The sequence below is a fragment of the Capricornis sumatraensis genome, chromosome 3 (genome assembly GCF_032405125.1).
Source record: "Capricornis sumatraensis isolate serow.1 chromosome 3, serow.2, whole genome shotgun sequence".
Classification (NCBI taxonomy): domain Eukaryota; kingdom Metazoa; phylum Chordata; class Mammalia; order Artiodactyla; family Bovidae; genus Capricornis; species Capricornis sumatraensis.
The window spans coordinates 21,931,990-22,004,078 of NC_091071.1; the positions used below are offsets into that span (position 1 = coordinate 21,931,990).

The following is a 72,089-nucleotide window of genomic DNA, read 5'->3' on the forward strand; positions in this document are numbered from 1 at the left end:
AGGGCAGGCTATTGAATTTTATATTGTGGTTATATTTCCTTCATGATACTGGGTGCATTTTTTCACTTAGATCTTGACAGGGACAGTGTGATCTTCCTTCTGCCAATTCATGATTTTATATCTTTGATAATGTGTTACTTGGTGAGCATCCTGGTTGTTTCCAGTCAATGACAAGCCTAGTTTTGTGTTCAGTGGATTCCTACACAGCAGAACTCAACCTGGACAGCCCTGGCTGTCCATTTTACTAGCCTTGGCTCGGTGCACTGGCTTCCAGCTGTAATACAGATGCATTGGATATAAGCATATTTGAGGAGTACTTAGGTATCTGCATAAATGTGCTAAGTCACTTTAGCCACTGGAAGCCCACATGGACAGACGGTACTGCAGCTTTTAGAGAAAAAAGATCATGAAATGCTTTTATCAGTAACTAAGCAGCAGCAAGCAGTAGGAAACAACTGGCAAAAACATCTTGCTTCATTATGAGTCTGCTTGATTCATTATATGCTGCTCTGAGGAGTAGATTTCAAAGTTAATGAAACATGTTAGAGCAGAACTAAGTGAAAACAAAGCTTTACTCAGAAAGACAACTTGAAACAGCTAAGTTTTACTTTATTTCCCAGCCCAACTGCTTTTCTGTTAAAGGTCAATTATGTAAAAACTGACGTGACATAAGAGAAGGGTAGAAAATTCGCTGTCTCTCTCAGCTCTGCACAAGGGAGAAATGACTAAGGCTATTGTGTCTTCTTCCCTTCCATTCGCTGACATCAGTGATCTAAACACTCCAGAGGCCAACAGCTGCAGGTGCAAAGAGCTTTGACTCGCAGGTGCAGCTTGCATTTCCTTTCTCTGTGACCTTTAAGGTCAACTGGTTAGCTGGCTTTGACTGCCAATAGAGGTCTTAATTCCTCCAGTACAACCTTAACTTGATATGAAACACTTACACAAGGAATGGTGCAGACAAGAAGGCAGTTTATTGTATCAATACTTTGGGGAGAAAAAACATGATTCCATTTAAGGGGAAATAAAACAGTCATTGACGCTCAGTAAGAAACAGTGCCATCTAGTGGAATGATGATATACCACCAAGACTTTCAAGACCAGGCATGAAATGTGAGCGGATTTGTCGGTTTAAATTTTCACCAAAAAACGGCACTTTGAAGAAGCTGATTTTCAGAGAACCTCAGATTTTGAGAAAGTATTTGTCTTTAAAATGCATAAATGTATGTGCTTTCTCTGATTTGGGGGAGAAAAGAAAGTTTGTTTCTTTTTTTTCCAAGTAGACTATCAAATTAATTCTCAATTTCAAAGTTAATGAATCACTTTGGAGCAACCTGCCTCTTTGAGCATCCGTCATCACTCTTGCACTCTTGTTCAGCAGTCTAAACAGCAACCCCTGATGACGACAGCTTATAAAGAAGCAAAACTCAACTGTACAAGAACTACATTAAATTTACCCATTTCCTCTATTTTTACAATCTAAGGTGCTAAGTATTTGCACTTCACTTATTTGAATTCCTGCGGGGTGGGGGGCGGGGGGGAAGCATTAGAAAGCACCAATAACGCTTTTGCATAAATCACATAACCCAACTCTTATGATGACTACACAGTAACGGTGGAAGATATTGGTGTGAGGACGTGGGAATGCTGTTCTTAATGAATAATAAAATCATTCTTCTCAAGACTTTAATTCGCCTTTATACCCAGGTGCTGCAGTAAATGTGCTGATTTGATGACTTCTATGAGCATATAGATGAGAATATTTAATGAAACACCTGGCTGACAAAATCAAGTTGTGAGAATAACATATTGTTAATAGGCATGATCTCAAATTGGCATCTCTATGATTACTGAGATTTTAGATTCTGGGTTAAGTGCTCTGCTCTTTGGAACATCCACAATGGTTATCGATCGATCTTGGTAATGAGCTCCTCGTTGCAACATTTCTGGATATACGGTTGGAGGCACTCACAGATTCTAGAATGCATGAGTCTGACGTGGTTTTCTCAAACCATACTCCTGGCAAACTATAAACTCAGTTAAGGATTTCGAGAAGAGCCAAGTTCTGTGAAAGAGGTATACAAGGACAGAGTTAAGAAGCTGAATTAAAAGAATATTAGGTTGTGTTCAGTAGACAAAACTGAATGTTCCAATTCTGAGAACCTGAGATTGTCCAGAAAAGCAAAATTCTGAGTGTAGGACACAAGTTACCACAAAGTCAGAACCCACTGCTCTGCGTTTCAAAAAATATATATATATGTATACATATACATATATATATGAGTTGGGGAGTGAGGGTAGTCCCTGAAGTACATCTGAATGAGGTTGTTCTTTTGAGAGTTAGTCTGGGTTGCTTGCGTTCACCACAATTTGCAATAATCACCCCCACCCCAAGTCGAAAGCCTTCCTTTACCATATATTCTAGGCTGCTTCATCTTTCTTTCATATATGCTACTACTTGGGCACACCTGAAGCAAAGCAATTAAAGATGCTTGGGAAGCCTTATAGGAACTCCAACATGATGCCAAAGTCACCTCCAAAAAAAGTTTATTAGCATGATTAAAAACATTTTCCGGAATAATGACAGAATTTCTAAACATGAAAGAGGATCAGTGGCTATACTTTATAACCAATATTTGCAACTGGAAAGACAGCTTTATCACCCAGTCTTTATTTTATTACAAACAACCCACATTTACTGGTTCCCTGTGAAGTCATGACTATTGCTTTGGGAATGAATTCCTACTGCGATTAAGTATAAAAAATATCTTCCATAATTGGAGTGTGACCTGCATTATTGAGTAAAGAGTTGATAAAAATCCTCAAAGAGTTGTTTTTTTGTTTTTTAAAAAACATTCCTTTTACACACTACAAAGCAATAATTAGTAATTTGGCTTTTAAAATTCCTACATGATATTTAGAATGGCAGTCCCCAAAGGTCCTCCCTTCACATAACTGAACTTGCAGATCCTCTTCTGGAGTGTACATTCTTGGGGTGGACTCTGAAGACCTCAACCTCCACGTGTTTATACGGGTTTGAGAACAAAGACAGCATCATCCAGAACGTAGTAGTCATTATACATGTCACCTTCACACAGGTATGGCAGTCTGGTGAAAGCTTCGATAACAAAACCAGCTTTTCTGAAAACTTCAGGCAGACTATTCACTTGTTCTTCCCAATTCTGTCCCTTGATTTCCAAAATTTCCGATGGTTTATCCCACTTGCCACCTACTAAAACAAAAACATGAAGTTAAATTCTTGAACAGATTATTCAAAAGAGGGAAGAGGGGAAGAACAATATCTGCTAAGGACTTGGGTGTGTGCCAAGCACTGGGTGCTTTGATGAATGATCTCCCGGGTGACCCAGCGGTAGGACAAAGAGGAAGCAGAGACTTAGGAAGACTGAAGAACGTGGCCCAGCTTGCAAGGTTAATGAACACTGGGGCAGAAATGTAATCCCTCATTAAACCAGACCCAAAGCCCACACTACTACTTGCTCTGACAGCTTCTTGATATCACCCTCCCTTAGACTGACTGGTGTGTAATGGTTAATAGGTTTGGAAAACTGCTTATTAAACACTGGGACATTGAGGCAGAGTAGAACAAAGTTTGAAAGAGTGCTTTGGATAAACGTAAGAAAACGCCACTAGTGTAGTAAAATTATGCCACATATTAACTAGAGAGGTTTATCAGGCTGAAAGTAAAAATAGGTTAACGGAGACTTTTAATTTCTAAAAACAGACCATTTGGTGTGCTTTTCAAGAGAGGTCAATCCATTCTCTAACTTTTCAGAAGAATTTCATACAAGTTAACCTCCAGAACCAGAGAAAGGATATAACACACTAGAATGGATGAATCAACCTAGCATTTCTTGGAACAGTGACTCAAGTCTGCGTTACGTTAGTCATTTCCAAACCCGTGAGTGTCAGATGCCCAGGTACTAGGGGGCTAGAAAAAGTCTTCAGTTCACATACATACCAAGCACTGACTACAGACGCACACACACACACACACACAGTGGTATATATAAAATCTGGGGGGTGCTTTCCAACACAACAATGATGTAAAAAAAAATACACAGTAATGTTAAAAGTATTACTAAATACAGATAGAGAATAACTTTCTGTAAATGACAAAATATATAATCAACAAGTGCCAAGCATACAAACAGTACAGTGGAGAGGGCTTCATTCTTTCCGGCAGTGAGCACCCCTCTTCCCCGTGGAAGGCAAAGCCTGGGGAAGCAGCTTCCCCCTCCTCTTTCTTGCAGCTCAGGCACTGGCTCATGACCTAAGCTCAGAAACACTCGCCGCGACCTGGAATGAGGAGCAAGTGGCCCAGAGGTGGGGACGTGAGGCTCCTTCTCTGGGAAGGCGGAGCAGTGGTGTGAGTCCAAGCAGCTCGGGCAGCACGGAGTGGTACTACTGACAGGCTGTGGCCCACGCCAAGGCAGCAATGCTTGCCGGGGGCAGTGTGCTCTTCACATCAGCTTTTTAGCAGATTTCAGGGCATGTGTCTTGCATGTAGACCCCAACACATGATTCTCCAGTCCTCCCAGGGACTCACTGTGCTACCCTCAAATCCTTTCAATAAATTCCCTTTTGCGTATTAAGTCAGCCCAAGTCACTTTCTGCTGTTTACAAAGAACCTGACTGATGAAGCCCCTGAGGGACTAGGATGGGGTTCTGGATGACAAAGATTCCACACATTTATTTCACAATAAAAGTGGTCACACAAAACTGGGGCACAAGGGCTTCCCAGGTGACTTAGTGATAAAGAATCTCCTGCCAACGCAGGAGATGCAGATTCGAACCCTGGGTTGTGAAGATCCCCTAGAGAAAGAAACAGTAACCCACTCCTGTATTCTTGCCTGGGAAATTCCAGGGACAGAGGAGCCTGGCAGGTTATAGTCCATGGGGTCGCAAAGAGTTGGACATGACTTAGTGACTAAACAAAACTGGGATACAATTAGTTAATGGCACCCAACTTATTTATTCATTGTTCACTGATTTTTCTCTTGTCTCTACATGAAGATGGACTTTCCAGGTGGTGCTAGTGGTAAAGAGCCCATCTGCCAATGCAGAAGATGGAAGAGATGTGAGTTCGATCCCTGGGTTGGGAAGAGCCCCTGGAGGAGGGCATGACGACCCACTCCAGTATTCTTGCCTGGAGAATCCCATGGACAGAGGACCCTGGTGGGCTACAGTGCATAGGGTCGCAGAGAGTCGGACACAACTGAAGCGACTTAGCACACTACATGAAGGTATTTCCTTCTGCTTCTCCTTGATTTCCAGCAGTTATCAGCCCAGCACCAAGAACAAATTAGATGCCCAAGAGCACAGACTGAACTGCTCTAGAAAATTTAAGTATGAGTTATCTGTCAAACAATACTTTCTAGGAATATGCACCAAGGTAAATCAAAATCTCACCCAAAACATCTAACATCTTTGAGGCTTTGTAAAACCCAAGAAAAACGTGACCATATGAATATTTAGAAGTGTGCTCTAAGCTAAAATCTCAACTTTAAATGGTGAAACTGCATTACAAACAATCTTTACACAATTTCAAAAAGTTCCCAATTATGGTTCCTCAATAAGAGTTCCTCTCTTTGGTTCTTCCTTTCTTAGACAAAAAAAAAAAAAAAAAAAAGCCAAAACTCTCCTCAAATACACACTCCCACACCTCACACATACACACAGAAATGGAGACTGTGAACAGAGGAAAGATCATTCTCGGTCTGGAACTCAATCTGATTCTGTTTTATGTCGGTAAGGTTCTTTTTTTTCCCTCCATTTTATTTAAATCAATTGCTACTTTTCATCTAAAAATTCATTTATTATTTTAACCCCCTACAGATTTTTAAATGTATAACATTATGGAAACAGTCTAAGGTGACAAATTTCCTTTTCTCTCAGAGAAATAGGTAATAAAAAAACAGCTGAGAAAAAAAAATTAATATTAACATTGAAAATTTCCTTTGCTATCATGCTGCTTTAGAGAAGAGTACCTCTCCAAACAAAGGCTTGAAAATATTCATAAAATCACATTAATCATTAACAATTCAGTTCCCATACAGGCAAACTGACTCTGTACTAAATAATTGAATATTTTTTAAAGTACAGTGTTTCAGAAAAAGCTGAATTTCTATAAATTGAAGTACCTGTCATTTAAAAAAACTGCTATGGCTCCTTCCTTGAAAAATAACCATATCACAAATATATGGATACTTTTGCCTGTTTTTTCTCTATGAGAGAGTTTCCTATATCACAGTTCTAATAATTTCATCATCGTTCTAAAAAATCTCATAATCTCAGATTTGCTCACAAAGTTTGGGTCATAGGCCAGGAAAGGGAACAAAAGTTCTTATTTTTTTCTCATCTGTAAAGAAATATTTTTAAATGTTAACCATGATTTGGTAGGGGCAGAGTGGTGAAAGGACTATGGGTAACTTTTTTGTTTCTACTTTCACTAATAAGTCTATTAATTCCCTAATAAGTATATATATTACTTTTATAGAGCAGTCTAATTAGCATTATTTTTTAAAAGAATTATCTTTCAAAGATATATACTGAAAGATGTGCAGACAAATTATCTGGAATTTGCCCTAAAATAACGAGAGAGTAAAGGCACAAGTAGGGAGAAGAGCTGAAACAAGACTGGGCTGAAGTCAGGTGATGGTGGAGAAGTTACTGTGCTGGTCAACTACTTCTGCGTATGTTCGAAATTTTCCATAAAGGCGTTTTTTAGAAAGTTCAGAAATTACTTCTCTATCTATTTTCTAGCTTGGTCTTCAAAAACAGGAATCTTTTTTCATTCCCTTCACTAAGATAAACTCTCAACCTTTTTCAGAGGGTACTGTGTTTAAAAAGAAACCCTACAGAATGCGAGAGTCCTTCAAGCGCAGCTCTTGACAGCAGTGGGCTGCAGGCTGACACATTATCCAAACTTCCCTTCCGCACTAAGCTGCCGCCTCATTCACGCGCGGGGGCGGGCGGGGCGGTTGGGGGGAGCAGCCGTCTCCTCACAGCCTGGGCTCTCACAGGAAACCACCACACCGGGTTTTCTCCCTTCCAAGGCGGTCATGAGCAGAGATATGAAACTCCAAAGTTGCAAGTATTTATTTTACCCTGGAACACTAGTTCTCCAGGAAAAATGCTAAAAGATAGCTTCCCTTTTAAAAACTACCTCATGGAGGAGTTGACACTGGGACCTTGCCGCTTAACTTCACGACTCTGGCAGGCCCATTTCCACTTCAAGTTTCCACACTTTAACGATTACTATACCTCATACGGCCGCTTCTCTACTTCTAAGGTGAGTAAGTCTGGGTAGGAGACCTGCGGCCGCAGTTACCAGCCTTAGGAGTGAGGCTAAACCCCTCGGCTGAAGACGCAGGAAGCCTGGTCTTCTCCAGTGACTTGACTTTACCCACTCATCTGGTTTACCTTTACCAGGTTGCTAAAAAGCTCCCAGCTCATCTCCAATTGTACAAGTAACAAAAACTACAACATGGTGAGAAGAGATTTGGGTCACAAATACTATGATTCTAGTTTTAATTCTTCTGCTCTGGATCAGGACCTGTAATAAAAATGTTAAGTGACAAAAAGCCCATATGAAACTTGTATCAGACATCTTGGATTATTTTTTAATTTTGTGTACAGTAGCAAAGGGAAAAGTCAGACAAATAAGACCATGTGGAAACAAAGAACCACACAAAGTCAGAGTGAAAACATGCACAAACTCCAGTTTGCCTCAACCAATAGCATTTCACATAGAGCCTCCCTTGCCCTCAAAATGGCTGAGGGCAGGTCTTCCCAGTGGTAAATAACTGAGCAGCTTTCCAGTTTCACAAACCTGGGATTAGATAGGCAGCCACACAGGGACCCACCCCCGTGACACGGAAGCAGCATGATGTGGCAGCGGTGAGAGCACTAGATGGGGTGTCTAGTCTCGGCCCTGCTGACATGATGCTGTGAAGTGAAGTGAAAGTCACTCAGTTGTGTCCGACTTTTTGCGACCCCATGGACTATACAGTCCATGGAATTCTCCAGGCCAGAATACTGGAGTGGGTAGTCTTTCCCTTCTCCAGGGGGTCTTCCCAACCCAGAGATGAAACCCAGGTCTCCCGCATGGCAGGTGGATTCTTTACCAGCTAAGCCACAAGGGAAGCTCAAGAATTCTGGAGTGGGTAGCCTATCCCTTCTTCAGCAGATTTTCCCGACCCAGGAACTGAACCAGGGTCTCCTGCATTGCAGGCAGATTCTTTACCAGCTAGCTATCTCTCTTTAGAGCTCTATTTAGAGCTATCTCTAAAATGGGCATATGATACTGTGGGGACAGGAGTGGCCATCGCAGCAGAAATAGCTCCTTTTATTAAATACTTACTTAGACCCAGGTAAGTAAATACTCCTTGTGCACTGATGGCCTCAAGGAAACTTCCTGCTAACCTCACGATACTCACAACACTATCTCCCTTTGGCTAATGAGGAAACAGACCAGAGAGCTAGGAACTAGCAAGAGCTAGGATCTGAATTCAAATCTCTGCTCCTAATCACAATACCGCTCAAGTAAATTAAAGCTACAAGAGGCTACAAAGCAATGCACAAGAGCCAGGGAAGAAACTAACCTGCTGGGCAGTGGCATGGCCAGCTCATCAGGCCTCTGCTCACCAATGAAAGGCTGACTAAGCCAGGGCTACAATTTCCCAGATGTACATCTTGCCTTTTATAATGTTTCCCTTTGGGACAACTAGACTCCCTGGAGAACAACTGTAAACTGTCATGAATTTCTAGCAATCACAACCTTAAACGGCAGAAAAAAAAAAATCCCTGCTGCTCATGTGCTCATTTGCATAAGGGGCTTTGATACCTATTGCTACACTGAATGCAATATTCCTGTGAGGCCAGCAGTGCAGATAAGGAAACAGCCTCCTAGAGAGCAACTGATTTGCACAGGGAGATAAACGGACAGCTCGTAAGCACACCACAAGTGTACACGTGGACCCCGAACTTCTGACTCCGGATCTGCTGTCACCTCCAGCAAAGGAGATCCCCACCCCACCCCCAGGGCTGCCCCTTAAGTACCAGACATCACTGTGCTCCAGCAAGCCTGAGGTCAGGAAACTCAGAGGGTCAAGAAAAGTTAGGAACACCAGTGTATGCCTTTAAGTTTCAATTTTTTGGACTGATAGTAAAGTTAATGTACAAGTTTAAAAAAAAGTTATGGGTGTGTTGTAACTTTAGAATAGTGATTCACAATTTTAAAGGTTATACTCCATTTATAGTTATCATAAAATACTGGCACTAGTGTCTACTTTTATAGTCTTGACTGTGCTGAGAGTGAGGTAAAAACAAGAAAGCCATGGTTTTCAGTGGATTCTTCCCCCCAAAATGTCAATAAAACAGGAGCACAGGCCAAAGGGAGGTGAGAAGCCCACTGAACAAGCTCATCTGCTTCCTCCTACAGGGGTTGCAGACAACTGCACCGTCTCAGTGTCTCAACTACCTGAACTTGAAGTGGACTACATGCAAAAGGTCGTAACCTTGTCCTGCTCCTTTTCCACAGTGGGGTGCCCTGCAGAGCAACCCACAAGCCTGTGGTTTCGCTATGGGACTCACGAGCCTGAGAACCTGTGCTCTAATGGATGCAGAAGTGAGACAGACAAATACACACTTAAGAATCTGGCACAAAACCGGGTTTCCCTCACTGTGAACAGGCTGACTTTCAATGACAGTGCAATCTACGTCTGTGGAATAGCCTTTCCCAACTCAAAGCAACCAAGAGCTAAGCAAACGGGAAGAGGGACTGTGCTTGTGGTGAGAGGTCAGTCAAAGCTTTATTCCCATACACTGGGTTCTGCTTGGCCCCTTAAATGCATCACGTACTTCTACGCAGAGATTAGGAGATACATCTGATAACTTAATAGCTGAGCCAGTGAAAAGTATGACATTCACACTAGCCAACATGCAGTTTGGACTGAAGAACTACTCCAACTCCATCTCTCAGCCTCTGCACACCCAGTCAGGGCTATGTCAGGTGGTATACTCTCTATGTCCAGACTTTACTGGCAAAGGCTGACCAACTATGCCCTTCTTTCTCCATGTTACACGGATTGAAATATGATGTTTAACTGACAGCCTTGTTAGGGTCTGGTCTGGTATTGCACCATCTAGAACAAAACACTGGAGAAGCATAAGCAATCAATAAATTGAACCCATAAAAACATATGCATTATGGAGAATAAACACACAATTTAGGTAAAGCCACTGGGGGACCCCTGACCTTACCCCCTTGTGCATAGATAATGAACAGAAAGAAAAAGGGTCGGTGTGGTTTCCTTAGATTTACTAAAATCCGTGACAATTTCCTCATGCAAGTGAGGACACTGAGCCTAGCTAAGACCTATAAATTATGAAATTGTGAGGAAAAGCTTCACACGATTCTGGGGAAAGGAAGAGATTAACAGTAACTCCATGCTTTTCTCAGACCTCTCCCCTTTAAAGAAACTCTAGTATGATGAGCTCTGAGATCATTAAAACATAAACTCAAATTGATCAGGCTTTTGGTTTTAAAACAGACTTCGAGGAGCCCAAATTGTCCTATATTACAAGCCTTACTTTGGTGTTCTAATGAATTTTTGCTATTTCACTATTATTTAATGTTAGTTTATGCTCACCTGTAGGGGTAAATTATAAATGAGTTAATGCACATAAAGCACTTTTAATGGTGCCTGTGAAGTGAAGTGAAGTTGCTCAGTCATGTCCGACTCTTTGTGACCCCGTGGACTATAGCCTACCAGGCTTCCCAGTCCATGGGATTTTCCAGGCATGAGTACTGGAGTGGGTTGCCATTCCCTTCTCCAGGGGATATTCCCGACCCAGGGAATGAACCCGGGTCTCTTGCATTGCAGACAGATGCTTTACCCTCTGAGCCACCAGGGAAGCCCTTAATGGTGCCTGGTTTATATCAAATAATTAATGTCAGCTAAGAAAATCAACTCTGAATATTCACTGGAAGGACTGATGCAGAAGCTCCAACACTTTGGCCACCTGATGTGAAGAGCCGACTCCCTGGAAATGACCCTGATGCGGGGAAAGACTGAAGGCAGGAGGAGAAGGGGGCGAAAGAGAATGAGATGGCTGGATGGCATCCCGGACTCAATGGACTTGAGTTTGGGCAAACTCCGGGAGAAAGTGAAGGACAGGGAAGCCAGGCGCACTGCAGTCTATGGGATCTGAAAGGGTCAGACATGACTCAACAACAGATATTAAAACAAACACACAACAGCTGTGGAAATTTGTATCTCTCACTGCAGGCATTTGTCTTCTATAAAAAATAACAACCAGAAGAAAAATGGTTTGTAAAGAGGAGGTCTCAAACCTGCAAGTTTATGTGATGAAACACCCTTCTGTAGGAGTAGGAATGAAAATACCATTAAGACAGGAACAGCAATTTCCTACCTTTTAACACAGCCGCTAATTTCACACTTGAAACTTTTAAGTTTTACAAATATGGTTGATTTATTAAGTTTCACAAGAAAAATGTATGTTGTATAAACTGAGTTCACAGGATAAGCATCTACGGGCTTATTTAGTTGAAAAGTACAAGTTATTCAGATAACAATTACAAATTTGACTGGATTCTGTACTTCAAATAATTGCATACTTCAAATAATTGTGGCGTGTTATTTCATCACTACCTAGAGAACAGGACACTTCCTGCAGGGAGGGAGAAATTCAGAATGTACAAATGGATTCAATAATTCTACTTCCAGCTTTATTAGAAAGAAGAGACACACAACAACACTGCACATACAGGCATGCAGTGAGCACCATCATCTCAACGCATGGCCTTCTCAGGGTCTTCAAAGACTGCACTGTTTACCTATGTGTTCAGTTCAAGGTCATAAACATATGCGGGAAAGAATTTTAACTCCACAGACTCTTGGTACTAAAAGAAACTTAAAACACCCTTGAACAACCTGTCTTGAAATGTTTATCTCACTTTAAGCAACAATTTACATAAAAAGTCATTCTTAGCATCATGACAAATAATTAATTGAATTTATTAAAATTTTAAGTTTTAAAAATGAGTAACATTTTGGGCATAATACACTTAAAGAACTAATGAACTGGCTTTAACTATATTATATACTTGAGTGCCTTCTAAATTAAGAGCCCCTGAATAAATTTTTATATGAATAGCCAAATAGCATAAGCTCATGTGTCCCCCTTAACATTTAGTTTCAATTACACTTTATACATATATTTGCAATAATGTTTCAATAGTGACTGTCGCTCTTTGTCTGTCTGTAATTAACAAAGAGATGAAGGTTCTCAGCAAGGAACTGCAGTCCGCCCTGATAGCCCTCTTAGTCCTGTTCTCTATCTACATCACCAGTGTGCTCGTGATCTTCATCATCCTCATCAAAGTAAGTCAAACGTCTTGCATTAGATGTCCCTATGGACTTGAAAATTATCTTAAGGAAATAACTTCCATCTCTCCACATGTTGGGAGCCTCAGAAATAGCTCACCTAATTAACATCTCCCTTTGCATCTGCAGGAAATACCTACTGCAGAAGAGGTCTGCAGAAAAAAGCAAAAATTTTCATCACTGAAAATCACTAACCAGAGTACACAATTTATATGGTTTTCTTTCCATAAATGGGAATAAGAGATCCTTCTTTATAGCCATCAGACACACGCTACTTTTCCACTGGTGGGGGAGGTATGAAAGGCCTAAGAACGATCTTTAAGAGTGAAAAAGGTTAACAAAAGAGACTGAAGGGACTTCCCCGGTGGTACAGTGGCTAGGACTCCATGTTCCCAATGCAGGGTGCCCGGATTCAATCTCTTATCAGGGAACTAGATCCCACACGATACTTCTAAAAGTCCTGCATGATGCAATTAAGACCCGGAACAGCTAAATGAATATTTAAAAAAGAGAGAGAGAGAGAGATTAGAAACTGCCTTAAAATATCTTTAAGAGGCCTAAAGTTTTTGAGAAAGACTATACTTCTCATTGTTCACATGCTATAAGAGGGGATATGTATGCGTTATATTAAGATTACCATAAATCCTATCAGTATCAGCTTGAGCTATTAATAAAAACACCTCAGAAGTGACACAAAAATTACTCTTACTGCATATTACTTAAATATTAAGCTCGTTTAACTTTATTATGGTATGAGATATCTGCCATGATTGTTCTGAGTACATAACATGTCTTGTAAGACTTTCGTTTTCTTCCTGACAGTCAAAATCTAACACTCGAAGAAAGAAAGAAACAGAAGAGTCACAAAAGGTACACACCAATGCTGGTAAAACATCTTCAGAATTGTGGTTATTAACTATTTTACAATGAAAATAATTTAAGAAACACAGAACATCACCACAGAACAACTTTCATACTATTTCCTATTGTTGAGAAAAATGATATTCAAGTGACAGAATATGTGGCAAATTGATAGTTCTGAATCATAAATTCTAGTTAATATACACAAAATACAAGAGTTAGCTGTGGGTACAGATGTGTTGGGTGGGGTAGTTTCTAAGACTGGTGGCCAATAAAGAAAGAAAAGGCTCAGATAACGTGCAATAATCATTGCTTTTAATCATAAGACAACTTTTTTTTTCTTATTTTTATTTATAGAAAAAGAGTGCTCGGCGTATTTTTCAGGAAATTGCTCAAGAGCTATATAATAAGAGACATGTGGAAACACACCAACAAACTGTAAGTGTAAAATATCAAAAAGATGTAAAGTTAAAAAGCATGTTTAACTAAAAAAACTTAGCTGCCAGCAAGCTATCAATAATCAAGTTTTTCTTTAAAAAAGAGTCTGAAAGAGGACTTTTATAAAATGCATTTGTTTTGATAAATACATAACAAAGGACATCTGATGCATATCAAATAGACACCAGGTTGGCATCTTAGTGACATGAAATCTTTCTGAAACACACTGGATATAGGTAATGTTTTCAATACAGACAAGGATGCTTTTGTGGGTTGAAAGCTTCTTTGGACTGTATCTTGCATCAGTAGTAACCATTAAGCAAATGTTGCAAACATCTGTGGATCAAATATACAGAAAACTTACTTGTTCACATTAGAAAAGACAGATAATAAGAATAAAAAATAAGTATTTCTTCAGCCTTTGATGTTTAGTGATAGGAAGAACGTATGTTGACTACAATACATTCTGATAGTCCTTCTACAGTCTTCAAGTCCTATAAAAACAGGTTTTTTCAAACAAGACATTGTTTTAGAGATAACAGAGCAGACAGTTTCCACGATACCTGATCAAACTGCCCAGATTTAAATTAAAATGTATACAAAATAAAGAACTTTTACACTAACAGAGATATTTTCCTCTTAAACAGCAGCCATGAGGGCAAATGAAACAGAATTCTGATATGAGATGTGGTTTTTCTAAAACTAATTTCTAAAAAGGATTTTCATCCAGGAAATAGTATCATCTAAGTAGTCACTTCATCCTTCAATGTATATAGAAGTACATAAAGAAGTGGTTTAATTATAAATACCTAAGATGCCACTCTCAATAATTACAAATGTGTGTCCACACTCTTCTTTTATTGACACAGGCACCTTTTCAGCAAAGAGGCCAAATTAAATGACTAGAAGACAAGCTTGGAAGTAGAAATTTTAAAGCCCTCAGTCAGGGCTTTGACAATGGCATGTAAACAATAAAGTTATTCTTCAGTTCCCATATCTTACTCCGAACAAAGGGAAAGTGGAAACCGGACCTTTATGGTTACTGGAGAATGCAAGACAGCACTGTAATTAATATGTCGCTCTTAGTGTGGTGTTATTGGTTACAAAACTTAAAATGTGGCTTGTTCTTTACTATTGCAGGAAAAAGACAACACTTATGAAAATAGAGCAGCGCTTTCTAACTATGAAAGACCATAGAAGTCTTCTGACTTTCAATGAAGTCACTGAAAATTCAACTCCAGATGCTATGAAAGTATTAGTGGATATACACCCATCAGGTTTTTTTAGAAAACAATTTAAGGTAAATGAAAAAGTCAACTAGCTACCAGAAGGATGCCAGAGAATATAAGGAAACTATTACTAATGGAAATTACCAAAATACTAAAACCTAACAAAATGCAACTGAAAAATACTTCCCTAATTTGCTAGGTAGGAGAATTCTAAGCAGTCAAGCATCTTCAAAAACTTCCAATTAAAGCATATGTCCTCCTGTACTTGCTCCATTCAACATAACCACACGATGACTGATACCCTAAAGATGGTCACCAAGTGCCTCAGTCTTGCCTAGAAGAACTGTCTTTACGGTTTCTAGACGTGGTGGGCCAACTAGACAAGTTGGCAGGGAAAGAGGAATGGAGAGAGGAAGGAATATGTCAAAATCTGAATTAGAGAAAAATCATTTTGAACAGCATTTTGCAAATATCATTCTCTCTAGTGTTGCAATGGGCCAGTGGTATAGTACACATTTTCCTGCCAGGGTATGCAAAATAACTTACATCATGCTACCAACAAAAAGTGAGAGCGCAATAGAATACAGTAACATTTTAGTTATTTTAACAAAAAAATCCAAAGCAGAAGGTTCAGCCAGAGAAAACCTCAGAATAAATAAGCTACGATGGACTCTAGGTGTCAGTCTTGTGCCAAATAACAGCACCAGGGAAGGCTTTTGGCAAAGCACTGGAACTGATCGAGCCTTTGCAATATTTTTTTTTCTTTTAGTAAGTCACTGTATTACACACACACATACACAAAAAAATATACCTATGCACACACACACATTTATACAAACCTACACTTTATACATAGTTGGGGTCATACAGAGTATACAGTTTTGTATTATGCACTGCAGTGTGATTTTTAACCAACTAAGGAGGGAAATGTTAGACAAGGGGCAGTGTATAGCAAGGAGGCTTATGGCACTTACTACCATCTCACTAAGAAAACATGTTACAGAATTGCTCTCTGAAAGTTACTTCTGTGTAACAAAAAATCTATTTAAAGTACCTGCAAGTATATATCTGCTATTAAACCTGAATTACAACCTATTATGTGTATTTAAAGTGTTTCTCTTAAACTGGTATAAAATGAGATGGATTCTTATTTTTAAACCCCAGATTAAATTTTCAAATATTTTAAGATCCCTTTAAAAGCATTTTGTACTGATGGCTTAAATCAGGGACCTCTAACCTCTCCATCTGGGTTGGGGGGGGGGGGCACATAACCTCATTTTGTGTGTAAATATATGTGAAAACACATGTGAGTGCACATGTGCTTTGTGTAGTTTATGCATATACATGTATGTGCGTATATGTGTATACAGAAAAACAGAAATTAAACAATGGGCGTTAAAAGCAATATAAACAAAAATGTTAACATTTCCCTCCTGTACCCCAACATAAAAAGTCTTGCATACTCCCCCAACTTTGAGACCACTGGCCTGACTGAAATAAATGAACTTCTAAACCAGATGGCAGAAAAGGTTAAGTACTACCACCATCTAGGTGAATAGAAGGGATCTGATCATTTCCTTTTGATTTCTGAAAGTCATTACCTTTTGGTCCTTTGAGGGATGAAAACATACCATTCTTCATGTAACTAATGAGGAAACAAAATCCCTAAGACAAACTTGTATTTGATTCAGAATAAACTTTTCCCAATACAAGCAAGGACTGTGTTTAAGAGACTAATTTTTTTTTAATATATATATATATTTTTTATAATTTTAAAATCTTTAATTCTTACATGGGAACACATGTAAGAGACTAATTTTTAAGCTAAATTTTGGAACATATTTTCCCAAGTAGTTATTTTCCTTGAGGTCATATATGAGTGCCTGATATATATATATTATTCATTCTTTCATTCATCCAACTAGCCAACAATACTGATTGACCGCTATACTGTTATACAACCAAGGGCTTCTTTTGCATGCTATCCTTGGGTCTCACTGAACTAGGAACCCCACCTTGTTCCCATCTTATTGCTGTTGCATGTGCATATGGTAAAACACTCCACAGATGCAAACACACGCCAAATGTTGCCCACATGAAAACTTCCCTAACTCCTCCAGCAGTTAATGGAACTTTCCTTCTCTAAACTCATGGAACTTCATGTTTCTTTTCAGACTATCCTGCCACTGTCTGTTTACATCTTCTGAACTATTCTCTAAGTATCTTAAAACTAGAAGCACACGCCTCATTTCTTTTTACTTCTACTGCTTAGCACTGCCTGGTACATAAAAGTCTTTTAAATACCCTTACATGAATGCAACTGAACAATATTTCTACAGAAAAATATTTTTTCGGCCCTTCAACGGAGTTATGAAGCACACTTCACTCCTTAGCCATTGACCCTCATGCCTTGTCATAAGGACCATTCACTGAATCCCTAACATTAATTTTCCTGCTATCTGAGCATCCAGAATGTCCACTGGAAAGGACTAAGCAAGCTATAGCTTTCTGTTTAAATTTACACTTCCCAAGATAATCAGAAGAGAATAAACTGAAAACAACTTGGATATGAAAAAGAACAGACATGGTTCTAGTGTCTACACACTCTCCCCTCTAGTCTAGAGCAGTGACACCACATACCAACAGGTGTTAATGAAATTTTCAGAGTAAGTCATATCTTTCTCTCTACTATATTAGTGCTAAGAGAGTTTGAAACCCTGGGCTAACAGGCATACAGTTCAGTGTCTGTGGAGTCGAGTCACATCAGTTCAGTTCAGTTCAGTCGTTCAGTCTTATCCGACTCTGCAACCCCATGAATTGCAGCACGCCAGGCCTCCCTGTCCATCACCAACTCCCGGAGTTCACTCAGACTCACGTCCATCGAGTCAGTGATGCCATCCAGCCATCTCATCCTCTGTCGTCCCCTTCTCCTCCTGCCCCCAGTCCCTCCCAGCATCAGAGTCTTTTCCAATGAGTCAACTCTTTGCATGAGTTGGCCAAAGTACTGGAGTTTCAGCTTCAGCATCATTCCCAGGGCTGATATCCTTCAGAATGGACTGGTTGGATCTCCTTGCAGTCCAAGGGACTCTCAAGAGGCTTCTCCAACACCACAGTTCAAAAGCATCAATTCTTTGGTGCTCAGCCTTCTTCAGAGTCCAACTCTCACCTCCATACATGACCACAGGAAAAACCATAGCCTTGACCAGACGGACCTTAGTCGGCAAAGTAACGTCTCTGCTTTTGAATATACTATCTAGGTTGGTCATAACTTTTCTTCCAAGCAGTAAGCATCTTTTAATTTCATGGCTGCAGTCACCATCTGCAGTGATTTTGGAGCCCCAAAAAATAAAGTCTGACACTGTTTCCACTGTTTCCCCGTCTATTTCCCATGAAGTGATGGGACCGGATGCCACGATCTTCATTTTCTGAATGTTGAGCTTGAAGCCAACTTTTTCACTCTCCTCTTTCACTTTCATCAAGAGGCTTATGAGTTCCTCTTCACTTTCTGCCATAAGGGTGGTGTCATCTGCATATCTGAGGTTATTGATATTTCTCCCAGCAATCTTGATTCCAGCTTGTGTTTCTTCCAGCCCAGCGTTTCTCATGATGTACTCTGCATATAAGTTAAATAAGCAGGGTGACAATATACAGCCTTGATGCACTCCTTTTCCTATTTGGAACCAGTCTGTTGTTCCATGTCCAGTTCTAACTGTTGCTTCCTGACCTGCATACAGATTTCTCAAGAGGCAGGTCAGGTGGTCTGGTATTCCCATCTCTTTCAGAATTTTCCACAGTTTATTGTGATCCACACAGTCGAAGGCTTTGGCATAGTCAATGAAGCAGAAATAGATGTTCTTCTGGAACTCTCTTGTTTTTTCCATGATCCAGCGGATGTTGGCAATTTGATCTCTGGTTCCTCTGGCTTTTCTAAAACCAGCCTGAACATCAGGAAGTTCACAGTTCACATATTGTTGAAGCCTGGCTTGGAGAATTTTGAGCATTACTTTACTAGCATGTGAGATGAGTGCAATTGTGTGGTAGTTTGAGCATTCTTTGGCATTGCCTTTCTTTGGAATTGGAATGAAAACTGATCTTTTCCAGTCTTGTGGCCACTGCTGAGTTTTCCAAATTTGCTGGCATACTGAGTGCAGCACTTTCACAGCATCATCTTTCAGGATCTGAAACAGCTCCACTGGAATTCCATCACCTCCACTAGCTTTGTTCGTAGTGATGCTTTCTAAGGCCCACTTGACTTCACATTCCAGGATGTCTGGCTCTAGATGAGTGATCACACCATTGTGATTATCCGGGTTGTGAAGATCTTTTTTGTACAGTTCTTCTGTGTATTCTTGCCACCTCTTCTTAATATCTTCTGCTTCTGTTAGGTCCATACCGTTTCTGCCCTTTATCGAGCCTATCTTTGCATGAAATGTTCCCTTGGTATCTCTAATTTTCTTGAAGAGATCTCTAGTCTTTCCCATTCTGTTGTTTTCCTCTATTTCTTTGCATGGATCACTGAAGAAGGCTTTCTTATCTCTTCTTGCTATTCTTTGGAACTCTGCATTCAGATGCTTATATCTTTCCTTTTCTCCTTTGCTTTTTGCTTCTCTTCTTTTCACAGCTATTTGTAAGGCCTCCCCTCGAGTCACATAAACTGATGCTTAAGGCACAGACTTTGAGACCAAGCTAAAATGCAAAAATATCGATAAATACTTCAAAGTGAAGGACTGTGAACAAATCTGATCTAAGAAGCCACAAATAAAAATAAAGGAACAGAACAGGACGGAATGAAACAAATCTAACATGTATCAAACACCAATACTGAGACAGACATGGTTGGGCACGATCCTATACACTATATTATTCCATCTTCACAACAACCCTCAAGGTAAATATCAGCCCCATTTTTACAGATGAAACACTAAGCTTCAGGAAAGGCTCAGGCAATAAGGGCTGACCCATATTTCAAAACAGGTTAGCCCTCAAAAGCCCATACCCTTTCCACAAAGCAGTCCTGACAGTCTTGCTTATTTCTATTAAGACTGATGGAAGTTTTAAGACTGAACATGTCTAGTTTAACCCAAACAATCACCCTGGAAGAAAGTGAGAAAGTTGCCAAGGGCTACCCCTCAATATGTACAGGTTTATTTAGGTGGTTTCAGAGAATTCTAACAAATCTTCAAAAACAATAATCACAATGCTATTTCAACTGTTCCAGAGCATTAGAAGGAATTCAGAAATTATTTTTTACAAAATCAGCAGAACATGAGAAAGATAACATCTTCCAAATAAAAGATTAGATCAGACCGTCATTTATCAATAATATTAATGTTAATAGCTTTATTTAGAGTTTTTACAAATACAATCTAGTGATACAAAGAAGACTATCCTACATAAGCGCAGAGATGTATGAGTGGATATGTATTAGAAGATCTAATAAGACAACAGAGAAAAAAACCCCTGTCACCACAGAGGCTGAAAACAAAGGTGACAGAATCCAACACTGACCCCTGACTGTGTTATGCTCTTAATAAAACAGGATTTTTGAAAAATATTCTATCTCTAGCCCAACAGCCATCTCAGGCCGAAAGACAGAATCATATTTTTCATTAAAGTAAAAACCAAAGGTTTCCACCATTTTTTAAAACATTTTCTGGAAGTAACTACAAATGAACTTGGACCAAAAAAAAAAGGCTAAAAATAAGAAGTAGCAAAACCATTTGCAGATGTTATAACTGTCTTTTTTAAGAACCCCAAGAGAATCAGTGGAGGAAACTACTGGAAACACTAAAATAATCCAATAAGGTAAATAGTTACAAAACTGGTACAAACACAAACACACACAAAAAACTGCTCTTCTTGTGTTATGCATAATATCCGGAGGGCCATTTGAGACAACATGGATAAAACCACAGGACATTATGCTATGTGAAGTAAACTAGATACAGAAAAAGAAATACTACATGATCTCATTTATACTTGAAACTGAAACAAGTCAAACTTGTAGAACCAGAGAACAGAATGGTGACTGTCAGGAGCTGGTGGGTGGGGAAGCTCAGATGTTGGTCAAAGGATACAAGCTTTTAGGTGTAAGAGGAACAAATTCTGAGGACCTAGTGTATAACCTGGTGGCTACAGTTAATAACGCTAAACTGTATACTTCAAATTAGCTAAAAGAATACATCTTAAGCATTCTGCAGACACATACACAAAAGGTAACTATGTGAGGTAATGCATGTGCTAATTGACTGCAGTCATCATTTCACAATGTATATGTATACCAAATCATGTTGAACATCTTAAGTACAAAAAAACTTGTCAATTATATAAAGCCAGGAAGTTTTTATAGTTTAAACAACAAAGAAAAATCCTATTTATAATAGCACACACACCATTAGAATAAACCTAACAAATCTTGTGTAGGATCTTTATGAAGAAAATTTTGTCATGAAAGAACATAACTGAACAAATTAAAAGACATACCATTATCAGCTAGAAGACTCGTTACTCCCTAAACTAACCCATAAATATAATACAGGGGAACTAGGCAAGCTAGTGCTAAAGTTGATCTGCTAAATAAATAAGCCAAGAAAAATCTAAGAGGAACTGATTAGGAAAGACTAGTATTATGCTATTAACATGCATGATGTAGTTACAGCAATTAAAACAGATTGGTATTGGCACACATACAGAAGTATAAATTTTAAGAGACTAGAGACAAACATATCATAGGCCTTCATGATAAAAGGGCTTCCCAGGTGGCACTGTGGTAAAGCACCTACCTGCCAACAGAGCAGACATAAGAGGCCTGCAAATGCAGCAGATGGAAGAGATGTGGGTTCAGCCCCCGGGTCAGGAAGACCCCCTGGAGGAGGGCACAGCAACCCACTCCAGTATTCCTGCCTGGAGAATCCCATGGACAGAGGAGCATGGTGGGCTACAGTCCATAGGTTGCAAAGAGTCAAACACAACTGAAGTGACTTAACACACATGATACATGTTAAGGGTGGCATGTCAAAGCATTAGGGAAAGATTATTCAATAAATGGTACTAGGGTCACAGAGTAGCTATTTGGAAAACTAACTCTTTAACAAGGAGTTCCACTCCTAGAAATGTATCATTCAGACAATCTTAAACATTACTTCCTTCAGCCTTTTCCCTACATCACCGTCTCAATGAGGTCTTTCCGTGAGCATCCTCTTTAAAATTACAGCACCTAAACCCAACTCCCAATCCCAAGAAGCCCCTTTCTTACCTTTATTGTTTATTTTTATTCGTAACACTTATCACCAACAACATGCCATTTGTTTACCATCTGTCTTCCTCACTAGAACCAAGCTCCATGAAGACAAAAACACTTCTATGTTTTCCACTCACTCATCATGGGCGTCGCTCAGTGAACACTTTTTAAATGATCTTCTGTGGCTCAGAAGCACCCCTTTCACCTTCACTGCACGTTCAGTGCCTATGAGCATGCTCAATCACACAGCCGTGGCCAGTTCTTTGAGACCCCATGGACTACACGGTCTGCCAGGCTCCTCTGTCCGTGGAATTTTCCAAGAAAGAATATTGGAGTGGGTTGCCATTTCCTACTCCAAGGGTTCTTCCTGGCCCAGGGATTGATGGGACCTAAAGTGTGATGTACCAGGAAGATTTCTGGAAAAGGTTTCCCTCACTTTAAAAAAAAAAAAAGTATGGGAGAAAATGCTTCTTTCTTTCCAAGCCTCTGTCATGCCTACACATGATGCCTGGCGCCGCATCAGCCATTTTGTAACTTCGGGGGATGTCAACACACGGAAGATGAAGAAATGAAAGCAAGTTCTGAACTTCAGTGGGTGCTTTCATCACTGAATTAACCAACCCTGGAATCACTCTTCTAAAATAAACTCTTATTTTTCAGTTGCTCCTTCTGTTTCTTGAAACAGATAACATCCCGATACCTACTTACACACGTGTGGAAGACTTGCCTAAGAATATTCATTTCACTTGTTTTTGCAAAGCAAACTGCCAGTATCCAAAGTACGTCAACAGAGGCCTCATCAAGTAAAGTTACCAATGCCCGGCGGTGTACTGGTAAATGTTTACCAATGAGCTAGAAGAAGGGAGAGTCTATTTGTAGAGTTTGCCCGTTTCCATGGTGTAAGTATTCCCCTCGAGGTCAACTTCAGTAATGGCCAAGTTTAACAACCAGCTCACTAAATTCCTGCCAATACAACAATCAGCTCTCCTGAGCCCATAAAACCAGCTCCAGCACACCAATGCTTACACGCAGACAAGGACATAGACACTTACAAATAATTTCCTAGATATACTTAAGTGAAAAAGGGCAACCAAAGTATTTATAATGGGCTTGGATTATAGAATCAATTTTTTTCATGTCCAAGCATAGTTGCATAGACTATCTTTAGAAAAATAGTCAAGAAACCTGAACAAGATTGTGGAACTGGAGTGGATGAGAAAATTCATTATATACTCTCTAGAAGCTGCTTAACACTTTTTTTTTTTAACCATGAATTACCTTTTTATAAAAATCACAATTTTAAAAAATTAAACATTACTAAATTTTCAATGTAAATTTTTGCAATATAAGTCTCCTTTTCTTGATTACATACTTTCCCCCTTTTTGATGCTTGAAACAATTCTAGTGAGATTTAACCCCTAACCAGAACTGGGTCAGTACACCAAACAAACTGAAATTTAAAAGATATATCTTGCATTTTTCCCCTAAATTGATCTAAGCAATAAAATTGCTGTTGTTCAACTTTAAGACCAATCAAAAAAACTACACCAGTAATTACTTCATCTACAATTGCTTTTGTTAAAATAAATTGATTCAGAATGCAAAGTACACTCAGATATCCTTAAACCAGTCCTGTATTCATGAACTCACACAGCAAGATGACTTTGTACCTCATGAGTCTTCACATGGGGTCACATGGAAATCATCAGGATCTAACTCAGAGAAAGGAAGCAAAAACAGAGTACCACAAGCAGTCTACAAAACTTATAAGTCACTAAAGGTCACCCACAGCAACAAGGCTCTGCATCTCAGGTTTGCTCTATGTCACACACCAGACCACTTGAATTAAACAGGCAATTCGGTGCATCCACAAGCAAGGAGTCTGTTTTCAGACCTTTACTAGAGTCTGTCCTCTTGTCCAGTTTAATGTCCTCTCAATTTTTAGTGTCAGAAACACAAGGAAATAGATTTCATGTTTAGATTGACGTTTCTTCCCCTGCTCGTGTCCACCTCCTACTATGCCAGGAAATAGCATTAAAGTTCCATCGTGTGGTTGCCCAACAGGACACAGGAAGCCCGGACCTGCCAGCTGATGACTAGTGATGGCAATGCAGTGAGAGGAAGCCATGGTATAATTACCGAGGGAACAGCACTGAAACAGGTCAGGCCACTGAACTATCAAGGATGACATTTACCAGGCTTTTCCCTACCCCACAAACTTATGCGTGGTGTGGTACTCACACGTTACCGTGACAAAATGGCTCAATAAAGGAATGCAAAAATGGAGATGCTAGATGTAGGGGCGGGAGGGGACGACATCTACTCTATCTATTCTCTTTCTACCTTCCTATGTCTAAAGAATTCTCCATTTTCCCCACCATCAACAACAAATCCACAAACATTTGGTAAACATTAAAGACAAGCACTGAATTAGAAGGAACTAAGACCTGATGGGGGAAAAAAATAAGAACAAGAAGAAACAAAGGGGCAAGTGAGGGGCAACACAAATCCATGGTTATAAGCAAACTTGAGCATTATTCCTTAGGATGAAGATTTTTACAGGTATTTGATAACTATAATGCTAGCAAAATATTACTGGACTTCTCAAGAATGCCAACAAGTTCTTAAAGAGTTATTTGAACCCAAAGTTGAACAAGGCAGTAAAAGAGGAAAAGATTCTCAAATATTAACATGTGTTACTTATATAATAAATAAATTGTACATTATTGTACAATAACTTACAAAAATGCAAATGAGGCTTAAAGTCAAAACTTTCAACATGATCTAAAATGCAAATCAAATAAGTTAAAGCCAAGTGTGAATTAATGTGACTATGGCCAAAAGTCATAGTAAATATGAGGCAGTATAAAATCCAACCATTTCTTCTGAGATATTCTTCATTCAGTATTGTTAAAGAGTAAGACCATGTGACTGAAAAACCAAACATCAAAGAAATGATACGCGTTGGGACACAAATGGTCTTCTAAAGGGAAAATGGATAACAATAGCATTTATCATTTTAGGGACAAGAGATGTAAAATACAAGATAGCTATGACATTTAACAAGTATATTCAGGTAGATTAAAAGGCATCATTTACTGCTTGACTCAGCTCAAAAAGCTAATAAGTTAGTGGTGAAAGCTCCATTTAAAAGCATTTCAGGCTTTTAATCTTGAGCAGGCAAATCCAGCTCAGTATTAATTATTATCACTGCAAACAGAGTACAAAGAGAGCACTATAAAATCCACATTAAGACAAAAGTTAACTGAGGCGATATTTTACATGGGTTAACTGTACTTTGTTAAATATCAGGGTAGTCTAAGAAATACCAGATCATGTCTAATTGTGCACAGCACAGAATCACAAACACCAATGCTGGATAATAGGCCTACTAAGTGGGTGTCCACACTTACCGTTCTCCACATAGGGATGAAAGGGTAAGACCAGAGCAAGGATGACCCTGCCTCTGGTTGGCTCCAAGACACTTCTGATATCTTTTAACAAAGTCAGAGGCTGATCACAGCGGTCCAGCAAATTTAAGCAGCTGATGACATCATACTGGAACCCTGTCTTCTGCCATTCATTTATACCAAGCACTCTGGAAAAATTAGAAAGATACAAAAACCCTTAAAGACATCTTTAAAAGCATTTAGATGCCAATAAAGACTTTGTCTTCCAAATCAAAGTAAGTTCAAAATCTTCATTTACAATTTATATTTGCAGTAATAAAATGGCCATGCAAAAATAAACAACCATATTTCTTTAAATTCAACATTTTACCTATTTCCAAAACATACAAAGTCTCCTTTGTAAGAATTAGTATGCTGAATAAGTACAAAGAAATAGATGATAAAAATGGTTATGAAACTAGAGCATCAAATTCTTGAACATCAATTAACGAACAAAGAATTCTACTTTTACTTTCACTGGGATGTAACTGTAGATTCCTAGGGTGCCTCCTATTTTAAGAATGGCAGAAGGCAATGGCAGCCCACTCCAGTACTCTTGCCTGGGAAATCCCATGGATTGAGGAGCCTGATAGGATGGGCTGCAGTCCATGGGGTCGCTAAGAGTCGGACACGACTGAGCGATTTCACTTCACTTTCACTTTTCACTGTCATGCATTGGAGAAGGAAATGGCAACCCACTCCACTGTTCTTGCCTGGAGAATCCCAGGGACTGGGGAGCCTGGTGGGCTGCCGTCTAGGGGGTCGCACAGAGTTGGACACGACTGACGCAACTTAGCAGCAGCAGCAGCAGGGTGATATAAGATAATTTCCATTTACAACCTATGATCTTTTGCGCACATCTATGTTCTAGGAGATACTATTTCATACTCTAGAATCTTCATATCTAAATAACTATAGAAAAATAAAGCACAGGACATCCTACTACAACAGTAAGTGAGACCACGGTTAACTCACCTCTCTCAGTGCTCAGTACCTCATCACACACAGTCACTCTCTCTCCCACTCCTTCCCTCTCTCGCCTCCCTGCCTCTGCACCCTAAGAACACTTTCTAGTCCTTTACAGTGTTTTACTCACAGAGGGTAGGAGTCCTTATATCAAGAGTCTGTTTGTCACAGTGTTAAGGCAATTCTATTAATTACTCACTCCTGCTTGGTTATATCAATCAGAATGTGGTAGGTGAGGCATGTTAAGACAGAGACAGGAGCAAAAGGAAACAAGAAAAAAAACCTTTTAAACAAGTCTTTGATCACATTGAGCAGATATCTTATGACATTTCAGAACATTTTTGCACAGCAGAATAAAAAGAAATACAAACTACTCAGATACATCTTCTTTTCAATCTATATTTTTAAAAAAACTAAAAGCCTCCTCCAAAACAACACTCTGACAAACTTCAAGGAGCTAGTCAGATTTCTGTCACTTGAAATAAGTGGGGCATTACAGCTCCAAAATCACTTTTAAAGGCTATTTGTATATTAATACCTTAGCCAAACAGCCAGTTTAAATTCATAAACTTGCAGAAGACAAACTATATATCTGATTCAAAAAAACAAACAAATAAACTTAGTCCTGATTACAACAAAGCAGAAGCCAAACATCACTGGCATGTTTTAATCCAGAATAATCTCACCAAATCCATCTCAGAATCACTTGAAGATAGGTAGTTTCCATGTTGGTTATTTTGAAAGATAGACACACATGCTTATAATAGAAAATCAAAATCCTGATAGCCTTAAAACCAGGACAGTTAAAACTATACTTATAGAAGTCCAACTTCATCTTTACTTCTGTTTTGTGATTTCTACTTGTAAACTCAGTTCCACCGATAAAGACTAATTTACCAGCCCCACTCAAACTGCATATTAGCCCAGGAGTCCTAACAAGATGTTTGAATTTTCCTCTCTTATAAGAGGAAATTAGAAAAATGAAAGAAGTGGCTTGTCCAAGCTCTTGTAAATCACAAGCAGAGTAGAAATTACAACTTGGAAACTCTCCTAATAGGTTATTCAAGACAATGAACCTGCTCTCTCCGTACAGGTGAGAAAGAACCTAACAATCAATCTTTATATGAATGCTTCCAGGGTGGTGGGTTGAGAATGAATGGCTATCCATTCAGTTTCCAGTACCTTTCTGTTTAAAAAAAGAAGAGTCTGAACATAAGGAATAGAATTAACTACAATATTTTCCTTTCTTTTTAAGAAAGATCCTTAACCTATAGATAATGCATTAAAGTCAAGCATCTTTTAAAATTTACATTGAAGATCTTTGTTCTCTGGTGTCAAAAACATACATACAACTCCTTTCGAACTACCCATGCAGATGTAATTCCAAGCCCATTGCCACTACCACTCTGCACCCTGCCATACGCTGGTATCCTCCACCATCTACGAAACACCATTCAGATCACATAAACTAACATTCACATTAACTTTCAGTAAAAGCAGTCTGAGGAACTAACCATGCTGCCAAAATCATTTTCCTGCCGAAGAACAGGTTTAATTTACTGTCATCTGAATTGTGGAATTCTTTGTTTGTTAGTGGACATAATCAAAACATTATTAGGTTGGTTCAGAAGTAACTGCAGGTGTTCACTGTTGAACTCTGCCATTTGATATTAGAATACATTCTTAAATAAATGTGGTTATGTCATACATCATTTTAATGTGGCCTTCTTGCTTTTTTCTTTTTGCTAATGACTTATTACTTGCTGTTTATATATATTTTAGATTGTAGAAATGGTGTTAGACAGAAAGCAAATTCGAGTGATTTTTTTTATTCATCATAAAGCAGCAGAGACAATTTGCAACATCAACAACGCATCTGGCCCAGCAACTGCTAATGAACATACAGTGCAGTGCTGGTTAAAGAAGTTTTGCAAAGGAGACGAGAGCCTTGAAGATGAGGAGTGCAGTGGCCGCCAATGGAAGTTGATAACAACCAATTGAGAGGATCACTGAAGCTGATCCTCTTACATCTACACAAGAAGTTGCCAAAGAACTTGACATCGACTATTCTAGTCATTCACCATTTGAAGCAAATTGGAAAAGTGAAAAAGCTCGATAACTGGATGCCTCATGAGCTGACCGAAAACTAAAAAAATCGTCATTTTTGAAGTGTCTTCTCTTTTTGTACACAAGAACAATGAACCATTTCTCGATCAGACTGTGATGTTCGACAAAAAGTGGATTTTACATGACAACCAGCTATGACCACATCAGTGGCTGGACTAAGAAACTCCAAAGCACTTCCCAAAGCCAAACTTGCACCAAAACACAGGTCATGGTCACTGGTGGTCTGCTGCCAGTCTGATCCACTATAGTTTTCTGAATCCCAGCAAAACCATTACATCTGAGTAGTATGCTCACCAAATCAATGAGATGCACAATCAATCAATGCCTGCAGCTGGCAATGGTCAACAGAATGGGCCTAATTCTTCTCCACACCAGTGCCCAACTGTATGTCACACAACCAACACGTGAAAAGTTGAAAGAATTGGGCTACAAAGTTGTGCCTCATCTGCCATATTCACCCGACCTCTTGCCAACCAACAACCACTTCTTTCAGCATCTCCACAACTTTTTGCAGGGAAAACCCTTCCACAACCAGCAGGAGGCAGAAAATGCTTTTCAAGAGTTCATCAAATCCTAAAACACAGATATCTATGCTACAGGAATGAACTTATTTTTTCATTGGCAAAAATGTGTTGATTGCAATGGTCCCTTTTTGATTACTAAAGATGTGTTTGAGCTCAGTTATAATGATTTAAAATCCACGGTCCAAAACCGCAATTACTTTTATACCAAACTGATAACTGCAGAGGACCTCCCTAGTGATGCAGTGTATAAGAATCCGCCTGTCAATGCAGGGACACAGGTTCTATCTCTGCTCCCGGAAGATTCCACATACTGTAGGGCAACTAAGCCTGAGCACAACTCCTGGAGCCCATGGGGTGCGCACTCTAGGGCCCACAAGCCGCCACTACTGAGTCTGTGTACCCTAACTACCGAAGCCTGCTCACCTAGAGCCTGTGCTCCAGAACAACAGCCGCCACCACAATGAGGAGCCCGTGCACCGCAACAAAGAGGAGCCCCTGCTCGCTGCGACCAGAGGAAGTCCGCGCGAAGCAATAAAGACCCAGCAAAGACAAAAATAAATTTTAAAAACTTAAACTTAAAAAAGAGTAATTGTATAATCCATTCCTAAACATCTATGGCTCTTACAAAACAGCATTTCTAACCCAAGAAGAAAGGTATCTGTTCACAGGGTTATTATTTTCAAGAAAGTGAGTAAGTTTGCCTTCCAGGAGGATTTAAAGTACACCTTCCTTGGAGAAGTAACAAAGCAATCAGTATTGTGATAAATCCTAAATAAAAAGCCAAAACACCAACAATGTAAAGAAAAGTTTTATTTTTGTTTTAAAAATCAAAACCACATCCTTAAATTTTACAATCAGGTTTTCTGGCATAAACAATAGTCAATGCAGAGGGGAAATCTGGCCATTTTCTGTTTTACTGATTTATTTCAAAAATGAAATCCAGGAACCTCTATTAAAAAGCCAGGGTTTTGTGCACCCATATACTGAAGAGAAACAAAAAAATAGCTACCTCCCAAAAAGACAGAAAGAAAGAAAAAAAACATGGAAGTAAGCTAAAAGTCTGCCTGGTCATCATGGATTAGGCAAACCCTACCACTTGTCCATTAAAACCTCAAACTGCACCAAAAGTTGCCACTTCTGTGACTATGCTTTTATTTCATAGTAACAACATCATGGAGGGAGTGTCAACCAGTATGAATTCCCTATCTAGGTCAAACTGCAAAAAGATTTTGTTGTGTGTATTAGGGGGGCAAGGTCAGCTTTTGTTGTTGTTTCATTTTGTTTTTGGCTCTCCATGCAGCTTGTGGTATCTTAGATCCCTGACCAGGGGTTGAACCTGGATCACAGCAGTGAAAAAACATGTTGGGTCCTAACCACTGGACCACCAGGGAATTCTCCCAAATTAAGTATTTTTTACATGGTGTACAAGTTTATCAGGTAACATAACATGTAAACTCTACATGTACTGAATCACTAATGTGAACATCTGAAGTCTCATTTAAAATTCCATTTGGCCACTTAGTCTCTAGAAGGGTTTAGATGGCAGGCAAGCAAGCAAAGACATGGCTTAGGGTAGGTGGGAGAAAAATCACTTGAAGACATATTTCTAACATCTTCCTCCCCATATTCACTTCAAAACATGGAAGAGAGTCAAGTTAGGAATTGGGCATGATTTAAGTCACTGGTATAACAAAGGTCAAAGCCTTGACATGGTGAATTAATTTCTAATTGAAGGAATATATTTCAAGTACCACCACACAGACCCACAAGGATCTAATCTGAGCAAGACTACTGGATCTTACAAATCAACCTCACACAGATAAGTCTGCTATAACGTCCCTAAGAGCCACTTAAACACTGACACTGACAAAGACTTGAATGCTCAAGCTCTTAGGAAGGTCAATCTCCTTTACCTTTCACTCAACTGAGTTCTCAGGCTTCGTTGTGCTTGATTACAGCAGAGACTACACCCTCTTCCTCCTTCCATTTGGTAAGGAACCCGCCTGCCAGTGCAGGAGACATGATATAATCCCTGAGCCAAGAAGATTCCCTCAAGGAGGAAATGGCAAACGACTCCAACATTTTTGCCAGGAGCATTCCCATGGACAGAGGAGCCTGACATCCATACGGTTGCAAAGAGTTCGACACCACTGAAGTGACTCAGCATGCAAAACCCCACTTACAGTAACCCTTCCCCCTCCTTCCTACTTGGTATTCTCTTCCTCAGGCTAAAAAAATCTGTTTTTTCCAAAGTTTAAAACTAATCCTGCTCCAAGAGCTATGCTAATATGTTCTGTCTCTAAGGTTAGTCTGTTCCTAAATTAATCTCTTACTTACAAACTTAGATGGGTAGGAAAGTGAGGGAGTATGTAATTGAACTTTCTAAGTCTAAGGCCGGCTTCCAAAATATCAAAGGAGGCAGGTTATATACCTCTACCTCTCACATTCTATACTCAGCACCTTCTTCTTCCATTCAACAGAATCCATACTGAATAAAGAATAACCTTCTTCCTAAGTCTCTCAAGCAGCAGATGATCTGAAAAACAAGATTTCTCACTTCATGTCCGTTTGGAAGAATATTATTAAAAAAAAAAAAGATCAGAAAACAACAAGTATGGCAAAGATGTAGAGAAACTGGAACCCTTGTACACTGAAAGTAGGATATAAAATGGTGCAGTTGCTGTGGAAAGGTATGGCAATTCATCAAAAAATTAAACACCAACTTACCATATGATCAAGCAACTCCACTTCTGCATAGGTACCCCAAAGAAGGGAAAGCAGTGACTAAAATAGCTATCTGTACAACCATGTTCATAGCAGCATTATTCATAATAGCTAAAGGTAGAAGCAACCCAAGTGTCTATTGACAAATAGCTAAAAGGCAGAAGCAACCCAAATGTCTATTGACAAACGAATGGATAAACAAAATCTGGTATATACATACAATGGAATATTACTCGGGCTTAAAAACAAAGGAGATTTTGACACATGCTACCACATGGATGAACTTTAAAACATTATGGTCACTGAAATAAGCCAGTCACAAAAGGACAAATATTGTACAATTCTTCAAGGTTTCTAGAGTAGTCAAATTCATAGAAACAGAAAGTAGAACGGTGTCTTCCAGGGGCCAGGGGGACAAAAGACTGGGGAATCAGTTTAATGAGTATAAAATTTTAGTTGGGAAAGATAAAAAGGTTCTACAGATGAATGGTGATAGTGGTTATACTGCAATGTAAATATACTTAATACTATTGTACACTTGAAAATTGCTAAAGTGGTAAATTTCTTGTTACATATTTTTACCACAATTTTTTTGAAGTTTTTTTAATTAAAAAAATAAATAAAAAACAAGATTTGAGAATGTCAGATTCAAATTAGGGAACAAGTTCCTACATTTGATCTCTCTTTTCCAAATTGTCTTTCACCTGCCTTTTTCCTCCCTGTGTGTTATGTGTTAGTCACTTAGTCATGTCCAACTCTTTGCAACCCCATGGACTGTAGCCCGCCAGGCTCTGCTGTCCATGGAATTCTCCAGGCAAGAATACTGGAGGGAGTACCTGTTCCCTTCTCCAGGGGATCTTCCCAACCCAGGCACTGAACCTGGGTCTCCTGCATTGCAGGCAGAGTCTTTACCATCTGAGCCACCAGGGAAGCCCTTTTCTTCCCTACAGTGCCAGAATCTCAAGTTCAGAAAAACACTGCCACAAAAAGATGATTTCTCTCTCAGTTTCCACTTAATTGTAAGTTGACCCTTGAACAATGTGGTTTTGAACTGCCTGGATCCACTTACACATGACCCATATTTTTCAAAGGTAAATACCACAATACTACATGGTCTGGTGCTGGCTGAATCCATGGACGTGCAGGAACTGCAGATACAGAAGGCTGACTATAATATGTGAATTAACCCCTACACTGTTCAAGGGTCAGCTGTAACATGGAAAGATTTTTTTTAAATTCCTTCTCATGGAAAATTATTTCTGATTTGTATCATTTAAATAAAATAATATTAAGAAGAAACACATCTAAAACCAAGAAGTACACTCTAAACCATGTCTAAAACTATACCTGTATTTCTTCTTCTGCAGCTGCCATATCATAGTTTCAGACAGCTCAGTGGCATAAATTTCTTCAAAATGAGGGCTCATGATTTTTGTGACTTCTCCATCTCCAGCACCTAAATCAAGAAGTCTATGGGTTTTCCAGTCTGGATTAATTTTAAGCAGTCTCTGAAACTGATCTGGTGAAAACACAAACATTGAGCCTCTTCCTAGCAACCTGGAAAAGAGAAAAAGGACAAAAATGGATGACTGTGTACGAAATAAGCCCTCCCACCCAACATCCACACAAAACAGTGACATGGCACCAACAGCCTTCTGAATTTACAAAATGCTCATTTTGTAAGATTATATGATTAAAATAGACATCGTCTATATGATTCGTGGTTAAAAAGCAAAGTTAACAAAACAAGAAAACACCTCCAAATATCATCATCTGTCTCTGAGGCTGCAAACAGTACACCCAAAAGAGTGCGGACAGGGAGAGGAATAAAAGGTGCGAAGGCAAGAAGAAAAATATAAGAAAATAGAATATAAGGAAATAAAAGATAACTGTGAAAAACTGAAGTCAAAATAGGAAGGAGTAATAGAAAACATGTATATCGGTTTAAAAAAATGTCAGGCCAACAGAACCAGACTACAACACTAGCCAATAACACTGAGCAGAAAAAGCAAATGGCAGGAGGGGAAAGCCATTTACAATATGAAACTGAACAATGAGTATAAAAAATAGGTCTAGAGAATAGATTTTTAAGAGACACTAGAGAAAAGAGGAAGAGTGGTCCTTGTGATATCAGTTAATTTGTATTTAAAAGTAGATTCATACTTGGGTCAGTTTGTATGTTATACAATTGGCTAGGTCTTGTTATTTCTAAAAATCCTAAAAAACCTCTAAAACTTAGTAATGTATTTGAAAATAGAGGAGTTAAAATAGAGATCAAAGAGTGCTCTAAGAAAAGCAGGTACAGATCACACCAAGTCTCAGGGAAGCATTGTCTCAGGAAATAAAATGTGTCCCTACTTAGAACTTGTTTTCTAGCTCTGAAATCCTAGTCTGTCTAGAGCAGGGATTCCAAACTCCCCATCAGCAGCAGGAGCATTTCTTTAAATGAAACAGATGTTACTCAGACAACGTTATATTTAACAGGAGAGTGGAGGGCGCCAGCGTTGCCAGCCCGCTCCTACCCTTTCTCTGCAGCCTGAAGCAGCTCCTAAGGCGCCTCCTCTTCAGACCCAGGACAAGTCTGAAAACCACTGGTCTAGGAAATGGCAGGGAAATCTGTACTGTTCTGCTGCTTTCTGGAAACAATCAGAAGGTACAATAAGCTTGTTATGCAGTGACTGGAAGGATGTGTACAACTGGGTGTTCCTGGTAAGACTGGTTTCAGAAAAAAATTAAAATTATGGAGCGAGTTCTTCCTCTCCTTTCCCTTAGGAGAGGTCAACCAAACCTAACAATGTGTTTGCAGTAAATCTTCTGTCCCACAGAAATGTTAAAAAAATGGGAGAGGGAAACCCTCAGAGATATTTACCAATACAACCACTTCCCAGAGAAAACTTCATCTCCTAAACTTTGTCTTCAACTCTCAATTGTTCCTATCTTTTAATGAGAAAACAGGATGAAAAAGAAATCTGAGAAAAGGAACTGAACTTTATGAAACAGCTACATAAAACTTCACAGAGGAACCACAATCAGAACAACAAGAGGTAAGAGAGGTTATAAGCTTGGGGGGCTTGGGGGATACATGTTTCAAATGTTGGTGTCCACCTGCCATAGAACCAAAAGTAAATTGCAAAATCGTTACATGGCTTAAGCTTTCCCAATTATAAAATAACACGCTTCCCTAGCCATATCTTTTGGAATCTAAAGACCCATGATATGATAATCATAAAATTCTAGAGCTAGAGGCCACCTGAGGTCAAAGTTCATGTCAAAAGGGCACCAGAGAAAGCAGCATTGTGCTATATCCAAAGATCATGAGCAACAGAGGCTACACCAAAAGATTTAAACAAAATCTCACAACAAAAAATTCGAAATTCATCGAGCCCAAATGACCTTTGCCCTCTAGGGAGCACTAGGTAGGAAGAGTTTTGGGTGGTCACAATGACTTGAGGGTGCTACTGTCATTTAGTGGGCAAGGTCAGAAAAGTCAGACTTCCTGAAATGCGCGGGGCAGTTCCAGACACTAAAGAATTATCCCACATAAAATACCAAGACAATGACTTTGCTCAATACAAGGTTTCCGGCAAACACATACCATGGAAAGGTATGGCTCTCTGATTTGTCCTTAAGTCCCAAAGTTAGTGATGTCCACATATGCACGTGTGTGTGTGCATGTGTGTATGTGATAACCATTCTAGGTTCTCTAGCCTAAGTTCTCTCTAGATTTGGAATCTACAGAAGAAGTATGCCTCCCTCCTGATTCCCACCCCACCCCAGTCCACATGCTCAGTTATGTCTGACTCTTGTGATCCCATGGATTGTAGCCAACCAGGCTCCTTTGTCCATGGGTTTCCCAGGCAGGAATACTGGAGTGGGTTGCCATTTCCTACCTCAGGGGATCTTCCTGACCCAGGCATCAAACACCATGTCTCCTGCACTGCAGGTGGATTCTTTACCACCAAGCCATCAGGGAAGCCCACAGAGGAGGTTTATCTCCTTGCAAATATCTCTATAAAAGAACACAGCTATCTCCTTTCTTGGTTTTCCCCTTTCCCACATAAAGGAAGTCCAATATGTATCTTACTTTTTAATTCAAGACGGTTACCACACTAATTACTTCTGTAAGAGACAGCCACTCATGGTAATAAGCTACCACCGCCATGGAGAGAAAGTACCAATGGGCTCAAAATTAAGCTTTCAGCTGAGAATAGGGTGCGGGGCAAGAGATGTTTCTGTTTTATTGTGGGAGGGGGCACTGAGGGTGGATGGAAGGGGTGAGGATGGGGGTTATCTAAAAAAGAAAAGCAGAAGTGCTGTAGATAAGGGGAGCCAAAGGGGACTTAGTATTGGCCCTCTGACCAAAATGTGAACTCCCAGAGCAGAGAATTTTAACCAGGGGCCAAAAGGGTAGAGGTAGGAGGAAGGGTCAGAGCTTGAAATCTCCCCAAATTATAAACAAAATGTTGAATGTAAGGACTATTCAAAGAGGTACAGAACCCCCAAAAGGCTAAAAATCACTGCTGTGGTGACCAGTCCTCTCCCCCAACAAAAAAAGGCACAGAACAGAAATTCAATGCAGTGAATTTCAGAAACAAAATGGCAGACAAGTTGTATAAACTCAACTACCAACACAAAGATAACAACTGATTGCTGAGGCCAATTTAAGGCAACTTCATATAAACAAGGAAGAAAGTCAAGTAAGAAATCCTGAGAAATGGCTCGTGGTGCCTGAAAACATATTTAAGGACAGAGGACAGACTGGGATCCAGACAAGACATTCAGTAGAAGCTGGCTCCAAACCTGAAGAGAAGAAAGAGTGGACCCAGCCAGTGGCTGTAAGTGGTCCAACAGGCTTCTCACGCACTGAGCCCTGCCACTTCTCTTTGGAGTTCTGGATTCTTAGGCTTTGGGGTTTGAAAAGTTGGCTGAGAAAGGATAAAAATACTCCTACAGTGTTTTCCATAGATTTAGGTGAGAGAACCACTCGAGGGACAGAGAATTTCCTAAGTTTACAAAATCCTGCTGAGTCCAGACATTACATAAGAACAGAGGGAGAATCCGTCACTCGAACAAGCCACCATTTACTGCTGGGCTGAAGTAAATTAGATCCTTTCCCAGAACACCTGCTTCTGGGAAGCGTGCTTATGGCAAAGATCTTACTCTTCAGCCTATAGCTTGGTTCCAAGTATCCTGTTCCTCTCTAATAGATCAGCAGCAGGATAGGCATTACCTGGGAATGGGTTGAAAATTGGAACCACACAGTGTAGTCCCAGGCCAGACCTACTGACTCAGACTCTGTACTTTAACCAGATGCCCAGATGATTTCTGTGCACATCAAAATTAGGAAGCACTGTAACTCCCATCACAGAATACAGAACAATGAGGCTGTTTATCAAGTTATAGGGAATTTTAAAAGCAACCTGCCAAGGCTGGGCCAAGGATTTTGACTACAAGTGTTGTAGCTGTGGAGATTTTCAATACCTCAACGAGGTAACTTTTCTTTCTCCTAGACCTAAGGATAAAGAAAAAATTATCCAAGATTCACTTACCCATTGATAGATGTTCTAGACATAAACAGGCTAAAAACAGATGACACAAAAGAGTGATATAATTGGATAAATAGCCAGCCCGATTTCTCAATGCTGTTGTTTAAGAAGATCTGTGTTCCTTGATCAAGGTAACTCTGAACAAAGACAGCCTGGAGTGACTCGCATAATTTCTCTCTGTTGCACACATACCACTAAAAAGAAAGAAGAATAAGAAAAATGAGAACATAGAACTGAAGCATCACCTAAAAAATCCAAAAACGAAAAACAGAAGACTAAATTGAATCTAAGATTTCCAAATACCATAAATCTCATGGCGCTTTGAGAATAATAATCTCTTACACGACCTATAAGGTATAAAATACTTCCTCCTACCTAGTTTCTGGTTTAACTCTCATTTCCTTCAGGGGCAGGTAAGAGAGTGGAGGAAGGGTGAAGAGGCTTGCGAGTCACACAGCTTGGTAGGTGACAGGGCCAGGCAAGTACCCTGACTCCTGGCCCCAAACTTCTAGCACTATGGCCCACTGTACCCTGAGATTAAGGAAGCTCTGCTGGCCTCTCCTTCACAGAGATTCAATGCAAGAAGGCAGTAACTACCAACATTAACCTTGTTTTCTATCTAAAAACACTCGATGCAGTGATTTAACTTGAAGCCACCAAACCAATCAATAAGTAGCAGGATTTAATATTCCAGTGACCAGGGACTTCCCTGTAGTCCAGTGGCTAAGACTCCATGTTCCCAACGCAGGGGGTCCTGGTTCGATCCCTGATCAGGCAACTAGATCCCACATGCTGCATCTGAGAATTCTCATGATGCTATGAAGATCCAAGATGCCGAGTGCTGCAACTATGACCTGGTGCAGCCAAATAAATTAATTAAGTAATTTTTAAAAAAATTCCAGTGACCTGATTTAGCTACCCTTTTTGTTGCAGGCTATAAAGAAACCTGTAGAAATACTGGTGTGCTTTACCAAGTAAGTCATTTAACACTCTTTAACAGACAGGAGCCAAATGTGCTTTCTCAACCTTAAGAAAGATTAAGATCTTAAGGTCATATGCAAACAATAAGAAGACAAAGTAATAACATGCTAAGAAGCAGATTACCAGGAACAGGCTCTACCCAGAACATACATTTTAGAACAAAATTCAAGGACCTCAGTTGTGGCTAAAGTGTGATCTTGTGTAATAAATGTTTCCCATTTTCACTTAGAGTTAGCACACCAAGGGGGGAAGCAGCCTGTGGGGCACAGAAGCTTCAGAGTGAGCCCACCATCAAGTCCCGGCTCAGCCATTCCTGTGTAAGCTCATACAATCACTTAAATCTCTGAGACTCTGTAAATTCATCACTGGTTTCTGTCTATCCTGATAGGTTACTCTGAGGATTAAACAAGTTAATGCAGGCTTATCCTCAATATAGGGCCAGACACATGAGACTCCTATAATAATAGCAATGAGAGAAGGGTCCTCTAACACGGCCTGATAAATAAAAGTCAGTCCATTAAGTATATGATGAAACTGCTGAGTAGATCAGTTACTATTAATCTCTTATCAACTAAGAAACAATTTCCCCCAATGAAGAGACAAAAGTAACCTGCTTACCCTGACAAGTATGACCATTCATCAGCAGTAGGTGTCCCATTACTGCTTGAATAACTGATGGACCAATTTTATAGTCATCCTAAGCTTGCTAAATATTGAAAGAAATCGTGGGTAACATTGCCAACACTAACACTGATATAACCAAACAAGCACATTAAAGTTTCAAAGATTAATATTTTTTACAAACTCTGCGCCCTGACTTGATAAACCAAATCTTTCAAACTGCTAATGGTTTTGTGTTAATTTACCATTAAACACTTTTACCAAAACTGCTTGAACTTGATACCTTTATTTTTCCCCACTATATGACAAGCTATGAAACTTCTTACATTCACTGCCTACACTTTTTATCTTGGTCTGAAAATGTTTGCGCTTAACCATTAACTAATTCTTAATACTCACTGTGCCTGAAGTTATGCCCCAGTGCAGGTCATAAACCATTTTTTATTATACTCCTGACCTCCTGGTTCACATTCTAAACTCTGTAATACTGAAGCCATTCTAACTTTTATCTTCTCTTAATTCTCTGAAATGACTAATCAAGATGAAAGCCATCACCTGGGTAATAGGCAATCAGGTACATTCTATTACTGTGGACAAGAAGTCATTCACGTGGAACAAAGGAGCTAAGAATTCCTTAGCACCCACTTTTAAATGGACAACCAGAACAATAACGGACTCTGACTTCCAGAACTAAGCAAGAACTGGCACCATTAACTGCAAATAATGCTTACAAATGATGCCTCCCACCCCCAAAAAAAAGCCTCAAGTTTTTAACAGCATTTCTCTCATCAATATTAACACATGTGGTTGAACCTTTACTGCCAGACAATCTTTCAGAAAAGAAAATGCTTATTGATCAGAATATGCTACAGAATAAAAAGGAGTAATGCCCTTCCCTTTAAAGATAAAGGTTGAAATACATGTTACTCCTGACAATTTGTATGAAACAAATGTCAGCATCACAGCAGCATCATTCATAATTACCAAAAAGTGGAACAATCCCAACGTCCATCAGCTGATGAATGGATAACAAGATGTAATTGATCCATACAACAGAATATCAGTCAAACATAGAAAGGAATGAGGCACTGATTTCTGAGATTTGAACTATGAATATTATGCTAAGTGAAATAAGCCAGTCACAAAAGGCCACAGATTACATGATTTCATTTACACAAATTGTCCAGAATGGGCAGATTCAGAGACAGAAAGTAGATCGTGGTTGCCACGGGTTTGAGGGAAGGAGACCATGGGGAGTGTCTTCATGCTAATGTATATGGGATTTCTTTATCAAGTGATGAAAATGCTCTAAAATTAAGAGAGTGGTGATGGCTGTACCACTTTGTGAAGTATACTATAACCACTGTACACTTCAAAAGATGAGTTTTACAGTCATGAATTATATCTTGGTAAAACTTAAAAAAAAAAATACAAACATTAAAGTGTAGGTGCCATTTTGAGCTTCCAGAAATTAAAAATGGTTTGAAAATTTAAGGAACTAAGCATTTCTCTGAAACTGCAAATTTTTAAATGCAAATCTTATCATGTCACAACCCTGCTCCATAGAAGTTATCTTAAAATAATATTCAAAATACATAATATGGCTTACAAGGCCCTACAAGATTTGTCCATTCTGTATACACAGCCTCACCTCATGACACTCCCGATCAACCCATAACACCCAGCCACGCACTATGTCACAACACTGCACCCTTCTTTCTTTTTCTGGAAGGCTCATTTCCCAAAGCTGTTTCACCTGGTGTTTTGCTGTCTCCTACATTTCCCACTACCCTCAACTGACCTAAGCCTAAATATTTCCCTTGAACTTCCGAACTAGGATGGATCCCCTGTTCTAATACTTTCTCACGTTTCATGTCTCCTCAGTAACATTTATAACCACTGACCTGAATCAGTTCAGTTCAGTTCAGTCACTCAGTCATGTGTGACTCTTTGCAACCCAGACTGCAGCACACCAGAACTCCCTGTCCATCACCAACTTTCAGAGTTTACTCAAACTCATGTCCATTGAGTCGGTGATGCCATCCAACCATCTCACCCTCTGACGTCCCCTTCTCCTCCCACCTTCAATCTTTCCCAGCGTCAGGGTCTTTTCAAATGAGTCAGTTCTTTGCATCAGGTGGCCAAAATATTGGGGTTTCAGCTTCAACATGTCTTTCCCATGAATATTCAGGGATGATCTCTTTTAGGATGGACTGGTTGGATCTCCTTGCAGTCCAAGGGACTCTCAAGAGTCTTCTCCAACACCACAGTTCAAAAACATCAATTCTTCGGCACTCAGCTTTCTTCACAATCCAACTCTCACATCCATACATGACTACTGGAAAAACCATAGCCTTGACTAGACGGACCTTTGTTGGCAAAGTAATGTCTCTGCTTTTCAATATGCTGTCTAAGTTGGTCATAACTTTTCTTCCAAGGAGTAAGCATCTTTTAATTTCATGGCTGCAGTCACCATCTGCAGTGATTTTGGAGCCCCCCAAAATAAAGTCTGTCACTTTTTCCACTGTTTCCCCATCTATTTGCCTTGAAGTGATGCAACCAGATGCTGTCTTAGTTTCCTGTATGTTGAGTTTTAAGCCAACTTTTTCACTCTCCTCTTTCACTTTCATCAAGAGACTCTTTAGTTCCTCTTTGCTTTCTGCCATAAGGGTGGTGTCATCTGCATATGTGAGGTTGTTGATATTTCTCCCAGCAATTTTGATTCCAGCTTGTGCTTCTTCCAGTCCAGCGTTTCTCATGATGTACTCTGCATAGAAGTTAAATAAGCAGGGTGACAATATACAGCCTTGATGTACTCCTTTCCCGATTTGGAACCAGTCTGTTGTTCCATGTCCAGTTCTAACTCTTGCTTCCTGACCTGCATACAGGTTTCTCAAGAGGCAGGTCAGGTGGTCTGGTATTCCCATCTCTTTCAGAATTTTCCAGTTTATTGTGATCCACATAGTCAAAGGCTTTGGCATAGTCAATAAAGCAGAAATAGATGTTTTTCTGGAACTCTCTTGCTTTTTTGATGATCCAGCAGATGTTGGAAATTTGATCTTTGGTTCCTCTGCCTTTTCAAAATCCAGCTTGAACATCTGGAAGTTCACAGTTCACATACTGTTAAAGCCTGGCTTGGAGAATTTTGAGCATTACTTTACCAGCATGCGAGATGAGTGCAATTGTGTGGTAGTTTGAGCATTCTTTGGCATTGCCTTTCTTTGGGATTGGAATGAAAACTGACCTTTTCCAGTCCTGTGGCCACTGCTGAGTTTTCCAAATTTGCTGGCATATTGAGTGCAGCACTTTCACAGCATCATCTTTCAGAATTTGAAATGGCTCAACTGGAATACCTGTATATAAATTGCATGTTCAGGGTAGGTCTTCCCAGATAGACACAAAGCTCCATAAAAGGTCAGGGACAATGACTGACTTCTGTGCCTGGTACGGTTACAGATGAACAACAAAATGTTCATCTGTTTAACAACTGTTAAAAAAAATCACAGGCAGTCTAACAGAATTTAGTGTTTCTAGTAAAATCCTAAAGAGAACACAAGGATAACCACCTTGCTTACACCCAATTCTGCAAATAGTGGTTAAGCTACCCACCCACCACAGAACTACGTTAGTACAGCAAGCAGTGAAGGAAGACACAGAATGTCTACCTTATCCCAGGCACCTTGCAAAGCGCTGCATGTTTCATTTCCCACCTCACAGAGCCAAATAAGGGGCTTCTGAGCACTCCCAACTGATTCAAACTCCTGCTCTAGGTGCATGTGGTTTTTTAGAAGAAGTGTTTTTTCAAAGAAGCTTCTCTTTGCTCCGTTCTTTCCAGTGTGCCTGTCTGTGAGATTCAATTCTAGAAAAGAAAGCAGGACTGTTCTGCCCAATTAAGACTGGATAAATGGGTCTAAAGATAATCTGATCTAGATAGTAACAGAATTACACTAAGCCAGCGTTTTTCAACCTCAGCAGCATGGACATTTGGAGCCGGATAATCCTTGATCTGGGCTGTGGGATGTTTAGCAGCATCCCAAAGCCAGCCATCAGATGCCAGCAACACTTCCCCACCCCCAGTCACGACAAACTAAAATGTCCCAGACATTGTCAAGTTCTCTGAGGGTGCAAAATCACCACTGCTTAAGAACCCCTACATGGGCTTACTCAATTCCTTTAAAGTAGAAATGCAATGTTCCTATAAAATTGGATTTGCTTATCAGACTGAGGGATAGAGTTAGAAGTTTTTCTGAAATTACTCTGAGTTCCTCAACTAGTCAGACACATGGCATATAATAACCTATTCTTCCAAAATACAAATGACTTGAGCCCATTAGGAAAATCAGAATTAGAAAATTATTTTAGAAAATGAACTTTCTGATTTTAGGTAATGTCAGCTGAGCACAGAAGAATTGATGCTTTTGAACTGTGGTGTTGGAGAAGACTCTTGAGAGTCCTTCGGACTTCAAGGAGATCCAACCAGTCCATCCTAAAGGAGATTAGTCCTGGGTGTTCATTGGAGGGACTGATTTTGAAGCTGAAACTCCAATACTTTGGCCACCTGATATGAAGAGCTGACTCATTTGAAAAGACCCTGATGCTGGGAAAGATTCAGGGCAGGAGAAGGGGACGACAGGGGATGAGATGGCTGGATGGCATCACCGGCTCAATGAACACAGGTTTGGGTGGACTTTGGGAGCTGGTGATGGACAGGGAGGCCTGGTGTGCTGAGGTTCATGGGGTTGCAAAGAGTCGGACTGTTCAGTCGCTCAGTCATGTCCGACTCTTTGCGAGTGTTAGGTAATGTGGTTCAATAATAAATATTTGGTCTTTATCCCCAGTTCCCAGCACAGAGCTCCTAAAACCTTGGGGAAACTCCAGAGTGAGTGTATGGTCATGTGATGACCAGGGGGCAAGATGGAACTTTCAGTCCCACCTCTAATATCCAGGGAGGAGAGAGAAGCTAGAGACTGAGTTTAACCAATACTGGTCAAAGATTTCATCAATCACACCTTGGTAACGAAACCTCCATAAACCTCTAAAAGACAGGGTTCTGGGTGCTTCCAGGTAGCTGAACACACGGACATGCTGGGAGGATGGCTTACCTGGACAGGGCTTGGGAGCTCTGTGGCACCCTCTACCTTCCCCCACCAATCCCTTGCCCTGTGCCTCTGTTCCATTTGGCTGCCCCCAAGTTGTATCCTCTATAATAAACTGTAAACAGAAACCAAGTGTTTTCCTAAGTTCTGTGAATTGTTATCTAACTTGGTGGGGGGTTGTGGAAACCCCAGAATTTGTAACCAAGTCGGACAGAAGCATGGGTAGGCTCTGGACCCTCAACCTGTAGCTGGCCTGTGAGACACACGTGAGGACAGTCTTGCAGGAGGGAGCCGTTAAATCTCTGGGCTGTTAATTCTGGGTAGTGTCAAACAGAAGTGAATCACAGAACACCTAGCTGGTGTCAGAGAATTGGTTGGTGTCACAAGAAAGAAACCACAGTTAAGACTTTTTTCCCCCAGTGTTAAATGTGACCAAAGCATGCACAAACAGGATAAAGGCCAGAACTTCAAGCACTTGCTTTCATCTTTATCTACTCACAAACTGCAAAAACAACTTGTATTCTTACATAATTTCAGTGTCTACACAGAGCTCCACTAGAGTGGGTACAGCTTGCTATTAAGAAGGCAACCTACTTTCATAGCCCCTCAGCCAACAAGGCTTCCTAAGAGGGACACCACGAAACAGTGGGGGAAAGCCTGGGCCTTGAAACCAGACAGAGCAGGATTCAAAATTCCAACTCTGCTATCTATTAACTGTGCTCTTAGGCAAGTTGCATTGCTCTTAGCCTCTGTTTGTAAAATGGGGATATACCACCTACCTCCATAAGGATTAGAGAGGATAATATATATACACAGCGCCTGACACTTAATAGAAGCCCAATAACTTGATTTTCTTTCCCTTCCTGTTCAAGGTTCACAAAAGCCAGTTGAGAACTGAGGTTCAAGGGAATGCCTCAAACCACACTGTAGGTCTGGGCACTCTGCCATTCTCAAAAGAAGTGAGTAACCGAAGACCTGAGATATTCAATACCACTAAAGGCAACCAGAAAGGCTCTACTAACAGAGTACAGGAGAATCTTAGCTACTACAGTAGGTGGTAAGACCAACCTGAGGACACTGACCTTGACAGCTAAGGATTCAAAAATCACATTCTAAGTTCTACAATGCAATCATATCAGTTCAGACATTTAATCACTGATGCCTTGTGTATCGGATACACTGATACCTTGTACAAGGGCTTCCTTAGTACCTCAGAGGGTAAAGCAACCGCCTGTAATGCAGCAGACCCGGATTTGATCCCTAGGTTGGGAAGATCCCTAGGAGAAGGGAATGGCAACCCATTCCAGTATTCTTGCCTGAAGAATTCCATGGACAGAGGAGCCTGGCAGGCTACAATCCATGAGGTGGCAAAGAGTCAAACACAACTGAGCAACTAACACACACACACCTTGTATATATGCACAGCACAGGTGTAAATATTCAAACCATTCATTCTTTTCCTACAAATGATACAAACCTAAACCAACAACCTCTTTACAGGAGACTTGAAAGTGCAGAGTAACAAGACACCCTCACTTACATGCAGGGAAAGATTAGATTAAATCACTTCAATTTTGATTTAATAAACAAATTACTGCCAATCTTCATTTCAAATACTGTTAGTAGTTTATAATCCCAAGACTTTAACAAAGCTTCAGAGAATCTGAAATAGTCTTTTACAGGAAGTATCAGGGTCCCAAGGGTACCTTCACAGGGGAACACAAAGGCCTCTGGTATACCCGAAGAAAGGACCTTCCTTGTGCTCTGTAAAACTGAAGCTAACACTTGTTTAGGGTTTTAACACAGGTTATAAGGAAGGAGAGAAACTCTTTTCAAAATCTCTTTGGTATTCCGCTGCAAAGGCCTCCTGACTTTCAAAGGCAGTTCAGAGGACACAAACCTATCTATCAGCATCTGTCTGGCTAGCTGGCTGACCCCTCTGGGCACTGTTAACTCATGCCTAACTTTGGTCCACCTCCACAAGGCAACTGGGGAGTGAGGAGCAGGAGATGGAACCTGTATTTAGCACAATCTTTGCTCTGGCTGTGATGTCCAAGTACTGATATTTTTTCATCTGAAAGAAAATCCAAATTGTTTCAATTATGTCTTAAATCCATCATTGCTTATGGCAGAGAACATTTCTGAGTTTACATAAGAAGGTGAAAAGAAAAACTCAGATATATACATATTTACAATTTTAAGTTACCTTATATATTTATTAAATTACTTTTTATTGAAGGATAATTGCTTTACACAATTTTGCTGTTTTCTGTCAAACCTCAACAAGAATCAGTCATAGGTATACATATATCCCCTCCCTTTTGAAACTCCCTCCCATCTCCCTCTCCAAGTTACCTTATTAATTCCACAGATAATGTTATCTGTGCTCTTAAAAAACCTGGCAGTGTATCAACTGGAGAAACAGTCCTGGCCTGGTTCCAGGGAGTTCTATAACAATTCTTTTGTCACTCCATCAATTGAGAAGCTGTTGAATGACTCTTATTATCAAGAACCTAGTTAGTGTGGCCTAAGAGTTCTTTCAAGTTTCAATAGCTCTTTAACAGTTGCGTTAACTAGCAGGTGCAATGCCTGAAAAAGACTAGATTCAAAGTTATTGTCGTTATTACTTTCTTTTTAAGTTCTGGTTCAGCCAATGTTGAAAAGTCATATGTTTAGTTTCTCACTACCTGCCTCAATTTCTTTCCAATAAATCAAACTACCCAGCTTTCAATCTGTGATTAAGAATGTGCTGCTGATTAAGAAAACTGAAAATTTTCTCTGAAGCAAACTTCTTTAAAAAAAATTTTTTTTCCTCACTTTACAGTCTGTACAAAAAAGTCAGTGGTGCCTACTTGGCCGGCAAGCCATATCCATCGGTGCTGAGAAACCCCTTCCCTTCCTTCTCACTTTTCCAAAATGAAACACAAATCCCAGTTGTGAAACTAGCACACCAAGCACAGCAAACCAAGGTATTAAAGTGGTGCTGTGACTATGGTGTAGAGCTGCTTTAGCCCAAAGGAGCCTTGCCTCTCTAGGATTCAGTAACTAAATAGCTATTTTTAATGAACAAACATTGCCTAAGATCTCTCTTTTAAAGAAGCCACCACCATAATTTCTTAATCAAACATAAGGAAAACTTGTAAGTATAGTTCAATCAAATCCACAACCCTACTTCCATGCAACTGCAAAAGAACCAGATGGCGGGCTATGGAAGCCACATACCCAAATAAACACCAGAAGACCTAGTAAGAACTATTAACTTGAAGGGAGGGAAAACATTTAAAGTTAAGTTACTTCACAAGCAACAAAGTTTATAAGGATCCTGCAACACAAAGCAGATAGCAAATCATCAACTCAGCCAGGGCAGAGAGAACAGTCTCCTATTTCATTTATTCCACTGTGGTTTCCATAAACATCTCTTTTGTTCACTTTAACCTTTTATTCATGGACAATATTTTCATAATGTGAATGCATCAACTCAAAATAATGTGAGTGACTGTTCTAAGGAAAAGAGCCAATCTTCCCCCTTCTACTCAGTATTCAAAAAGCACCAGATCAGTCTTCATTTGGAGAAACTAGCTGCCCAAATTGTTATGTGCAACTGGTTAAAATACACACTTATTACACATACTCGAGTATCTTAGAAACATAATGAAGCAAAGGAGGTACTGGAAACCAGTATTAATTTTCCTTAGAACTTGACAGATCCAACTTTTGAAAAGTACACAATTAGAAGACATTCTGAGATGTCTTGTTAGGCCATCGTCTGAGGCTGTGTCTGCAGCTATAATTCTACCTAGGCCCCATAAAAATCAAGTGACTTAAACAGTTTTTCAGTTTTTATAATATGTCCATTTCTCTTATGAGCACTGAAAACATCAAGTATACTTAAGTAGCAGTAATCTCAAGTGTTATAATAAATATCTATAGTCAAGAGACTCTACTATAATTCCACGTCAATGGAAATAAGCCTCCTTTTTATCCTACCCAGAACTTTATTTCTACCAGCTGTTAAAGATGACATTTCTACTCACTGTTTTACATCATTATCCATGTTACTTCGACATATATATCTTAGTAACTGAACATTATCACTACAGTACAACTCTAAAAATGACTAATCCATTGCAGAGAAAGTGGTTTTACAGGTTAAGGTCACCTACTAAGTTTATGTACACCCCTAACAATATCATAGGAGTGATTAACAAAGTATTAGTACAATAGCTGCGGGATTACAAAAAAATTCTATGGACATTTATAATTTCCTTTAAAAATAGAAAAAGCCCACTACAAATATTTCCTAAATAAAAACTAAACACTATTTCTCTGAATGGATTGTTTTATCTCCTTAGATAATTCTTTAGTTTCATTAGAGCACATGAAATCAACTTCAGGGTAAACACCTGGCATCGTAAGAAAAGTAATATATGAAAATGAGAAATCTATGAAAATGATGAGATACAAGATGGGGAGTAATTAGCTACCGCTCTCTGGGAAAGCAAAATGTACTATAACTGCTAGCTATTATAAACCAATACTCCGGCAGAGTTCAAAAGCCAAGAGGCTTTCTGCTCAATGTCATGTTAACCGCAAACTACATTATAATCAAACACGAAAGACCTCACTCTTAATTCTGCAAATGCACATACTTAAGTGGCACAAAACTAAGACAATGAAAAGACTATCCAGCCAGCCACATCGCCATCGTTCACGGTGCACAACTACAACTCTTCTAAAGAATTCGCTCCTGCCCAGTTCTGATAACCCTTCCAGTGAAAGCTTGCATCACCTTTCTTGTTACCACATCTCTCCGGTCAGATGCCAAAATCAAAGTTTGAAGGAGATAATCTCTCTCTTAGGTAGGAGGGGAAGAAGGTTCGACAGGAGAGGAGTGGCGAGTTATCAAACACCTTTTTAAGTGCTTAGGGAAAATGTCACCCGACCGAGCCCAGAGAGTTAAATGGCTCACGCTGCACGGCTAAATTTCTTTATGGAACCTTTGTACGTTCAGAGATTCAACCAGACAAAAAGAGGGACCGGCTTTTCGGCGTGATACTCGGGGCTGATGGAAGCTGTCGGGGGTAATGGGTTTGGTCGCGTCATTCAGTTTCTCAGGCCTCGGTGCCAGATGGGTCCCCAGATGGGTCGCCACGCGCCGGCCCGAAAGTTCCTCCGGCCGGCCGCCGGGAGCGGACGCCGAAGTGGCCGAGCGTCTGCAATCACCCGCCGCGACCCGGGAACAATGCGGGGCTCCGGGGCGCTCGCGCCGGGGCCCGGGAGAGAAACCGAAGGTCGTCCTCCTCGCGAGCCTCCGAACAAAAGGAGCCGCGGGGCGCGGGCCGGGCGCCCGGCCCAGAAGACGGTGGGGGGGAAACTTTGCGAGGGGCCGGGGCGGCGGGGCGAGGCCCGGGGGGGTGCCTCACGCCGCAACGCCCCGCACAATAGCCGGGCCGAGCGCGGGAAGGCTGGCCGCCCCGCCCCCGCCCCGCCGGGCCCGGTTCGGGTTCGGCCCCGTACCTGGTGGTTCTCCTTCCTGCCGCCCGCGGCCGCCGCCGGCCCGCCCGGGCCGCTCGTCATGTTCACGTACAGGGAGCGCGTGAGCGGGCTCCGCAGGGTCCACATCCTCCGCGCCAGCCACACGGACGCCAGGTTCAGGCACAGCCAGCCCGCGAGCAGTCTCATCGGGGGCCTGCGGCCGCTCGCTCCGATCACCGCCGGGGCGAGGAGGAGGACGCGCCGCCGCCTCCAGCCGCTGCCGCCGCCGCCGCCCAAGCTCGAGCCATCGCGCCCGACTCGCCGCCCATCCAGCCCCTTCAGGGCCGAGGCAGGGGGTGGGGAGAAGCGGGCGGCGCTCAACCTTCCCGCCTACCCGGTCCTCTCCGTCCCCGGAACGCCGCCGCCGCGGAAGGCAGTTTCCACCCGGAGCACAAACGCAACGCCTGCGGCGCGTTCTCTCCGAAGCGCGTTCCCTCGGCCTAAAGAGCCAGCCGGCCGGGAGGCGGGACAAAGGGAGCGCGCATCCGCCTGGCGCGCGTCCCCGCCTCCCGTCTTGTTGCGGCTCCTTAACAATGGCGGAAATGATTTTAATATTAATACTTCTAGGCCAGAGGTGATCGTTCCGAAGGCGGTAACTGAAGCCTCCCCGGCCCTCCAAGGTAGTGTCCGCAGTTCTGGTCTCTCGTCGCCTTAGTCTTGGCCTCTGGGCCCCTCATCCACCCCTGGGCGGGACTTTTCTCCAGGTTGTGCAGATTGACCCCGGGGTGACCCTCACCCCCTTCGTACATTCATACAGACGAAGTCCTTGCCAGAGACAGAGATTGCCAGTTTTCACATAATTGCCAAGCTACATGGCTTCCTATTCACATCGTCCACCCCAAGGACCTACATCCTGCTTCGCAGGAGCTGCAAAGTGGACGTAAATCTAAGTGCAAAATGTTACTGCCAATCCCTCCCCGCCTACCCGCCCAGTTCCTCAAGCCTGGCAGGTTGCTGGCTACCTGTTTCTAAGAGGCATCGGCGAAAACTCTGCCTCTTTTGGAAGCTTCTGCAGTTGGGGCACCTGCAAGTTATGTTCTGGTGTATTGATGACCCTGTCCAAGAATGAAGACCCCAAATTCGAGTCCCTGCATCCTGGTTTCCTTGAATTATCAAACGGAAGTTGGATCCAGTACTCTTCAAGCCAACTAAGATTTGCAAGCAATATTTACCCAGATGTGTCTTTGATCATTTGTAGCACAGGAAGACCTAGCAACGTTTCAAAACTGAAAGGTTACACTGTGTTCCTGTGTCTGAAGCTCTTCCTGCTGCCACCAAAGCTACAAGTACGGAGTCAAAACATTTCATGGGTCCTATCCCTTTAACACCTTGCTGGGTTTGTTTAGAAAATGCTTCTAATTTAACTGCACTAGACATCATGTAATACATTTTATTTTAATTCAAAACAAAAGAAACCTTTCTGTTAACTCCATTCCGTGCACTTCAGAGATGGTTATTTAAAAGGGTCATGGTGATCACTGATGAAGAACAAAACCCTTCCTTAATCCACAAACATTTTTATTAGCTTCTAAGAACCTCAGCTTGGCACCTTTCACTAACAGGGACATCTTGTTGCCTAATGTAACACAGGCTATAACAAACAAACCAAAAAGGCAGAGAGGAGGAGGGTACTTTGTGTTCTCTTTCCAGCATACTCCCTAACTGCTTCCTGCCAAAATCCCAAAGAGCCTGCACCTTTAAATCTAGTTCAAACCTCTAGTGGTCCTGACCCAAATCATCAAAAAGGAACTATAGTAGCAAGCTCAGATAATTCAGTTTGCCATGTCATCTGTCTCCACTGCCTCTTAGGATCAGTGTCACAGGTAAAGCAACTCTGTGCCAAAGAAAGCCTTCGTCTTTGTAGAGGGGGTGAGGGAGGGTTGGGCAGGGGCTGTAAAAGCAGCGTGAACGTATAGAATGACATATTTCATTTCTGCAAACAAAGGAGACCACAAGATAAGCCCCTCAACTATAGAGTAAGCCTGATGGGCTGAGAAGCAGCAACTAGATGGCTGCTGTTGTCTGAAGGGTTTAGGGTCAGTTGACTGCCACGAAGCCCAGCATCTCAGAGAAGCAGATTTTCACTTCAGACCTGAGCAGGTGGCCTAGAAAAATAAATCAGTCTCACATTTAAATACTCTATAATAATCACAGAATATTCAACTACATGTTGTTTACACTTAGCAAGCACAGGACGAAACCAAAGCACAGCATGATCAAATGATTTGCCTAAAGGAAGCAGAACAAATTCAATAGCAGACCTTTTCATAGAACCTGGTATCCCAGCTCACAGTCCTTCGATCCATTTAAGAAGCCTTGCTGTCTCTCCCTTCTCAGAGAGCCTCCTGAATTACAAATGAGGAGGAAGGAAAACAGCAAGAGTAAATATACTAAGCAGAAGTTCAGATTGCCCTCAGGGACTGCCCCTTTCCTACATCGACTAGAATGTCACTGGCTGTATATTAAAACCTCAATTATCCCTCACGGAGAGGGGAAGAGGCACAGATAACACAAAAAGCCAGCTAAGAGCCAGTATTCTTTCTGGCCTTGAAATGCAGTGATATTCAAAGGACGCATAAATGACACCCTCTGTGCTGGGCTCTGCTCAGTGTTCCCCTGACCAGGGCTCAGGTGTCTGGCTTGGGTCACAGCTCTGTGCAGAGGTCCTAAATCTTGACTGGATCACTTTCCTATCTAGAACTCTAGGCAGGGCGCTTTTTGTTGTAATTGTTCTTATCAGCTGCAATTTACGGCATTTGCGTGTTCTCTTTTCAATTAGGAAGAGAACCTATAGAGAGCTGGATCTGTAGAGAAACACAAAATGTGCCGCCACTGTTGTTTGTTGTCATCTTGTTGAAGAGACACTGATCTAAAAAGAGTATAATCACATGTTTTCATGGACTTAGATTGTTTTTATGCTTCTGAATATTTTGCAGAGTATAAGAAAGATGCACGTTTTCCCCAGTGTATTCAGTAGATGCTCCTTATGGTTATTAAGCAATGAGCACCTCTAAAAAAATAAAATTAGTAAATGTATTCAATAAGTTTGTTTTATATTAGTAAATGTAACAGATTCTTATCTGAACTTTGTTGATATGATCTCAGACATATGCAATGACATCACTATGGTCTCTGATAAGGTGTTTAAGGCGAAAGTACAAACAGAAAGAGAAAAACAAATACTATATATTAACACATACAGATTCTGAAAAAAATGGTACTGATGAACATATCTGCAGGGCAAGACTAGAGACACAGGCATTGAGAACAGACTTGTGGATACTGGGGAAAGGAGAGGATGGGACAAATTGAGAGAATAGCAATGAAACCTACACATTACCACGTGTAAAGCGGATAGCTAGTGGGGAGTTGCTATGTAACACAGTAAGTTCCACCTGGGGCTCTGTGACCACCTAGAGGGGTGGGATGGGGTAGAGGTGGGAGGGAGGTTCAAGAGAGAGGGGACATATGACTGAATCACGTTGTTGTACTGCAGAAACCAACATAATTTTGTAAAGCAATTATCCTCCAATTAAAAGTAAAAAAAATATATAGAGTGTTTAGTATAGTGCCTCAGGACATAGTAAGTTCTCCAAAAAAATGTTAATTCTCTCTTGCTTTCACTATAACTTGGATAATTCACCCTCTCCTGAACCTCCCTTTCCTCATCTGTAATCTGGGGCCGTGATTTTGAGAGCTTCCCTGGTGGCTCAGTGGTAAAGAATCCACCTGCCAATGCACGAGGTGCAGAAAATGCGGGTTTGATCTCTGGCTTGAGAAGATCCCCTGGAGGAGGAAATGGGAACCCACTCCAGTATTCTTCCCTGAGAAATCCCATGAACAGAGGAGCCTGGTGGGCTGTGGTCCACAGGGTCGCAAAGAGTCAGACACAACTGAGCACACACACACACACACTTAGTTCACAACACGTCTGTGAGAATCAGATGATCTGAATGCCTTGTAAACTGTAAAAACGCAACCAAGGTTATAATAACGATGCTTATTCCCAACGTGACTGGTCTCTGCAAAGCTACCCTCCATAATACATTCCCTTAGAGCCCAGGATGTTAGCTCCTCCTCCTGTGTCTATTCCCAGACCTCTTCCTGAGACTTTGAACTAAGAGAGTGAGGATGAAAGTGGCTGAAAGGAATATGAAACACAAAACTGCTGAACATTCAAGCCTAAGAATCACAAAATCAGGCAGCAAATTCAAGTTTATGTACTTGTCAGGCGTGCCTATCTTCTTAGTAGGAAAACCTTTGCCCCTCTTCCCACCTGGCTCGTTTGCATCACCTCTGTACCAGCCACAGCACTTCACCTACTTAGAACCTTCTGGACCCCACAGCCTCCCTCCCGTGGCAATCTCATACCTGTTTCAATTTATGTCAGGGATAAAGTTGGAAAGACCAAGAACTGCCACTTTCACATTGGCAAAGATTTATTGAGTACATGCCAGACATGAGGCACTGGACTAAATGGAGAGGAAAGCAAAATAATGACATCCTCAGAGCTTACTATTTAAGAGGGAAGATTACTTTGTGGGTCCCAGTAATCACAAAATGAATAGTTCACCACAGTCTGCTGCGTGCTACAAAAGAAGTGTACATTGTTAGGAAAATGAAAGCTGTCCAGAGGAAGTGTGGCTTTGCAGCCCTCGTTTTGACATCTCCTTGCTAAGCCTGAGAGCTTCCGAGTTGCCCAAGTTCCTCCGGACTACAGGTGCACCCAGTAATTGGGGAATAAAAACGTGAGGTACCTGTAAGAGTCTTCTGGGCTGCGAACATCACAGTAAGCCACCTATGTACTTAGGTTGTAAATGTATACTACTGCTTCTAGGATCCCTAAAAGAAATTTGCCCATGTAATAGTTTGATCCACTTAAAGGAAAAATGTTATTTCTTTAAATATATATTTCAACCTAGCAAGGTCTTTTAGCAGCAGGTCTGAGTCAGAGCTCTGATAAAAGAGAAGACTTGTTTTCCTTCACTTTCTGGGGCATTTTCAAAGGTCCAGAACTCTTTCATCTTGTTTTACATATATTTTCAAAACATCCCTATCCTTGGCCTCTTAATTGCAGTCTTCTGCATGTATGTGGGTTTGATCCTCTGAAAGGCTGCTTCTTCTTCACCCAACTCACCCTGTAACTTCATGCCACTGTGTTTTCATAGTCTGATTTCGAAAATATAAAGCCTTCTTATTTTGTGACTCTAAAATATTCAAACATATGGTCTATATGAAATACATGAAAAAATTGCATGGTATGTTAAGAAAGCTTTTAAAACTTTAAATATTTTATAGTAGACAAGGCATGTATGTATGTATGTACATAAACATGTGCTAAGTCACTTCAGTCATGTCCAACTATATGCAGCCCCATGGACTGTAGCCCACCAGGCTCCTCTGTCTGTGGGATTCTCCAGGCAAGAATACTGAAGTGGTTTGCCCTGCCCTCCTCCAGAGGATCTTCCTGACCCAGGGATGGAACCCATGTCTCTTATGTCTCCTGGATTGGCAGATGGGTTCTTTCCCACTAGCGCCACCTGGGAAGCCTGTGCATAAACCTAAGTATCTTAAATAGTTTGTATCAGTTCAGTTCAGTTCAGTCGCTCAGTCGTGTCCGACTCTTTGAGACCCCATGAATTGCAGCACGTCAAGCCTCCCTGTCCATCACCATCTCCCGGAGTTCACTCAGACTCACGTCCATCGAGTCGGTAATGCCATCCAGCCATCTTATCCTCTGTCATCCCCTTCTCCTCCTACCCCCAATCCCTCCCAGAATCAGTCTTTTCCAATGAGTCAACTCTTTGCATGAAGTGGCCAAAGTACTGGAGTTTCAGCTTTAGCATCATTCCTTCCAAAGAAATCCCAGGGCTGATCTCCTTCAGAATGGACTGGTTGGATCTCCTTGCAGTCCAAGGGACTCTCAAGAGTCTTCTCCAACACCACAGTTCAAAAGCATCAATTCTTCGGTGCTCAGCCTTCTTCACAGTCCAACTCTCACATCCATACATGACTACTGGAAAAACCATAGCCTTGACTAGATGCCTTCCACAGAACCACATCTCTGCTGGCATGAGAGAAGACCACTATTTTATCCTGCATAACCACAACCACAAACTGGTCTAAAAATGAGAAAGAATACGTTTATGAAAGATAATACTTGAGCAATCAATCAGCCTGAAAATCAGACAGAACCATCTCTCTTCTCTGTGAAAACTGCGATTGATTTGTTAATAGCCATAACTAATGTGAGTTTGTCTTACGACTTAGCCTGGGATCTTCCTTAAACTTATTGTGTGCACAAATCATTAAATCCAGGCAAAAGGTATTCAGTTATTAGATAACCAAAACCTCAGAATTGCCCTGCAATTGTTCCATATACTTCCCTAAAATTGACAAAGTAGATACTGAAAGCAGCTATTAAGCTCTTCTACAATTGTTGTGTTAGGTGATCAGTCATGTCTGACTCTTTGCGATCCCATGAAATGTAGCCTGCCAGACTCCTTTGTCCATGGGATTTCCCAGGCAAGGATAGGGGAGTGGGTTGCCATTCCCTTCTCCAGGGGATCTTCCCGACCCAGGGATTGAACCGGGTCTCCCACGTTGCACTCAGATTCTTTACCATCTGAGCCATCAGGGAAGAAACTTTATTTCCATGTTCATTAGCTTTCTATGCTCAAGTCTTTAAAAAAAAAAAAAGTTTTAGATATGACAGCAGCCTTTCCTCCACCACAGAGACTTGTTCTGAGCCAACAGAACCTAGATCCCACCTTCCCCTCTTGCCTCCCACACCAGGCCCGAGAGGAAGTGGGGTAGGGCGGGGGGCGCTGGGGAGAAGCCAGTTTTGCTCAGGAAGCTCACTAAAGTGAAGTTTGGTATTTGTGAATATAGAACAGACTTCTTCCTCCAGGAATGGTCTGTTTCATAACCAAAACTATAAATGATACTGGAGCCAAATTTGTTACTTTTCAGACATCTTACAATTTAAACAAATTGCCTTGGGTTTGTGAAATGCATCTTTTTTGCTTTCATTAGGAGACATTTATAGATTATTTTCACCATATCTACAATGCTCATCATGATTATTCAGTGGAGTAAATCTGAAATAAATCAGCAAAATAAATCTAGGTTATTCCTGTAGGGTTTGATAGTACGATGGATTCATTTTTAGAATCTCCAACCCCTTGTTTGATTCATGGACTGGAATTTCTCCACTGTTGCCTATAAATAGCAGCCCATGTCTGTAAATACATGAGTGTATTTTCATCTTGACACTTGGTAACTCACGTCATATTTGAGGACATCTAACATTTGTTAGCTTTTTTAATTTGGAACTTGTGTGTCTGTTTGGACACAAGCATCAGGAATAAGTTATTTTTTGACATATGTTTAAGGATGTTTCAAGAAGAAAAAACTGTCAGATTTTTTTTTTTACATGGTTGGTGGTACATGGAGTCAATCATAAAATTGCATTCAAAAATTCTGGAAACTGGAAAATAAAATTGCTGAGAATCACACATTGGGTTATATGCTCTAATGCAATGCACACTGCGGGTTAGAGCAAAGCGATGCAAAGTCACGTTTAAAAAGGCAGGTCCCCAAGCCAAGACTTGACTGCACGTTGACTGAAGGAGGGTAATAACGTACTAAGAATTAACAGCTCATTGTGAGTGGAAGATGGAGAGGATTGGGTCAGCCTTAGGAAGTGGAAAGGCAGGTTGGTTTCGCAGTGGCTCTCCACCATAAGCCCAGGAGACCAAAGTCAGGCCTGCTTTGCTCCAAGCAGCAGGTGCCACTCTGTGTAGCTGGAGATGGGCGCATTCATTGTATCAAGCACCATGACTTCATCCATCAACATCATCCTGAAGTTGCCATGTCCCTCATTCCCACATGTTGTATTCCTTATATAGCATGAAAATGTGCTGATGGGGGAACATACCCATCTATCCCAAGGATAGTTTTGTATCAGAGTATAAATTAATAAATAGGTTTGGGACTTTTTTTTTCTGCATTGGTCTGTGAGGTTTATTCATGCTAACTTCCTGTTAGAGATGATTCCATTCTCAATGTACCAATGTATTAAGTTTCTATAACAATAAAACCTCAGACAGTGGTGAATTTACCTACATCATACTGCTTACCTGCCTCCTATGAAACCTGTATGCAGGTCAAGAAGCAACAGTTAGAACTGGACATGGAACAATGGACTGGTTCCTAATTGGGAAAGGAGTACGTCAAGGCTGTATATTGTCACCCTGCTTATTTAACATATCATGAGAAATGCTGGGCTGGATGAAGCATAAGGTGGAATTAAGATTGCTGGGGGAAATAACAATAACCTCAGATATGCAGATGACACCGCTCTTATGGCAGAAAGCAAAGAGGACCTAAAGAGCCTCTTGATGAAGGTGAAAGAAGAGAATGAAAAAGCTGGCTTGAAACTCAACATTCAAAAAACGAAGATCCTGGCATCCAGCCCCATCACCTCGTGGCATATAGATGGGGAAACAATGGAAACAGTGATAGACTTTATTTTCTTGGGCTCCAAAATCACAGCAGATGATGACTGCAGCCATGAAATTAAAAGATGCTTGTTCTTGGAAGAAAAGCAATGACAAACCTAGACAACATATTAAAAATCAGAGATATTACTTTGCCTACAGAGGTCTGTATAGTCAAAGCTACGATTTTTCCAATAGTCATGTATGGATGTGAGAGCTGGACAATAAAAAAGGCTGAGAGCCAAAGAACTGATGTCTTCAAACTGTGGTGCTGGAGAAGTCCCTTGAACTTCAAGGAGATCAAGTCAGTCAGCCCTAAAGGAAATCAACCCTGAATATTCATTGGAAAGACTGATGCTGAAGCTGAAGCTCCAATATTTTGGCCACCTGATGCGAAGAGCTGACTCATTTGAAAAGACCCTGATGCTGGGAAAGACTGAAGGCGGGAGGAGAAGGGGACGACAGAGGATGAGATGATTGGATGGCATCACCGACACGATGGACATGAGTTTGAGCAAGCTTCAGGAGTTGGTGATGGACAGGGAAGCCTGGCGTGCTGCAGTCCATGAGGTCACAGAGTCAGACAAAACTGAGTGACTGCACAACAGCATACTCCTTATGGGAATGATGATGACCAGTGAGCCTTCCCTCACCCAACAAGTATCAGCCTTCACTTACCTGAAACACACAATGTATGGGAATGAGGCTTTCTCAGATACCTGTGGTTCTTTTTCAAAGCCTTTTCTGTCCCACCACAGACTCCCTCCCAGTCCCTCGTCCCTGTATCAGTTTGTTCAGCCCTCATCTTTACCATCAAAAACAGGATGAATATTTACTGCAGGAGGCAGGAAGTTAAAATTCTAGTTACAATCCTGATACTTTCTGTGTGACCTTGGAAAATCGTATGACCTTAATCATTTTGTCTGTAAAATTGGAGATTAATAAAGACTACCTGTACGTAAGGTCATGGGACTTGGATCAGAGACTCTTAAAGTCTCTGCCAGTTACAGGATCTGGTACTTTATCTGCTTACTTTCTTTTGTGAATTATAAATTCTGTGGATTTTTCCCAAAGGCTGATATAAACATATCTGTACTTACATAGTATACAAGAGGAGTGGTATGATTTTCTGTGTTTCCCCTGACACTTTAAAAACAGATCTCATAAATTCAGAGTTGCATAACACTCTATAAGATAAATGGGAAACAATTTCCTGCATAGTACATAACTGTGACAAAGTTTAGAAATGGAGATATTTTTTGTCTTGAGAGTGATGTGCTTGACTAATTGTCAGCTCCTTATGACCTGAAACCAAAATCCTTGCATTTCTGACTCCCCCCCAGCCCATATCCATCACCCTCTCCTTTAGCTCCACCTTCTGTTTCACTGTGTGAGACTTGCCTAGTCGCCTAGAAAGTACCTGGAGGAAAAGCACTCTGGAGCTGTGGTAGAACCACATGAAATTCTCCGTCTGAACTACAGCCTCACTGTTCGAGAAACGGAGCCTCCTACAACAGCGCTGCCAGAGTATCACACATCCTGCTAACAAGGACAGCGTGTACCAGACACCAGGCTTTGTGCTAACTCTTTTAATCCTCACTACAATTTAATAAGGTTGATACTATTGTTATCTTTTTTTTTAACAGAAAGGAATCTAAGGCACAGAAAGCTTCCATTGCACAGCAAATGAGCAACTGAAGCATGGCTTGAAAGCAGGCAGTCTGATCGCAGAACCCACTTTCTTCACACAAAGCTCTACTGCCTCCTAGTGGTAATTAGCCATCCTTTGACCACGAGCTTCAGACTCCCTGGTGATGCTGATTAAATGCAGTTTCTTGGGCCATTCCAGGTGTGTTGATTCAGAATTCTGCTATAAATAGAGTTTTCAACATGCTTTACCAGGCAGAAGTCAGAGATGAGATCCTTAGCAGAAGCAATATGCACTTTAATTAAAAGTATTCAAAAGTCATGATTTTATTTAATTTTTGACTGCATTGGGTCTTCATTGCTGCACGTTGGCCTTCTTTGTTTGTGGCAAGCAGGGACCACTCTCTAGTCATGGAGTGTTGGCTCAGTAGTTATGGCACACAGGCTTAGTTGCTCCACAACATGTGAGATCTTCCCTAACCAGGGATCGAACCCATGTGCCCTGCATTGACAGGCAGATTCTTAACCACTAGGCCACCAGGGAAGTCCATGAGATTATCCTTTAATGAGCCAGTTATTTTTTTAAGTGTGCAGATAACCCAAAAGAGGAAAATAGCATTTCTAAATAGCAAGTTAAATGGTATTTGTGTAATTGCTTTAGGACAATCTTCCCAAAATAAAATGAAAACAAATGTTATGGTCTGTAAATTTTTTCCAGTCAGCCTATGTAGTATACAATTTATGAGTCTTGACAAATGCATACAACTCTGTGTGTGTGTCAGTCGCTCAGTTGTGTCCGACTCTGCGATCCCATGGACTGTAGCCCACCAGGCTCCTCTGTCCATGGAATTCTCCAGGCAAGAATACTGGAGTGGGTAGCTATCCCCTTCTCCAGGGGATATTCCAAACTCAGGGATCGAACCTGCGTCTCCTGCATTGCAGTCAGATTCTTTACCATCTTCCGTCTGAGCCATCAGGGAAGACCACCTGCTGTTGTTCTTTAGTTACTAAGTCGTGTCCAGCTCTTTGCAACCCCGTGGACTATAGCCCACCAGGTTCCTCCGTCCATAGGATTTCCCAGGCAAGAACGCAGGAGTGGGTAACTATTTCCTTCTCTAGGGGATCTTCCGGACCCAGAATTCGAACCCGAGTCTCCTGCTTCACAGGCGGATTTTTTACCTCTGAGCCCCCCAGAAGCATCACTTGGAATATAACACATCCTTTTTCACCAGGAAATGCTAGTTCTGGGTGTGGGCATCAGGGAGGGTCTGCAGGCCACCAGTTCTAGTCAGAGGCTTGGTTAGGTAGCCAAGGTAGAAGGGAAACAGATCATCTTGCATATTCCAAGCTCTTGAATAGTCCTGTGACCTCAACTGTACTAACAGAAGCAATTTCAACATTCGGCTAGGCTAAGGCTCATTAGAAATCAATGATTGAAAAAGCAAAACATAAAAACTAATGAATTCAGTATATAATTTTTTTTTTACAATTGCCCTTGTGTACCTTTTCATTGTATTAACTGACACTTTATTTCATTTAACAAAGGTAATCCCAGGTAAATTTCTTGTTGATGCTTATTTTTCCAAATTCTCAACTTTTCTAGCATTTGTAGAAAAAGCAAGAGAATTCCAGAAAAACATCTATTTCTGCTTTATGGACTACACTAAAGCCTCTGACTGTGTGGATCACAACAACAAACTGGAAAATTCTTAAAGACATGGGAATACCAGACCACTTCCTGACAAACCTGTATTCAGGTCAAGAAGCAACACTTAGAACCAGACATGGAACAACAGAGTGGATCCAAATTGGGAAAGGAGTACATCAAGGCTGTACATTGTCACCCTGCTTATTTAACTTATATGCAGAGTACATCATGTGAAATGCAGGGCTGGATGAAGCACAAGGTGGAATTAAGATTGCCGGGAGAAATATCAATAACCTCAGATAGGCAGATGACACCACCCTTATGACAGAAAGCAAAGGGGAACTAAAGAGCCTCTTGGTGAAGGTGAAAGAGGAGAATGAAAAAGCTGGCTTAAAGCTCAGCATTCAAAAAACTAAGATCATGGCATCTGGCCCATTCACTCCATGGCAAATAGATGGGGAAACAATGGAAACAGTGATAGACTTTATTTTCTTGGGTTTCAAAATCACTGCAGATGATGACTGCAGCCATGAAATTAAAAGATGCTTGCTCCATGGAGGAAAAGCAATGACCAACCTAGACAGCATATTAAAAAGCAGAGACATTACTTTGCCTACAAAGGTTTGTAATAGTAAGTTATGGTTTTTCCAGTAGTCATGTATGGATGTGAGTTGGACCATAAAGAAGGCTGAGAGGGGTGGGGGGGCGGGGTAAAGAAGGCTGAGAGGGGTGGGGGGGCGGGGTAAAGAAGGCTGAGAGGGGTGGGGGGGCGGGGTAAAGAAGGCTGAGAGGGGTGGGGGGGCGGGGTAAAGAAGGCTGAGAGGGGTGGGGGGGCGGGGTAAAGAAGGCTGAGCACTGAAGACTTGATGCTTTTGAACTGTAGTTGGTGAAGACCCTTGAGAGTCCCTTGGACTGCAAGCAGATCAAATCATCCAGTCTTAAAGGAAATCAATCCTGAATGTTCATTGGAAGCACTGATGCTGAAACTGAAGTTCCAGTACTTTGGCCACCTGACGCGAAGAGCCGACTCATTGGAACAGACCCTGATGCTGGGAAAGATTGAAGCCAGGAGGAGAAGAGACGACAGAGGATGACATGGTTGGATGGCATCACCGACTCAATGAACATGAGTTTGAGCAAAGTCCAGGAGATGGTGAAGGACAGGGAAGCCTGGTGTGCTGCAGTCCATGGCGTGGCCAAGAGTCTGACACAACTGAGCAACAACCAGCATTTATAACCTTTAAACAAGTTTTCAGTTTGGTATCACTGATGTTCTGTAAATAATGAAGTTCAAGAAACATTTTATCTCAATTAAAAAGTATTCTGAACTCTACTTGAAGTTGTCTCCAAATACCTCGGCAAGGAGTCATTTCAGTGTATTCTCTGGGGCCTAATCAGAACTGAGCTTCTACTGCAAGCTTCACTTCATTCACACTTACCAGGATGTGGCCTGTCTGATGCTGGATCAGTGTTGCTCTCTGCCTGTAGCCTTCCCAGAATATTTATCTGTATAGGATTTTTCCTCAGAGTGGACTCTCTTGTGTTTATTGAGATTTAAAGCTGAAGGCTTGCCCACATGCAGAACATTTGAAAGGTTTCTCTAGTGTGTGGATTTTGAGATGATGAATAAATAAGACCTGACTTCTGACTGAAGGCTTTGCCACACTCTCGATTCTCCAGGCAAGAATACTAGAGTGGGTCGCCATGCCCTCCTCCAGGGGATCTTCACAACCCAGGGATCGAACCCAGGTCTCCTGCATTGCAGGAAGATTCTTTACCTACTGAGCCACTGGGGAAGCCCCTTCACAAGTGGCAAACATCTTTCTGAACATCAGGGAATTCACAACAAGGAGAAGCATTCGCTGATGTTCAGAAAGATGGTCTCCACTTGTGAAGGGGCTTCCCCTGTGGCTCAGTAGGTAAAGAATCTTCCTGCAATGCAGGAGACCTGGGTTCGATTCCTGGATTGTGAAGATCCCCTGGAGGAGGGCATGGCAACCCACTCTAGTATTCTTGCCTGGAGAATCCCATGGACAGAGGAGCCTGGTGGGCTATAGTCCATGGGGTCCCAAATACATCAGGCCTTGTGAAGGCCTTGCCGCATTCAGGACATTGGTAGGTCTTACCCCCCATGTGGATTTTTTTGTGATTTCTCAAGCTAGTTAATTGTGTGACGGTCTCCCCACACTCATCACACATGTTTTCTTGGTTTAGGAGGGTTTCCATGCTTCCCTCCTAACTTGTGTTTGTTACGCCTGAGTGCTGACTGAGGGCTTCACCACACTCATCACATTTATAGGGCGTCTCCCTAGTGTGACTTCTCTGAGGAATGATCAGGGTTGAGTTCAATCGAAAAGTTTTTCCATACTCACCACATTCGTAAAGTTTTTCCCCTGAGTGAATTCTGTGATTTATTACAGGTTCTGAGCTCTGACAAAGTTCACCCGCATACAGGTCATCATTCAAAAAGTTTCTCTCCAGTGTGGATTCTCCGGAGTTGGTTAAGTCCTGCATACTCAGTGAAGTCTTTTGCACATACTCTACATTCACAGAGTTTTTCTCTACTGTGAATTCCCTGATGTTCAGTAAGATTTGAACGCTGCCGCGACAATCAAAATGCAGAGTACTTCCATTGCCTAAAATCCCTGTGGCCCTTTGTAGTCAGCCTGTCTCCCCGCCTTCAGGCCCTGGCAACCACTCATGTGTTTGCTGCCCTGGTAGTTTTGCCTTTTCCAGAATGTCATGTAAATGGAATCATACAGTAGATAATCTTTAAGTCTAACTTCTTTCACTTAGCATAATGCATTTGACATTCATTAATGCTGTCGTTAGTATCAGCAGTATCGCTTTTCCATTGACGTTTAGTATTCCACTGAGGAGATGTACCACACCTTGTGTACCAGTTGACCAACTGGAGGACACTTGTTTCTAGTTTGGAGGGGGGTAATTATAAAACCATAAACAAATGTGTACATATTTGGAGTGAACATAGTTTTTCTTTCTTCTGGGTAAATAGCTTGCAGTGGGAATTCTGCAGTACATGTCAAGTGTATATTTAAATTTATAAGAAGCTGCCAAAACTGTTTTCCAGAGCAGCTGGACTATTTTAATTCTACCAGGAAGCATGAGCTTTCTGAGTGCTCCACCATCTTGTCAACATGCAGTATTATTAGCTTGTTTTTTAAAATTCTGTTCATTGAAATGTGGATTTTTTTTTTTCCATGCCACGCAGCTTGCAGGATCCTATTCCCTGACCAGGAATCAAAACCAGGCCCACAGTAGTGAAAGTACAGAGTCCTAACCACTGGACTGCCAGGGAATTCTCATATTAATAGCTTTTATTTTAGCCATTCTAATAGTTACATAGTGATATCTCATTGTGGTTTTTAATTTGGATTTTCCTAATGACCAATAATGTTAAACATCTTTTCTTGTACTCATTTTCCATCTGTGTATCTTCTTTGGTGGAATGTCTGTTCAAGTATTTGTCCATTTTTAAAATTAGGTTGTTTATTATCTGTTCATTAGTTGTGAGAGTTATTATTCTACCTGCAATCCTTTATAAAAGATGAACTTTGAAAATATTTTTTCCCAGTCTATGGCTTACCTTTTTCTTAACAGTATCTTTCAATGGGGCCTCTCAGGTGGCTCAGTGATGAAGAATCTGCCCACCAGTGCAGGAGATGTGGGTTCAGTCCCTGGAGAGGGAAGATGCCCTGGAGAAAGGCATGGCAACACACTTCAGTATTCTTGTCTGGCAAGTTCCATAAACAGAGGAGCCTGGCAGGTTACAGTCCATAGGATCACAAAGAGTCAGACACAACTGAAGTGACTTAGCATGCATGCATGCAGCTGGAGGTTTTTACCTTTTGACCACCTTCATCCAATCCCCACTTCCCCTTCCCCTCCACCATCTCTGATAACCACAAATCTGATCTCTTTTTCCATGAGGTTGTTTGTTGCTTTTGAATTATACTTGATATGCAACACTATGTCAGTTCCTGGTATACAGCATAGTGATTCTATATTTCTATACACTTCAAAATGATCACCATGACAAATCTAATTACCACCTGTCACCATGCAAAGATATTACATAATTATTGACTCTGTTCCCCACACTGTACATTTCATATCCAACACTAATTTATTTCATAATCGAAAGTTTATAAGTTTATATGTTTCAATCTCTGCCTATTTCTCTTCTCCTCCATCTCCCCACTCTGGCAACCACTCATAGATTGTTTTGACTGTTCAGGGTCTTGTGTGTTTTCATACAAATTTTAGAATTATTTGTTCTAACTCTGTGGAAAATACCATTGGTATTTTGATAGGGATTGCAATGAATCTTGATAACTTTGGTTTGGTCATTTTAACAATATTAATTCTTCTAAGCTATGAACGTGGTTTATCTTTCAACTGTTTGTGTGCATTTTCCTCTTTTTCTGCATGCTCTTGAGTAATTCTTATTATTGTATCTCCACTATTGGTTTTTATTTGTGCCTCACTTTAAAAATATGTATTTAATAATTACCCTAGAGTTTAGAATTAAAATCTTTAATTATTTAGATTCTACCTTAAAATATTCTATCTCTTCCCACCTAGCATAAGAATCTTATGACACCCAATTCCTCCCATATTCTAGGGTATTTTTGCCCTACATTTTATTTTTGCATATTCTGTAATTCTATAATACATTATATACATTACTGCTCTTTTACATCAGATGGTCAATCATCTTTTATTGAAAATTTTATTGAAGTAATTATAGATTCACATGCTGTGGTAAGAAATGATACAGAGAGATTCATGTACCTTAACCCTGTTTACTCTAATGGTAACATCTTTTAAGCTGTAGTATAATATCACAACCAGAATCAACACTGATATTAATACAATCTACTGATCTTATTCTGATTTCCAGTCTTACTTGTATGTCTGTGTGTGTGTTTCAGTTCAGTTCAGTTCAGTTCAGGCGCTCAGTCGTGTCTGACTCTTTGGGACCCCATGAATCACAGCACACCAGGCCTCCCTGTCCATCACCATCTCCTGGAGTTCACTCAGACTCACATCCATCGAGTCGGTAATGCCATCCAGCCATCTCATCCTGGGTTAATGCCATCCAGCCATCTCATCCTGGGTCATCCCCTTCTCCTCCTGCCCCCAATCCCTCCCAGCATCAGAGTCTTTTCCAATGAGTCAACTCTTCGCATGAGGTGGCCAAAGTACTGGAGCTTCAGCTTTAGCATCATTCCTTCCAAAGAAATCCCAGGGCTGATCTCCTTCAGAATGGATTGGTTGGATCTCCTTGCAGTCCAAGGAACTCTCAAGAGTCTTCTCCAACACCACAGTTCAAAGGCATCGATTCATCGGCGCTCAGCCTTCTTCACAGTCCAACTCTCACATCCATACATGACAACAGGAAAAACCATAGCCTTGACTAGACGGACCTTAGTCGGCAAAGTAATGTCTCTGCTTTTGAATATGCTGTCTAGGTTGGTCATAACTTTTCTTCCAAGGAGTAAGCATCTTTTAATTTCATGGCTGCAGTCACCATCTGCAGTGATTTTGGAGCCCCAAAAAATAAACTCTGACACTGTTTCCACTGTTTCCCCATCTATTTCCCATGAACTGATGGTTAGTTCCATACAATTTTGCCACATGTAGGTTTATATATTCACCACCATGGTTAAGATTCAGAGCAGTTTCATCACCACAAAGATTGCTCATGTTATCCTTTCGTAACCACACCGATTTCTCTACCTCCTCACCCTGTCCCAAACCCCCAAAGACCATAAATCTGTTCTCCATTTCTAAGATTCTGTTATTTTAAAAACTGTTACATAAACTAGTCATACAGCGTGCAACATTTTGTGACTGGCTTTTTTCGCTCAGTATAATTCCCTGGAGAGTCATCCAAGTTGTACCATTTTTACTGTAGAATAGTATTTGATGGGTTATGTGTATCACAGTTTATTTAACTATTTTCCTGTTGGAGGACATCAGAGCTGTTCAGTTTTGGGCTATTGTGAATAGAGCTGCTATGAATAGTCATTCACAGGTTATTGTCTAAACATGAGGTTTTTGTTTCTCTGGGATAAATGTGCAAGAGTGCAATTGCTGGTTTGCATGACAATGCATGCTTAGTTTTAATAAGAAACTGCAAAACTGTATTCCACTGGCATTACCATTTTACAGTCCTACATAATGTATGAGGGATCCTCATTTACCTTTTAAAATGATTGAAAATAAGAAAAAAATGTCTTTTATACTTATCTTCATTTTAATCAATTTCAGAGATTTTCATTTCTTAGTAAAGATCCAAGTTTCTACCTGGTAACTTTCTTCAGCATTTCATATAATGCAGGTCTGTTGGTACTGAATTCTCTCAGCTTTTGTTTGTCTGAAAAGTCTTTATTTCACCTTAACTTTTAAAGACATTTACACTGTGTATAAAATTCTGGGTTAACAGATATTTTTCTTTCAAAATTTTCAAGATGTCATTCCATTGTCTTAAGTCTTACATAGTTTCTGACTTACAGTCTGCTGTTATTAATTCTCATTTTTATTCCTCTGTATGTAACGTGTCTTATTTCTCTAGCTGCCTTCAGTAATTCATCCTTATCTTTGGTTTTTATCAATTTCAATATTATGTGTCCCTCATATTGATGTGTCCATCATATAATATGGTTTTGCCTTATAAGTTTATTTGTATATTTATCCTGGTATTTTATTTATCCTGGTTCTCTGAGCTACTTGGATCTTGAGTTTCTTGGTTTGCTGTCTTTCATTATGTAAAAACAACAAACAAATAACAAGCTCTTGATTATTGTTTCTTTAAATATTTCTTGTGAACTGGTCTCTTTTTCTTCTTTTCTTTGGCATTTCATTCAAATGTATGTTTGCTCCATATTGTCCTCAATATCTTGGGTGTTCTATTTTCTCTGTCTCCTCTTTCCGTGTGTGTGTTTCAGCTTGAATACAGGTATATCTTGGCAATCTTGTGGATTTAGTTCCAGATCACCATAATAATGTGAATATCACATGAATTTTTTGGTTCCCCAGTGAATCTAGAAGTTATGTCTACACTATGTGAAAGTGAAAGTGTTAATCACTCAGTCATGTCCAACTCTTGGTGACCTCGTGGACAGAAGCCTTCCAGGCTCCTCTGTCCATGGAATTCTCTAAACAAGAATACTAGAGTGGTTGCCATTTCTTTCTTCAGGGCATCTTCCCAACCCAGGAATTGAACTGAGGTCTCCTGCATTGCAGGCAGATTCTTTACTGTTGAGCTACTAGGGAAGCATACTATACTGTAGTCTATTAAATGTACAATAACATTATATCAAAAACTCAATCTACACACTACTATATATAAAATAGATAACTAATAAGAACCTACTGTATTACAGAGAGAACTCTGCTCAATACTCTGTAATGACCTATATGGGAAAAGAATCTAAAAAAGAGTGGATATATATAACTGATTCACTTCACTCACTGTACAGCTGAAACTAACACAACATTGTAAATCAACTAAATGCATGCATGCTAAGTCACTTCAGTTGTGTCCGACTATTTGCGGCCCTATCTACTATAGCCCCCCAGGATCCTCTGTCTATGGGATTCTCCAGACAAGAGTACTGGACTAGGTTGCCATGCCCTCCTCTGTAAGTCAACTATACTCCAATACAAAATTTTTTAAAACCCTATGTACATAATTTTAAAACACTTTATTGCTTTAAAAATGCTATCTGAGGCTTCAGAGAATTGTAATCTTTTTGCATAGTAACATCAGAGATCACTGATCACAGATCACTATAACAAATATAACAATGAAAAATTTAGAAATATTGTATAAGAATTACCAAGAAGTGAGAAAATGCTTCTGGGAAAATGATGCTGATAGACGTGCTTGTCTCAGGGTTGCCACAAAACTTCAGTTTATAAAAAGAGCAGTGTCTGTGGAGTGCAATAAAGTAAAGCACAATAGACTGAGGTATGCTTGTAATTTCCATTGATGTATCTTCAAGTTCACTGATTCTCTCCTCACATGATATGCTGCACATTACAGTTTACACAAATACAAATTTCTTCACAATCTTTAGCTTCCCTTTTAAGATTAAGTGTGTGAATTTATGATTAACAGACCTTGCTGGAAGATAATGCCATCAATATCACCATCTCTGGCCTTCCCCATCTCCAGGCCCTGAAAGAACTTTGCTGATTTCAGGGAAAGCAAAAAGAAAACAAATTCAGGAACTGTACAATTTTGCACTCTCTTACTGCAAAGGCCTGGCTTGAATCAGAGAACTCAGAATATGAATCAGGTCTACTTCACCTACACCCCTTACACTTCTTATTGAACATGCCCACCCACAGACCAAGTAGCAGCAACACAGACAGTACTTTTGTGAAGTACACCCAGTGGTAAGCTAGCTGGTGAGAGCCATTGCTAACTTTTCAGGAATTCTCAAGCTGGATTTTAAAATGGCCATTATTTTAAAATTATATATAAACTTATGCATGGATACATGCTTAGTCATTCAGACATGTCCAACTCTTTGCAACCCCATGGACTGTAGCCTCCCAGGCTCCTCTGTCCATGGAATTCTCCAGGCGAGAATAATAAAATGGGTAGACATATCCTTCTCCAGAGGATCCTGTCAACCCAGGGATCAAACTCTGGTCTCCTTCATTGCAGACAGATTCTTTACTGTCTGAGCCAACAGAGAAGTCCATATATACATATTGATGTTCAGTAGCTCAACTGTGTCCATCTCTTTGTGACCCCATGGACTGCAGCATGCCAGGTTTCCCTGTCCTTCACTACCTCCCAGAGCTTGCTCAAACTCATGTCCATTGAGTAGATGATGCCGTCCAACCATCTTATCTTCTGTTGCCACCTTCACCTCCTGCCCTCAATCTTTCCCAGCAGCAGAGTCTATTCCAATGAGTCAGCTCTTGGCATCAGGTGACCAAAGTACTGGAGCTTCAGCTTCAGCATCAGTCCTTCCAATGAATATTCAGGGTTGATTTCCTTTAAGATTGATTGAGCTCCTTGTAGTCCAAGGGACTCTCAAGAGTCTTCTCCAGCACCACAATTAGAAAACATCAATTCTTCAGCACTCAGCCTTCTTTATGTTCCAAACTTCACATCCATACATGACTACTGGAAAAACCATAGCTTTGACTATATGGACATTGGTTGGCAAAGCGATGTCTCTGCTTTTTAATAAGATGTCTAGGTTTGTCATAGCTTTCCATCCAAGGAGCAAGCATCTTTTAATTTCATGGCTGCAGTCACCATCCACAGTGATTTTATATATATATATATAATCATATATATATATATACTATATTAAATGTATATACATATGTATATATATATACACATATTATATTAAAAACAGAGGTGATAACTCAAAACACTGCTCATTTATTATTTTTATTCTTTGTTTTTTTTCGCCATAACTTGCAGCATGTGAGATCTTAGTTCCCCAACTAGGGACTGAACCCACACTCCCTGCAGTGGAAGCATGGAGTCTTAACCACTGGCCTACCAAGGAAGTCTCTCTGTAATGTTATTAATGTCTATTCTAGATGTGATAGAATGTGTATATGTGATATGACATGTGTATATGCAATTATGATTTTTGTTTTGCTTTCTGATTTTACAGTGGTATATGCTACTTAGCACTTCTCAAATCTGTGTTCACTGATATTACATTTGTAGCTTGAAATTAGCCATGTTAGATGTATTAACACCATGAAAATTAGTGTAAACTTCTGCTTTGTTTTGTTGATTGTCTAATCCAGGGGTCAGCAAACTTTTTCGGTGAAGAGCCAAATAGTATTTTAAGCTTTGCAACCACATGCAGTTTCTGTTGCATAGTTTTAATTATCAGCCTTTAAAATATAAACTTATGCTTGGATCTCATGCATGCATGTGAGCTCAGTCATGTCCAGCTCTTTGTGACCCCATGGACTACAGCCTACCAGGCTCCTCTGCCCATGGAATTTTTCCAGGCAAGAATACTGGAGTGGGATTCCACTTTCCTTCACCAGGGAATCTTCCTGATCCAGGGGTCGATCTCCTGCATTAGCAGGAAGATTCTTTACCACTGTACCACTTGGGAAGCCTGTTACTATACAAAAATAGGCCAAAGGTTGGATTTGGCCCAGGAGTGATAGTTTGCCAACCCCTGGACTAGATTTAAGGAAGCAATAAAATGTTAATAATGCAGATTAACTCAAAATAATGCAGATTAAACCCAAAACTGTCATGTCTGTAGCTGGTACACTGTGAAAAATGTAAGAAATTCAGAACATATTCTTTCCAGTACTCAAAACCTACCATTCAATTAATCAAAGAGGTTGCTCATGTCGTGGCTGAGTGAGTACAGTTATGAAGTATGTCTTCATTATTTGTTTTGTCTTACTCATTAACAGAAACAAAATATAAAACAATATTTAGGTTGGAACTACACTCCTTGGTTAATGACATGGGTGACTTTTTTTGGAATTG

At 40.7% G+C, this 72,089-nt stretch overlaps 2 protein-coding genes across 3 annotated transcripts; one reads left to right on the forward strand and one right to left on the reverse strand.

The window, feature by feature from the left end:
• Window positions 1-999: 999 nt before the first annotated feature.
• Window positions 1,000-49,976, reverse strand: METTL9 (methyltransferase 9, His-X-His N1(pi)-histidine). Of its 2 annotated transcripts, none has more exons than XM_068967792.1 (5): window positions 49,748-49,976; window positions 37,536-37,726; window positions 33,334-33,543; window positions 25,610-25,794; window positions 1,000-3,226 (listed from the first exon to the last, which is right to left on the reverse strand). In XM_068967792.1, exons 1-5 carry the CDS (start codon window positions 49,910-49,912, stop codon window positions 3,024-3,026), a joined length of 954 nt encoding a protein of 317 aa, XP_068823893.1. In that variant the 5' UTR covers window positions 49,913-49,976; the 3' UTR covers window positions 1,000-3,023. The 2 variants fall into 2 exon arrangements, with proteins under 2 accessions (XP_068823893.1, XP_068823892.1); XM_068967791.1 differs by having other exon boundaries at window positions 1,000-3,229.
• Window positions 5,700-15,900, forward strand: IGSF6 (immunoglobulin superfamily member 6). Its single transcript, XM_068969226.1, has 6 exons — window positions 5,700-5,766; window positions 9,461-9,817; window positions 12,319-12,425; window positions 13,251-13,298; window positions 13,647-13,727; window positions 14,868-15,900. The coding sequence occupies exons 1-6, from the start codon at window positions 5,700-5,702 to the stop codon at window positions 14,922-14,924; spliced, it is 717 nt and encodes a 238-aa protein (XP_068825327.1). The 3' UTR covers window positions 14,925-15,900.
• Window positions 49,977-72,089: the final 22,113 nt, after the last annotated feature.

What these genes read in the sequence shown, in the direction of transcription:
- IGSF6 (XM_068969226.1), top strand. Translation starts at nt 5,700, where the DNA reads ATGGAGACTGTGAACAGAGGAAAGATCATTCTCGGTCTGGAACTCAAT. An exon ending in TCTGATTCTGTTTTATGTCG is followed by an intron (nt 5,767 to 9,460) that starts GTAAGGTTCTTT and finishes TTCCTCCTACAG; the next exon opens with GGGTTGCAGACAACTGCACC. An exon ending in TGGAAACACACCAACAAACT is followed by an intron (nt 13,728 to 14,867) that starts GTAAGTGTAAAA and finishes TTACTATTGCAG; the next exon opens with GAAAAAGACAACACTTATGA.
- METTL9 (XM_068967791.1), bottom strand. Translation starts at nt 49,912, where the DNA reads ATGAGACTGCTCGCGGGCTGGCTGTGCCTGAACCTGGCGTCCGTGTGG. An exon ending in TCTAGAACATCTATCAATGG is followed by an intron (nt 33,544 to 37,535) that starts GTAAGTGAATCT and finishes TCTCTTTTCCAG; the next exon opens with GTTGCTAGGAAGAGGCTCAA. An exon ending in CTGCAGAAGAAGAAATACAG is followed by an intron (nt 25,795 to 33,333) that starts GTATAGTTTTAG and finishes TAATTTTTCCAG; the next exon opens with AGTGCTTGGTATAAATGAAT.